Genomic DNA, 72,089 nt, shown 5'->3' with positions numbered 1-72,089 from the left:
CTTAATGGGCCATAATGATATATGATCCTGCCTTAGACATAGCAACATATTTTTTTCTCTTTTCATCTATACTTGACTCAATCTCTTTCCATGTGGTTATTCTGAAGTTAAGAATATACCATGCCAATAATTCATTTGGAATTTCTAAAGTAAACTACCTGGTTCTGAAAACTAGACAGCCAAAGAAAGCTAGACTTTTTCTCCTTCTCCCATTCCCTCTCTATCTGTCTCTTTGTCTTTCTCTATCTCCATTTCTCTCTATCTCTGTCTTGGTCTGTCTCTTTCCTTCTCCTGTTTCAGCTGTTCTTTGTCTCTCCCTCTCTCCTCTTCTCTTCCTCCTTTTCCCTCATTTCTCTTCCTCTCCCTTTCCCCTCCTCTCTCCTCTTCCTCCTTTCTCCTTTCTCCCCATTTCTCTTTCTTCCTTTCCTCTCTCCTCCCCATCCCCCTCTTCCTCTTCTTCCTCCCCCTCACTCTGCTCCTCCTTTCCCTCTTCTTCCCTTCCTTTCCTGTCACTCTTTGTCTCTTCATTTCTTCCCTCTCCTGGAGGAGTTTGTAAACTAAATAATACATATAAAGGAATATTTATACTGATGCAAATGACAAACATACTCATCTGTGCATAACCAATTACAGCTGCCTAGAGAGAGGTATGGGATGAGTAAGAGGTTGTAAGAATGATTATGTTGAATGCAGTCAGGTGGAATTAGTCAAGGATTGTAAGTAACCCAAATAACACTACTGCTAGGGAGTCTCTAGGGAGGCAGTATAATTCCAGGCTTAAACAGTTCCTAGTTCTGTGAATTTGGACAAGTCATTTACTTCCTCTAAGCCTCAGTTCCCTTCTTTACAAAGTCTCACATTAGGTACTTTACAAGATTATTGTGAGCAAAGTGGTGAACTGCAAAACACTGTATAAATGAGAATTGTAGTCATGCTGCTTCTGCTGATGATGATGATGGTGATGATAATGATGCTGTAGCTAGAAACTCATCAACACTTACGAGAAATGTTGGAAAAACTTCTCAATAGTTAAATAACCAATCTAGGTTCCTAGAAATGAGCCCATTTATTAATAACTAGATCTGATATCAACAGTATGTTCTTGGTGTGGGTCCCTTGTACTGGCTTTAGAGACTAAAGCCTGGGTTCATATTCCAACTCTGATGAATCCCTCCCTCTCCGGGCTTCAGTTTCCTCATTTAGAAAATTCCTTCTAGCTTTAAAGTTATGATCTCAACATAACAAAAAAATAATAATACATAAGTATATGACTCTTTAAAGATATACAGAGCACTTAATCTCATTTGTTCCTCACAATGATATTATGAGAAAGAAGTTATTATTATATTCCTCATTTACAGATGAGGAAACTGAGATTCATAGGGATTAAGTGACTTGCCTTCTATCTATATAGCTTATATGTACATCACTGTTTTCATGTCTTCTCTCTCATTAGAATATGAGCTTTTGTGAGTGAGAGATTCTCCTTTACCTTTGTATCATCAGGGCTTAGTAATATGCCTGGTACACAGTATGTGCTTAATAAATGTTTATTGACTCATTTTATTCATTAGCCAGAGTCACACAGTAAATATCTGAGAGAGGTTTCCGACCCAGGTCTTCCTGATACATGCCCCAACATTCCATCTGCCATACCACACAGCCTGTCCTTTGCACATGTTCAAATCCAACAAAGAAATCATAACTGCAGCTGATTAAATCGTGCTATTTTCACATTTTTTTTCTTGTTGATGTTCTCTTTTGTCCTGATTTTTTTTCTCCCAATGTGATTCATGTGGAAATGTGTAAAAATACATATGTATAACCTAAAAAAAATTAAAAAGGAAAAATAATTGCTGCAAAATTACAGTCATAGTCTCTTGGAAAATCTTTTACTCCACTCTTAAAATGAGTCATCTTCCTCTTTGCAACAGATAAAAGACTTCTCTGTGCTCCAATCTTTAATCACCTAGATTATAAGCATCCTTGATTTTCAAGGACTATTATCTCCCCTCTAAGGCCCTTCAAAGTATGTTTCAGTGAGCTAATCTTTCTCTTCCATGCTTATAGGATTATAAAATCATAAGATACATATTTTGAACTGTTAAGGATGTTAGAAGGCGTCACAAACTTAATAGATAAAGAAACTGGGGCACAAAGAGTAACAATCAATTGCCCAGGGACACACAATTAGTAAACATCTGAGGCCAGATTTGAACTCAGATATTCCTGACCTTGGCCCAGCATTTTGTCCCCTAATCAAGTCATTTAACCTTATTTGCCTCAGTTTCTTCATTTGTAGAAAATGGGAAATGGAAATGGAAAACCACTATATTATCTTTGCTAAGCAAATACTGAAGGGGGGCATGAAGAGTCAGAAATAACTGAATACCAACAGCTCTCTCTCTCAGCTGACATCCTTTTTCATTCTTGTTTTTAGTTTGCCTTTTTTTCCAGTTATAGAAATTATTCTGGAGCACATCAGTCAAGTCATGGCCATTTAATACTTTTCTTTCTCCTTTAAATTTATATTGCCTTGGTCTTTGATCAAGCTAAGGTTTTTTAATAGGACTCAGTTTAACTGAAGCAATACTCAAGCAATATTTAAGACTAGGTAAGAAATAAGGCAGAAAATAATCTGGGAAGCAAAGATCTATATTATAGGTTTTGGCCAAAACAGGAACAATTTCTATTTACATTCACTCTGAACCAATCAGGGCCCAAATAGTGATCAAGTGAAGTTTAGCCTGGGACTATTGTTGGTCAGTCAATGACAACTAGAGTGAATTGGGTTAAGACAGTTAAGACAAACTGAGACCTGTTAAAAATCTTAGTTTAAAAAGGTCTCCCACTTCATCCAAGGTCACCTTCAGTCATTCAGATCTATATTTGTCCACCAGCAGCAGATGGGTCCGAAGGAAAAAGTAAGGCAGGTGCCCTTGCACAGGCCTCCCTCACTTAAGTCCAATCACTTGTGTGTCATGGCATCACCTCCCTGATGTCATGGATCTCTTTTAGAAGGAAGAGCAAACAACAACCACTGTAAGTAGGAATAGAAGCTGTTCGTTTGGAACTATGCCCAAAGAGTAATCAAACTATGTATAGCCTTTGACCCAGTAGTGTTACTACTGGGCTTATATCTCAAAGAGATCTTAAAGGAGGGAAAGGGAAAAATATTTGGGGCAGCCCTTTTTGTAGTGGCAAGAAACCGGAAAGTGAGTGGATGCCCATCAGTTGGAGAATGGCTGAATAAATTGTGGTATATGAATATTATGGAATATTATTGTTCTGTAAGAAATGACCAGCAGGATGACTTCAAAGAAGCCTGGAAAGATTTGCATGAATTGATACTAAGTAAAATGAGCAGAACCAGGAGATAATTGTACACAGCAACAAGATTATACAATGATCAGTTCTGATGGACATGGCTCTCTTCAACAATGAGATGATTCAGACCAGTTCTTATGGTCTTGTGATCAAAAGAACCATCTACACCCAGAGAGGGGTCTGTGGGAACTGAGTGTGGTTCACAACATAGCATTCTTACTCTTTTTGTTGTTGTTTGCTTGCATTTTATTTTCTTCATCATTTTTTTTCTGGTTTGATTTGATTTTTCTTGTTCAGCAAGATAACTGTATAAATATGTGTTACATATTGCATTTAACATTTCTACCATCTTTAACATATATTGGACTACTTGCCATCTAGGGGAGAGGATAGGAGAAGGGGGGAAAACTGGAACATTTTGCAAATGCTAATGTTGCAGAATTATCCATGCATATGTTTTGAAAAATAAGAAGCTTTAATAAAAATAAAATAAAATAAAAGTAATAGAAGTTCCTCTAATGGAGACCCAATTGGAACTGACCAGCTGGGCAATAGCTCCTTTTCTTTCTTGTCTTTTTTTTAAATCTTCTTTCCCTTCTTTTTTCTCAATCCACACAGATTATCTATCTTTACCTTCAGGTGTTCTTCCTAAAGAATATAAATTTTTATCTCCAAAACCACACCAGATATCTTGGGATTTATGTGGTAGGATCTGCCTTAAACCCAAATCAGTCTGGATCTCAATGATTAATCAACAATAGGTCCCAGGTTTAGCTCATTTGGTTTGGGCCCTGGTTAGTTCAGAGTAAATGTAAATAGCAGTTATTTCTCTTTTGGCCAGAAATCAGAGGGTCTTCTCCTCCCAGATTGGTTTGGGGTGTTTTGTTTTGTTTTTTTTTAACTAGATAAAAGAGGCTATTTTCTGCCTCATTTCTTACCTTGCCTTAATCACTGGTTGGGGGTTGCCTCAGTTGAACTCTTTAACTCCTTAACAGATTTCAGTTTAATTTAAAAAGGCCAAGGTCTCCCACGATTTCTAGGGCCATCTCCAGTCATCCTGATCAACATGGCTCTGGAGGAGAAAGTGAGACTCGTGATTTTACAGAGCCTTCCTTCACTTACATCTAATTCACTTGCATGTCATGGCATCACCTTCCTGAAGTCATGGTCCTCTTTGAGAATGAAGGACAAACAATCCTTTAAAAATCCACTTCAGACTTCTTGAACCTTTCCCTTGTGTGCCTATCAATACAAGCTCTGATTTCTCCTATTCTGTCCAGACCTGTTTACCAGCCCCTCCCTTTATTCCCTTCTCTCACTCCCAAGCATAGACTTTCTTCCTAATACACCCATGCCTGAAGCTACCATCTCCATACTTGTATGCCAAGCTATTACCCTCTCCTCTTTCATACTCCTCCTTAATAATCACTGGTTCATAAAATCCTCTTTTTAACCTCCTTTAATCAGTTCTCTATATGTCCCCAAAAGAAGGGAAAAAAAAAACATGCTTAAAATATATTTTATGTTTATATTACATCTTTTGTCTGGAAATCTCACAGACATCTAAACATCAGTCCATGAATAACAGCCCAAAATGGAATGGGCTGCCTTTGAAGAAATGGACTATCCTTCACCAGAAATTCCCAAAGAATGAATCATTACTTCTTGGGGGTGGTGCAAAGGAGTTTATCGATCATATACAGGTTGAGTTAGAAGAGGTTTGTGTTCTCTTAACACTCAGAAAATACAATAAGATAGTTATCAAATATACATATATGTATATATAATGTGTATATATACATTATGTATGTAAGTGTATAGATGTGTGCATTGTGTACATATACACATACAATGACACATACATGACACATGCCTAGATCATAATAAGCACTTAACACAGTATTATTCCCTTCCTTCCCTGTTTAAATGACTTACCCAGGTAATTCAACTTTTAAGTGAAGGATCCAATCTGAATCAAACCAAATGTATATGTACACATATAGAGCCCTCCCTCACTTAAATACAATTCACTTGTATATATATATTTCAATGCAAATTTACAGCTAACCTGGGGAAGAGACCTTGAGACCAACAAACTGAAGCTTTTTGTATACATTGTCATCCAATAAATTTATTAAATTCCATTTATTCACTGTCATTCAATCAATTCAAGCATTTATTAAGCTTTTACTATATGTCAAGCACTGTGCTAACTGCTTTGTATACAAAGACAGGCAAAACTATGGTTCCTGACCTCAAGGAACTCTCATTTTAACATGCAAATAATTACGTACATTTGAGCTCCAGAAATTAGACTATAAACTCCTTGAGGCTAGGGACTGTCTTTTTTGCCCCCTGAGTTTAGCACAGTATTTTGAATATAATAGATACAAAATAACTTCTTTTTAATTGATAGATATACACAATGGAAATCGAAGGCAATTTCAGAGGGAAAACATTTTTGCCATTTGGCATACTAAGAGGCATTTTTCTTAGGGGTTAATTTGTTAACTCTATCACTCATTAGCAATTTACTCTATTAAATTAACTTCAATCACTTACCAGGGAGAACAAGAGAATGAAACAGGAGCTGGGAAAACACTGAAGAGAGATTTTTCCTATATCATGGCTTTGTCTAGGGCTAGCCCTGCCTAACCCCTTTCCTTGAAAATATTAAAAACAAAAAAAAAGTGACTTATATAGTTCAAAAATCATAGCAACTCACTTTTTATAACTCCATAAGGCTTGTAAAACAATGGTGAGTTGGTGTCAGTCTATCAATGATGATCAATGTGTTCAACAAAGTTTGTTGGTGAAGGATAAATAGTTGTATACCTACCCACCGAAACTTCATTTCATCTTTAAGCATATTTAAGGACCCTTTTATTATTCAGTCTTTTCAATCACTGTAAAGGGCTAAAACTCTGAATAGGTGCATTGGAATCCCACAACGAGCACTTAAGGCTAATTACCTATTGGACAATACTCTATTAGCATATGCTTGGAAAATGGCCCTTCTCACAATTCTGTGCTGGCTCGTCTTTTGGTGTATACAGATAATTGTAGGAGGGATTGGGGGTGGGGTGAGACAATTCAGGGTCACTTTGGCAGTGGACAAAGAGAAGGGAGGTTGTGGGGAGCTTGTGTCCATCCCCTTCACTTCTCCCACTAAAGACCAAGAATAAAGACCAAGGACTTTTGCTTATCCTGACTCCGGCTGATTCTAAAGCATCTAGGGTGCTAAATCAGTCTTCACAAATCACATCCTATTCTTCATGATCATTTGGAAGTTTCTTGGTAAAGATACTGGGATAGTTTGCTATTTCCATCTCCAGTTCATTTTATAAATGACAAAACTGAAGCAAATAGGGTTAAGTTACTTGCCCAGGATCACACAATTAATACGTGTCTGAAGCCTTTTGAATTTAGGTCTTCCTAACTCCAGACTCAGAGCTCTATGCAGCATTGAGCTGCTCCCACAAAGGTATATACTGTTAACCTAATCTCCAACTTCTAGATGAGGACACAGAATTTCAGAAAGTTTTGAGTCCTTTCCTGATTTCTAAACAGCAAAACCTGTCACTATTTTCCTTCTGGAACTTTCCTCAGCCTTGGTATCTCCCCAGTCAGGAACACAGCTTTTTCCACCCAGAATATCCCGTGAGATGCACCCTCTTCTCCCCTTGGTTTAGTCTTCTAAGGCTTCCGTTTTTTGGAATGCTTTCAAGTTCTGTTGCTAATTCTAATACCTTCATTCCCCACTCCAGCCTTACAGCTCCACCCCTTTTCAGCTCTCTTTCATGTATTGTCTTCCTCCATTAGAAAAATATCTCTTGTGGGCAGAGACTATCCTTTTTGCTTATAGTTGAATCCCTAATGCCTGCATCATAATAAGCACTTAACAAATTATTATTCCCTTCCTTCCCTGCCTAAATGACTTACCCAGGTAATTCAACTTTTAAGTGAAGGATTCAATATGAATCAAACCAAAATCTTCTTAATTTAGTTTTGCTACTTCCCTCCTACATGATCTTAGGAAAATCAACTGAACCTTTATTTCTCTGTCTGTAAAATGAAATAGTCATATCAGATAATTTTTAATTTCCTTTCTAGCTCTAAATCTTACAATCCTATTACTAAATCTGGATTGATCTCTGTAATAAGCAAGGTTCCAAAACCTATACAATGATGATACAATAATATGATAATGTGCCACCTACATGCTATTTATTGTCTCCTAACATTTTACATATCAGCACAGCACATTCTTCCTTTATTGTACCTGTCTGTTACCAATTTTCTTTCCATATTTCTTCTTGATTGCCTTGAAGTTTCTAACCTGTATATCATGGTAGCATACCATGGCATGCAGCCAGCCTTGGAACATACTGAGAGGCTGCTTTGTTTTTTGTTTTTGTTTTTGTTGTTTTCCCTATGATCATATTTATTTTTCAAGAAACCCTCCTTCAACTCTGATTTCACCCATTTATTTCCTTTGGACCACTGCTTTCCAGAGGGAAAAAACTGTTCTTAGATATCCCATAGATGGGCTTGATGCAAGCCAATTAACACAGCTCAGTCTTGTTTTGCATAGTCACTATTGCAGAGAGAGACAGAGATCAATGATAAAGAATTCAATGGTGGATCAGTCTTAGAAGAAGAGAGGTAGGAGTGAAAAATCCTATAGTCAGTAAAGCACCATGCAGTCTTGAACCTCAAATGTCCTTTCCAACTCAAAGTCATTGACCATTGCAAGCAAGAGTTTGCTGAAGCCACCTCAAACCAAATGAAAAATTTGATTGTTAAATATTTAGTATGAACATTTACACCTCGTAAATCACCAAGGACTATAAATCAGGGTTTGATTTATAATTTTGCTAATTGTTCAAACTTAAGAAAATAATGGAGAGAATATTATCAATACAGATTAAACTTGAAAGTATTTCTTATGTGTATGTATATATATATTTTTCCCTAGAGATAGCTATTAAACATTGACTAAAATACTCCTGCTAGCAAGTCAAAATAGAGAACAAGAGCAATGTTTAGAAGACGTTGTGGAAAAGTGAAGAGAGTACTGTATTTGAAATTAAAGAACCTGAGACTGAATTCTGCTCATGCCACTTAATATGTATCCTGGACAAGTCACTTATCTTGGTATTCATTCCCTTACCTATAAAATGAGATAGTTGTACTACTTTATCTCTATATCCCTGGTCTAAATATTTAAATCTATGATTCTATGTTGATAGGAATGAAAATGATGCCATACCTGGTTTGGTTTAGGGGAAAAGGGTTTTTTAATTTGAAGAAGCAAATTAAACAATATGTACCTTGCCTGGCCTGAAGTCAGGAAGACTATCTTCCTGAGTTCAGATCTGAGCTCAGACGACCTTCTAGCTGTGTGACCTAAGCAAGTCACTTAGTAACTCTCTTTGCCTCAATTTCCCCATCTGTAAAATGAGCTGAAGAAGGAATAGCAAACCACTCCAGTATGGAAAAATCTCAAATGGGGTCATGAAGAGTCGAATACAACTGAAAATAACTAAACAACAATAATAAACTTAAAGAAGAGAAGATTTGGCAGGAATATGATAGCTGTCATTAAGCATTTGGAGAGCTGTTCTGTAGAAGATATAATGGACTACTTTGCCCCAGAGGGTATAAGGAGGAGAAAGAATAAGAAGTGTCAGAGAAATAAACTTGGGGAAACTAAGGGGAAACATCCTGCCAGTTATAGTTATCTGAAATGGAATGGGCTGACTCAATTGGGTCTCTTATGCCTCTTTGAAGAACTTCAGGTAGAAACCAAATTAACACTTTGGTATATTATTAAAGGGATTGGTATTCAGTTTGGATTAGGTTGTAATGGCTGCGCTAGCACCCAGGACACCCCAGAATCAGCCGGAGTCAGGATAAGCAAAAGTCCACTTTTATTCTTGGTCTTTAGGGGTAAAAGTGAAGGGAATAAAAGAGAATCTCCGCAACTGCCTTCCCTCTCATCTACCCCCTAGAATGTCTCTCGCTAGTCTTACTCCACCCCCAGTCACTCCTACAATCCTCTATACACCAATCATTGAGCCAGTATGGATAGTGAAAAGGACCATTTTCCAAGCATATGCCCATAGAGTATTGTCCAATCAGAAGTTAGCCTCAAGCACTCAGCAGTCCCAACCTCAGTGCATTGAATTAAATAGTTTCACCCCTCTACATCTCCCACTTTCTTTTGTTTTAGAACACAGGTGGCCACGCCATCCCTGACTTCTCAGGAAGGAAGATGAAAAGCACCAAAGGGAAGTGGGGATTGCTAGCGGGTTTCTGGGCTGAAGGGTCTTATTAGAAACAGGTATGCACAAATCCATCAGAATGGGAGGTATTATCCGAGCATATAACAGTAACGCAGAGGCTATTAGTGATGACTCTCCCCACAGTCAGTGCAGGCTCAATGTGGTACAACAGACATGAATTGTATATGCGAGTAGTGATATAACAAACAATATAAATTAATATGGTACTATAAGAGATTTCCAGAAGTCCTAGAAGGAGGGTATATAAACAACAGTCACACATATGCCTTCTATAGCAGCCAAGAAAATAATCCAAAACCAATCTATTGTCCATTTCTTCACATGTCAGGGAATCCAATGATCCCCACAAGTTTTTGAAGTCCTGCAACAGTCTTTTCATGTATTAGAGAATCCAATGATCTCAGTAGATTTTGAAGTTCTGCAATAGTCTTATCATTTCTCAGAAAAGCCAATGATTCCTGAGGGTTTTCAAGTCCTACAACAATTTTTGATGTCCATGAGTCAAACACCATAACTGCCACGCTCTTTCAGTGATGGGCACAGTCAGCAATGGAACCATCCGATGTTTCTTGGGTCTTCTCCTTTGTTTCAAGGGTCTCCTCCATCTCTCTCCAATGGACAAGGCAAATATGGCTCATTGGCACCCATCTAATTCCTTCTCCACCTGTGGAAATACAAGCAAACCCTCTCTCCCAAGCAGTTAACCTATTTGGTCCCTTTCATTCACCACTTTCTGGGTCTCTCCACATCACCTGATGATTATCTGAAGATAGTGGAGCTGTTCGCACTGGACACTGCCCTTCAAGTAGGTTATAAAATTTGTCTGCCGGAGCCAGTGCATCTTTGTCAAAAATCAAGAAATTAATAGTATAAAGAGCTAGATTTAGACGTTCTCTAGGGTTACTTGTGGCTCCCCCTTTCTTTTGTTTTTGGAGGAGCATCTTAATGTCTCTGTTTCTCCTCTCTACTATTGCCTGTCCTTGAGGATTAAAGGGTATGCCAGTGGTGTGTAAAATCTTATACTGTGCACAAAAGTGTGCAAAATGTTTAGAACTATATGCAGGTCCATTGTCTGTTTTCATGGCTTGTGGCACACCCATAATTGCAAATGCTTGAATAAGGAACTCAATGACCACTCGGGCTGTCTCTTTTGTTGCTGATATTGCAAAAGTGAATCCTGAAAAGGTGTCTACCACAACATGGATAAAAGACAGACGACCAAAAGATTTATAATAGGTCACATCCATTTGCCAAATTTCATTGGATCTCAAATCACGAGGGTTTTTCCCTGGAGGCAGTGTAGGAGCATGGAAAGGAAGGCAAGCTGTACAGGCTTTTACTATGCTCTTTACTTCCTCTCTTGTTATTCCAAACTGCAAACGTAAAGCTTGAGCAGCCTGATGATATTTAAAATGAGATTCTTAGGCTTCTTGAAATAAAGGAGTATTGGCGAGCATAGTTAGAAGGCTATCTGCCTTTGAATTACCATCAAAAATTGGACTTGGAAGTCCACTATGAGAGTGGACATGCAAAATATAAATCTTATCTGGATGCTTTCTCACTTGCTCTTGAAGTTTCTTAAAGAGCTAATATATATTAGAGGCTACAAATTTTATTTGGGCTGTGGCAATTCTTTGTACCACACCTACTGAATAGGCTGAATCAGATATTATATTTATATCTCTTGGATAATAAGTAAGAGCTAGAATGTTGCATATGATTCATTCTGCTGAGTGGACTGAAAAGGAGTTCTAACTACTCTCTTTATAGTTAAGTCATGAGAGTATACAGCACAAATATTGTGTTTGCATGCATCTGTAAAGATAGTTGGTCCTTTAAGAGGAACTTCAGAAACCTTTTCTTCAAGAATCCATCGCCAATTATGTAATAGTCTGGTTAAATTTAATGGAGACCCATGTGCAAAATTTGGAGCCATGGCCAATAAAATTTGCCACTCTGGGATGGTTTCACAGCATACATTAATTTGTATATTAGTATAAAAGCTGTATATCTTGTCAGGTCTTATCCCAGATAATTGTACTGCTTGCTTAATGGCCTTTAATAAAATTCTAGGCACAAGTACTGGGTAAGGAGTAAGGCTTTGTTCTGGTTGTGCTGGGAGTTTCACCCACTCTATCACACTGTCTCCTTGATGAAGGACTGCTGTGGGTGCCTCTTGTGTAGCAAAAACTGGCATGTCCAAAGGTTTTTGAGTGACCCTTTCAACCACATTGGATAAAGCCAGTTCAACTTCTCTCAAAGCCTCTTGAGCTTCTTTTGTAAGCTGGCGTGGTGAATTTAAAGCACTGTCTCCTCTTAAAATGTCATATAATGGTTGTAATTGATAGGTAGTCAAGCTTAACACTGGACGCATTCATTGGATATCTCCTATCAGTTTCTGAAAATCATTGAAAATGTTTAGCTTCTCTGTCCTTGAGGAAAGTTTTTGTACTGTGAGCACCTTAGGGTATACTTCATATCCTAAATATTGAAAAGGAGCATGTCTTTGAATTTTTTCCTGGAGCTATTACAATTTGTAGTATCTTAGTGTTTCCATAGTCTTTTGTAGACATGCTTCTAACATTTGTTCCTCAGGTACACATCCTAATATATCATCCATGTAATGTAATAACATTGCTTTTGGAAATGCTTTTCTTACTGTAGTAAGAGCAGCAGCAACACACATTTGATACATAGTAGGACTGTTTTTCATTCCCTGTGACAAAACTGTCCATTGATATTAGCTAAGTTAATGCTGGGCACTGAAAAGGCAAATCTTTTCATATCCTCCTTATGCAGAGGAATAGAATAGAAACAATCCTTAATGCCTATAACCTAAAAAGGCCATTCGTTAGCCAATTGAGTAAGAGATGGAAGCCCAGGCTGAAGAGTTCCCATAGTTTCCATCTGTTCATTTACCTTTCTTAAATCAGTGAGCATCCTCCATTTTCCAGATTTTTTTCTTACAACAAATACTGGGGAATTCCAAGATTTAGAGAAGGTTGTAAGTGTCCTTGGTCAAGTTGCTCATGTACTAAATCTAATAAGGCCTGAATTTCATTGCTACCTAAGGGCCACTGTTCTATCCACACTAGTGTATCAGTTTTCCATTGGATAGGAACAGGTGAAAGTGTTGGCAGGCCTTCAACAGCAACCCTACCTAAAAAACCAAGGTACTCATTTTTAATCCTAATTGTTATTAAATTCTCTTCCCCACAGATTTATGGGGATTTTTTCAACTATAAAAGGAGTAAAAACTCCTGTTTCACCTTCAAATATCCATCTCAAAGGGGTAGTACTAACTTCAGCTGCTATTGATCCCCCTACATCAGACATATAGGTGTCTGCCTTAATCTCTGGCCAGTGACTGGGCCAATTGGCACCTCTAATGATTGTACAATCTGCACCAGTGTTTGCCAATCCTTGTAATGGCATGCCATTTATATAGATAGTGAGCATAGCTCAGTCAGCTGTCATAGCTGCTGTCTAGTATATTCCTGGATTTTGTTGCTTGGAGTCAGAATCTGGACGACTATCACCAGATTGCTTATTAGGAGTCTGTATCAGTAAACCTGATGCTACTACTTCTCCTGGTTGATAAGTCACACATTGTCTACCTGTATGAGTGACTGGGATATTATCTACACATTCCCCAGTTTCCCACATAAGTGTGTGGATGGACACTGTTTTGTACGTACTCTCAGGAGGTGAAATGGTCAAGCCTACTGTGCCTGGAGGTATGGGATCCATAGGCTGGAGAGGAACAGATTCCACCTCTCCAGGGGGTATCTCAGTTGTCCCAGCTGCATACAACTCTATTCTCCCCAATTGTAATCCCTTTCTCCATCATTGTTGATTGTGTAATCCCCTGCTCCCATCATATGGCTTCCTGCCTGATTGGTCATGTCTGGGTACTGGACTTCTAGGCACTCTCTGGGTGTAACATCGGCTGCCATCATGCCCCAAGTATTTTTTGTCTTGGACTCTGGAGCTGGGCCCTTCATCCTGTTTCTCTGAATCAATCTACATTCTGAGGCCCAATGGAAGCCTCTGTTGCATTTTGGACATGGGGTATTGAGTCTTGTTCTCCCACCCTGATTTCTCACTCTGTCTCTACGCCAATATTGAGCTTTCAGATGCCCTACTTTACCACATTGAAAGCATTGACGAGTCTCTCTGGAAGTCCCTTGCCAAAAGGGACCCTGTCTTCCTATGTTTGGATCTTGGGAAGTCTGCATTATAGCCTGGCTGTAAAAGGCATTTGTGCCCACTCTGGCACAGGGTTTTATGATCTCCTCTAAAGGAGCATCCTTGTGTAGACCTAGTATAATTCTTCTACAAATCTCATTAGCATTTTCTTTAGCAAGTTGCCTTATCATAATGTCTGTTACTGCATTTTCACCATTAGTTCTTATAACAGCTGTCTGCAGATGTCTCACAAAATCAGCAAAGGGTTCATTTGGCCGGTATGTTATTTTTGTAAAGGCTTCACCCTTGTCGTTTTTATTGGGAAGTGAAGTCCATGCTTTGATAGCAGCAGCAGCAATTTGCTCATAGGCTGCTAAGGGGTCATTAATCTGTACTGAAATTTCTGCATAAGAACCTACACCTATTAGTTGGTCACAGGTGATTGGAGGATTAAGTCCACTATGACTATTTCATTGGGCTTGTATCCTACAGAGCTCATTATATTCAGAAAGCCACAACAAGTTTTGTCCAGGTTCTAAGCATGTCCTTGCCATAGATTTCCAGTCCCCAGGCGTTAAGATTTCATAAGCCAAATTCTGTAATAACATCTTAATATAAGCTGATGTAGCCCCATAAACAGTGCAAGCCTTTTTCAGGTCTTTGAGGATTTCTATATCAAAAGGAGCATATCTTCCACTTTCTTGACCTGAAGAGTCAAACTCTTAAATCACTGGATATATTTCCAGTTGCAAGTCACTTAAATTCTGGCCTTCTTCCCTGGCTTTAACTACTGCCTTTTGCAATCTAGTCATAGGAGGAGGTGATTTTTTGGGGAGAGGTGCTGGTGGTGTCACAGCCTCCCCACTACTCCTCTCCCCTCCATCCTGGAAAGAGTAGTTGATGGGGGCGTGTCAAGAACCAGTTCTGGTTTAGGCGGGGTTGAAGCTGCTCTGTGAGAGTGAGAATCACCATGCCCTTCACCACACCCTTCACCCCACCCTTCACCATGCCCTTCATCCTCACTTAACTCCCCATGCCCTCTGGTGATATGGCTTTTAATCCCTCCTTTGTCCTCCTCATTTTCCTCACACTTCCTCATCTGGCCATTTTTAGAATTTTCCTTTTTTTCTATAACTTGCTGGATTTTTTAAGGACAATTGTATTATGTCGTATATATATATAGTGTTTCTTTGGTAAGTGACTCGGAACCATTGTCATTATAATATTCGCAGAGTTGATCTCCTACAAGTTTCCAATTATTTAAGCTTATCTCTTCTTCCTCAAAGAACCAAAGGGACATACTTTCTAATGTATCCAGGAATCCATCAATCTGCTCCCAAGTCATAAATAAGCGCTGTCTCTTTATCAATCTGAGTATGCTTCCAGCAGATCTCCTTTGGGATGGGGTTGGGGTTGGGGTTGGGATTGGGGCTGGGGCTAGGGCTGGGGCTGGATCTTTTCCCAATATCTGCCCCATTGCAATTAGAAAAGATTACTAGTTTAGCCCTTAACAAAGTTAAGTTCCCTGTTTGTCTATTTAAATACTCACCCTATTTCCTGATCACCAGAGACTTCTTCAGTGAAATTAGGATCCTTGGTTCCCATGCTTGGGTGCCAAATATAATGGCCGTATTAGCACCCAGGACACCCCAGAATCAGCTGGACTCAGGATAAGCAAAAGTCCATTTTTATTCTTGGTCTTTAAGGTTAGAAGTGAAGGGAATGGAAGAGAATCTCCATGACCGCCTTCCCTCTCATTTTACCCCACCCCCACCCCAGTGTCTCTCACTAGTCTTATTCTACCCCCTAGTCCTTCCTACAATCCTCTGTATACACCAATCATTGAGCCAGTATGGATAGTGGAAAGGACCATTTTCCAAGCATATGCCCATAGAGTATCATCCAATCAGAAGTTAGCCTCAAGCACTCCCGATCTCAGTGCATTGAATTCAATAGTTTCAGCTCTCTACATTAGGTGTCTTCTGAGATGACTTCCTCATAGCTTCTGTGCATCTGCCATTCCACAAATGAGCCTAATCAATTGTAGAAGGATAGACACAGATCTGTATCACTGATGGGAATACTCACACTAATGAAATTCAAGAAGCTTTTACTAAACACCTATTACATATAAGGCACTATACAAAGTGCTGGGTATTAAAAAAAAATTATAAAACAATCCCTGCCCTCAGAAAGTTTACATTACACAGTACCTTTCAAGTACTAAAGGATTGTTGTTGTATCTGACCCTTCACCCCATTTGGGTTTTTTTTGACAGAGATACTAACATAGTTTGCATTTCCTTTTCCAGCTCATTTTACAGATGGGGAAACTGAAGCAAACAGAGTTAAGTGATTTGTCCAGGCTCACACACCTAGTAAGCATCTGAGGCCAGATTTGAACTCAGGAAAATGAGTCAACTTGATTCCAGGTCTGACATTCTGTGCACTATGGCACCACTTACCAGAAGAATAGATTATTTACTACATATATCTTCAACTATGCTGGGTTTCCTTTCTTGTGTCTATTTTGCTCTCTAATTTTCTCTTATCTCCCACATCCATTCTGTTGCCAAGTTCTCTCATTTTTATCTTTTTAACATCCCTCTTATTTATTATTATTATATTATATATAATATACTATATAATACTATATTGACATCCCTCTTTTCTTTCCTATGATACTGCCACCACTCTGGAACAGGTGCTTCATATCTGGACTATTGTCACAGTCTTCTAGTGGGTCAGCTTAATTGGAGTTTCTCCCCACTATAATACACCCTCCATTCAGCTGTCAAAACAATCTTCCTAAAACACAACTCACTTGCTCTTGTTTCTCCCTCTCCCTCTCCCTCTCTCTTACACACACACACACACACACACACACACACACACACACACACACACGCCTCAATATACTCCAATGGTTCCATATTACCTCCATGATCAAATATAAAAACCTTTTGTTGGGTATTCAAAGCCCAACATAAAAAAATTCTTCCTCTAACACTACATTTCTAATTTTCCATATGTTCACAATCCCGTGCCACTTGACCTCTTCACTAGTCCTTGTACAAACTCCAGGGATTTTCAATGGCAATATTTCTTGCATAGAATTTTGTCTTCTCTTGCCTTGGATTTCCTTCAAGTTCCAGCTTGTACAAAAACCTGTCCCCATTACTTCTTAATACCATCCTCTTCCCTCTTCCCATACAAAGGTATTTCATTATTATTCCCCTCTTTACATTCCTGAGAGCTTCTTGACAGTAGAAACTGGTATTTTGCCTTTCTCCATATCCCTAGCACTTAGCATGGTGACTGGTACATAGTAGGCATTTAATAAATGTTTATTGTTTGATTTTACGATCTTTGCTTTTCTCCTATCCATTTGACATAACTAGAAAAGTTTTTGTTGTTGTTATTGTTTTTTTCTTTTTTCTTTTTTTTGCTGAGGCAATTAGAGTTAAACGACTTGCCCAGGTCACATGGCTAGAAAGTGTTAAGTGTCTGAGACCAGATTTGAACTCAGGTCCTCCTGACTTCAGGGCTAGTGTTCTATCCACTCTGCCACCTAATTGTCCTGAAAAGTTCATTCTTAACCATATGTTTGTATAGATAATATATTTATATATTATACTCACATTTATAAATGGTGTCTCTAAAATCTTAATGCAGTTTTAACTTTGATGAACTTAAAAGTAAGTTTCATAAATTAGCTTTAGTTTTGGAATACTGCATATGTATGTATGTGTGCATACATATGCATGCATGTGTATTCTCTAACTTCAAAGAACTGGCATTTTACTGGCTATGTGGCATTTACACAAGTAAATAAATAGGGGATAAGGAAGAAACCTCCAATTTCTCTAGGAGTGGGAATTCCAAAATGAGGAAACTCCCTTTACCAGTGAAAGTTAGTTAACACTTTCTCTATACCTTATAGTCTCATAAGAATAGTTTATATTACTGAGAGGTCTAATAACTTTCAGGATCACAAAATCAGCTATATTTGAATACAGATCTTTCTTCCAGCTGTCAACACATTATGCCATGCTACCTTTCTAAAATATGCACAAAATAATTTGAAATCATCTCAAGAGGAATTACTGATAATTGCTACTGTCATAAAAGACATCAAGTAGAAAGTGGCACTTAAGTTGTGACTTTAAAAATGGTAGGGATATAAAGAGATGTATACCCTTTGACCCAGCAATACCATTGCTAGGTTTGTATTCCAAAGACATCCAAAAAAGAAATGAAAGGAGCTATTTGTACAAACATGTTTATAGCAGCTCTTTTTTGTGGAGGCAAAGAATTGAAAACTGAGGGTATGCCTATCAATTGGGGAATGGCTAAACAAACTATGGTATATAATTGTAATGGAATATTATTATGCTATAAGAAATGACAAATAGGATAATTTCAGAAAAAACCTGGCAAAGCTTACATGAGCTGATGTAAAATGAAAAAAGCAGAACCAGGAGAATGTTGTCCACAGTAATAGTAATTGTTGTTCATTGAAGAAGTGTGAATGACTTAACTTTTCTCAGCAATACAATGATCCAAGATAATTCCAAAGGACTCATGATGAAATATGCTATCTGGCTCCAAAGAAAGAACTAATATGTCCAAATACAGACTGAAACATGTTCTTTTTTACTTATTTTATTTTTTATTAAAATGAATAAAAATAAGAAATTGCTTATATAAAATAAATAATATGGACATTTTATATGATTATACATGTATAAATTATATCAGATCACTTACCATCTCAAAGAAAGGGAGAGAGAGAAGGATAGGATTTGAAACTCAAAACTATTTCTTAAAAAGTTTAAGTTTTTGTTTTAACATGTAATTAGGGGAAAATAAAATATCATGGAACAAATAAATGTCACTTAAGGAAAAAAAAAAAGGATGGTAGGATGCATCAAGATAATAATGAGGAAGTAGTACATCCCAGATCTGAAGGACCAACTACTTTGCAAAGGCAGAAAAGATGGAAGGCCATGTACAAAGAAGAGGCAGAAGACTAGTCTGTTTATTAACAGTGTGGAATGAGAAGTAATGTTAAATAAGACTGATAAGCAGATTTTAGTGACACTAGGTAAGTGAAAAAATTCAAAAAATTATCTATTTAAAGATGAAATGTATAGTTCTGGGATGTGGTGGAATTTGCCTTCCTGGAAGTTTTTGAGCAAAAGCCAGACAACAATGTTTTGTGTATGTCATAGAATAAATTCTATTGAAAATAAAAGTTGAATTATATGAGATACCTTCTACCTCTGACAGTTTGTGACTCTAGTCTTGATTCTAGTTTCCAGTTCTTTAGTTTCTTGGCTGTGCATCATTGTAGAACTTCTTTGTTCTTCATTTGATCCAGATGCTCAGTGATCTGACAATGAACTTTCTTAATTATGATGCCCAAAACTGACCATTATCTGTCAACTGAGTCAGAGATTATGGAGATTATGAAGACTCCCACCTCCTTAATCCTAGAATTGTTCCTTTTTCACGGAAGCTCAAGCTTCTAATTGCTTTCTTGAATACCATATAACTCTGTTGACACACTGAGGTTACAATCCAATAAAATCCCTCTCTGTTTTTGGTGAACTTAACTGTCAGGCCAAGGATTTTGTATATTATTGTAAGCAACAGAGAGCCATTATGTAGATGGTAAATGAGGGGGGATGTGCTGGGATCAGATCTCTGTTTCAGGAATATCAATGTGACAGCCATGTAAAAAATGGATTTAAAGACAAAAGAAAGTTGATTCAGAGTGACCTGTTTAGAGAGTACTAATAATATATAAATTTATTAGGGCAGAATCTATGTGAATAGAGAGGAACGTGTGAAAAACATTGTGAAAATGAAAACAAGATTTAATAATTGATAGATTATAGAGAATAAGGAATAGAGAAAACTTTAGGGCAAGGATTCTTAATCTAAGATCTATGAACTTGTTTATAAATAGTGCTGGTAAATGTTTAATATCTTGTAATGTTCTGGCTTGCTTTCTGGAGGTCCTTCAGATGGGTCTTAGTTTCAGCAGGATAGATACCACAAGAATGGTCAAGAATAGAGTCTAGATTCTTTATTCTGACCCAGTCTTGATCTTCGTGCAGAAGGCATGAGAGCCACCACTGAGGCTGGTCAAAGATAGAATGTCTATCTTCTAGTCCTTCTTAACCCTTATATACCTTAATGAAAATTACATCATTACAGCATACTGAATATGTGTGAACTAGAGAACCATTACATCACCATACTAAGTACTAAATATATATGTGAACTACAGAACCATTATCTCATAAATTGCTCTGAGTTAACACCTTATTTCAAGTATACTTCTCCAGAGTTCCAGCTCTCTACAACTTTTGAGTCTCAAAAAATGTATGCATGATACAGTTTTAAGTTCACCTGAATTATTAACATTCCTTTCATCATTTAAGTTTTGCCAATAAGCAAATTTATTGTTTTATTATTTTAATAAATTAAGCCCCGGTTTATAGCATTTGTTGATTTCTGAGGTATAAGTGATATTGATAATTTAACAATGGATTCTACCAAGCCAATTCATAATGTCTCCAGCTGAAGAGATAACTAGTTATACAGATAGAAAGAGTTATACAGAGAAGATGGATAGATGTATTTTAATCCATTTCATTTTCTTAGTAATTTTGTAAATTTTATTTTATTCATGTAAAAACATTATCTTAAGTAGTTCATAGGCTTCCCCCAAAATACTAACTGGAATCATGACACAATAAAGATTAAGAACCCCTGGTCTTAGATGACTTCAAGGTTGGGGATCTGGAGCCTTAATCACTGAATGGGTATGGCTTCAGTCAAAGGAAGACTGTTAAAGACCTTAGCTCAAAAAAGTTAATGTTTCCCTTATATCCAGGGTTACCTCCAGTCATCCTGATATATATCTGGCCCCTGGACCCAGATGACTCTAGAGGGGAAAGTAAGGTAGGTAACTTGCACAGCCCTCTTTCATTTAAATCCAACTCATTTGAATGTCATGGCATCACCTCCCTCTGTCCTGATCCTCTTCAAGAACAAAGGACAAACAACAAAAACAATCTCTGGATCTGAATGAGTAGAAGGTTTGTCCTATCAATAGAGTTGGGGATGTTTTTTTTAAAAAAGGATAGTTTAATAAGCGAGTGCAAGGGATAATGTTGTAAAAAATTACCCTGACATGGATTCTGTCAATACAAAGTTATTATTAAATAAAATAAAATTTAAAAAAAAAAGGATAGTTTAAGAAGAAATATAAATTCTGCTTTGGACATATTGAGTTTGAGATGCCTTTGAAACATCCAGACGAAGATGTCCAACAGGTAATTTATAGTACAGGATTGAGTTTTGGGAGATAGACTAGCATTGGATCTATGAACTAAAGGAGTTTGTGTATAGCTATGATCTTAAAGATAGATGAAACTTAAGATAGAGCTTTGGAAGATATTCACCTTTAGTGGGCAAGAGGAAAAGGATGAATCCTCAAAGGAAACTAAGGAAAAGAAAGAACTAAGAGAAAATAGTGCCAGAGAATCCAGAGAAAGAAGGAGTCTCCAGAGAAGAGGGTGGTCATTGTCGAAAGCTACAGAGAGGTCAAGAAAATCATGCATTGAGAAAAGACTATCGTACTTAAGAGTTAAGAGAATATCATGTCAATATTCTTTACTCCTTTCTCTCCATTTCCACAAAAACTTTTCTGACCAGGATTTTTACTCATCCTCAGTTTTGGATGTACCAGCTTCTGGAATGGCTTTTCTTGTTTCCAGGGTCTTTCTAATTCATCCTAGTCCCAGTATAGCAAAAATAAGCTTCATATCAGTCACTCTTGGAGAACTTCCTTAATTGTTTATCACATTAAATTCCTAATTCCTCCATTTCCTTAATCTGGCTTCTAGACACATTTCACTAATTCCCATCCCCAGCGCGCATGCGTGGACACACACACACACACACACACAACACATGCAAACACACACACACATACATTTGTTATTTTTTTTCCTTCTGGCCAAGTTTGTCTTCTAACCAGTCATTTGCCTTACTAGCTACTGTTTCCTTCCTCTCTCTAATTATGTCACTCCTTTCCTTTGAAATGCTTTTCCAATTTGACCAATCTGTCTTTCATGAACTATAAAATTTAGTTAATGTTTTGCATAACTTCACCTGCGCCTTCTCAATGGGGGAATAGGGAATGGGGAGGAAGAGAAAGAATCTGGAACTCAACATTTTAAAAACAAATTTTAAAAAGTTTTACATGTAACTAGGGAAAATAAAAATATTAAATCAGAAACAAACAAAAATTTACTTAAAACTTGACTTCAGCCTCTCTAGCTGATCTTGATTATATTTCAATTACCAATATTAATACTAATACCACTAATTTGCATGTATTGATAAGTTGCTTATATTAATCAACCTTTCTATGTGTGTAATTCTCCCTCTCCAAATAGATTGTAAATTTCTTGAGAGCTGAGACTGCATCTTCCACTGTATTTGTCTTCCACAGAATCTAATAGTGATTCACAAAAAATGGGGTTCAACAGACATGGAAAAAAAAGGATTAGCAATTAAGCAAGACTATGTGTGCACTAGGAAATTGCACAGTAATAAAGTATGAATGTAAGCAAATGTGAGGGGAAGCATAATCTCTTCCTCTAACAGTGGAAAGATCACTGGTTTTGAAGTCAAAGGACTTGGAATCAAACTCTATCTCTGACTTTGACTAGTTATGGGAAATTGACCAATTCACTAACCCTCTCTCAGCCTCACTCCTTCATCTTTAAAATAAGAGAGCTGGACTCTGAAGTCCAGACTCTAGCTCTATGATTCTATTAGTAGAAATTAATCCTAAATTTAGCATATATGAGGTTTGTTTTTTAAGAACCTTTATAGATGTAGGAGATTGAGGAATATTGCACATACATCACACATATTTGTTGTTTTAGTTATTTTTGCTTAAATGTTTTTTTTCTTCTTTTTTAACCATTATTATGCAGAATGTATTATGAAGGATCAGAGAAGAGGGAGCACAATATTTTCAAATTAAAATAATATGGACAAAAGAGAATCAATCTTTTAAAATGTATAATTGTTTAAAAAGCTACAAAAAGAAAAAAATCCAAAAAAGCAAACTTATTATAGTCTACTATAGAAAACCAAGGAGACTGGGTCAGATTCTTCTCTACACTATATCCCTACCATCATATATTTTCAACAATAGTACTGATATTTATCCTACTTTCATTTTCACTTGTTGAAGATCTTCTACAGTATAATATAGGTACAGATGATTATGTGAAAAGATAAGTTTAGAACATTGTTAATACCCCATACATAAAAGTCATCAATCTGTTCCTTAAAGTGGACAAGAGCTTCATCAAATAAACTAAAAAGAATTCTCTAAATTGTCACACATCCTTCCTCCTGACAGACAATGACTGTGAATTCACCTTCACACTAAAGGCAGCACCTAAATTTTTCTGACCAATGAAAAATTAGCATTTAATGTAGCAATCACCATGTAAGTGATTGTCACTGAAGAGAATTTTTTTCATGGATGAATGTTTCAGAGTATAGAATTTTACACATGAAGAAAGCTTTCTAAAACTATACTACTATGATCCTTGATAATCACAAAATCATAGATACTGATGAAGTCCAAACTGCTCATTTTATAGATGAAACCCCACGTGGCGAAGTGATTTACTTTAAGCTCCTACAGCTAAAGGCACTGATTGATTTAACATTTGTAAAAAGAAAAAGTCTAAAATATGCTATAAAAGCAGTCCTTTATATGTTGGATATGTTGCAGTATATCCTAGATACAATATATGTTTGCAGAACCGAACAGTTCTCTTGTTGCATAGGAAGAATTGGATTCAGAAGGTATAAATAACCCGGGAAGAAATACAAAAATGCAGATAGTTCACATTCGTTTCCCAGTGTTCTTTCTTTGGGTGTAGCTGCTTTTGTCCATCGTTTATCAATTGAAACTCAGGTTTCTTTGTCAAAGAAATCCACTTCCATCAAAATATGTCCTCATGCAATATCGTTGTCGAAGTGTATAATGATCTCCTGGTTCTGCTCAAAATGGAGATATTTTGAAATAAAATAGAGGAATAATGCAATAATGTAAAAAATAATTTAAAAAGTCACAAATAATTAGCATGTTAATATAAACACAAATGTAGTGATTGCCTTTCTGCCATGTATGACATACCACTTGGTTAAGTTTGCTAATTGGATGTGAACCAGAACTCCTTGGATGTATTAAAGGGATAATTTATCCCTCAGCTTGTCCTCTTTCTTCTGGTTTCAAAAAAAGGGATGACACTCTGAATTGTCCCAAGAAGCATCACATCCAGAAGCAAGTCATGTACACAAATTCTAACTAGGCAAGCCAGTTCCTGGGATGGAGTTACCTCTCTTTTTTATTCCTTTCCATATTCCTTTGATAACTTATAAAGTCTTGCTATCAAAAAAATCAGACAAGATGGCAACAGTGGAGTCCCCTGAAGTATGCAGCTTATGACAAGGGAAAGTACCTGCCTCCCACAGTCCAACCGCTTCCCAAGGGGAGCATCTAATCAATGACAGAAGTAGACTGACCTCTAGACAAAAGTAAGCTTTGGAGAGAAAATATTCATATTTGATCAAGCTATGCACAACTTGTGGGACAATCAAGTTATACACAAACTGGTAGCTTTGCAAAAGCCTTTTCCCATCCCAAATGATTCTGCTAGTTATTGAATATTGTTCTAATCATTCTGTAATTCAAGCTATTATTCTTTTGTACTTAAAGTGCCTTTTTGGCATTGAATTAAAGGGCCTGTTCCATACTCAATTAATGTTTGTACATTTTTTGTCCTTTTTAAAAATTCTGATCTTTTTAAGAAAACCTAGCAGACAGGCAAAGAAAACATTACTGCAATTAGTAACTCTCCTCAGAAAGCCAAGGTGGGAATGATGATCCAATGACTATGAAAATTGGAATATTTACTCCCCTTACTGAGAAGTTTTGTCTTCCCAAAGATTTACAAATCCTTCACAGACCATGATGAAAGAAAAGAACAAAGATTGATACAATTTGCCAGCCTCTGAAGTCTGAGCTGAATGGTACCTGTAAAGCTACTATATTAAATAGGTATATAGATGCAAATAGATAATTTCATTAGTGTAGTTCCAAGTCCATTTAAGTGACTTTCCCATGATCACAAAACTAGACTATGCCATAGAGGAGAATATTACTGGCATGGGTGGTATATCAAAACATCCCTGTTTTCATCATAGAGAATATTGGGATTCTATAAAATATAGTTTGTCGGGCAAGAAGCATCAGGTAGTGAACAGCCTGATGCCCTTCATCTCTCAAACCTCTGGCTCTGACATTTCCTAACTATATCTTCCAGTATCAGTTCTCTTGTCTGTAAAGTAGAACTAATAACATTACAATAATTACATAACAACCTTTTCATGTCTGAGACCACAAATTTGCCTTAGGACATTTTATTGAGCCCATATCATCCCTTCTGGCTACCAAGTTTTGACTGTTATGAGAACAAATTCAAGTATAATGCACCTCTACCTTAAAGCAATATTAGCAGATCCATAGAGGAAAACTGTGTGCATGTACCAACTTCCCCATATCCTTTCCACTTCTCTCACCCCAAGATCTAGGTCTGTTCCTAGTACTGTTGCTCTCTGGTTTATGCTCAGTTATTTTAGGATTTCTACCAAAAGGACCAACTCTTCAATTTTTGTGAGAGAACGAGCATAGCACACAACATCCGAGAAAATCAATTCATTCAGTGAAAATCAGTTCAGTTACAGCTGCTGAGACTAAATGACTCAGTGTGAATCTGAATTCTAAAAGACTTCAGTTCAAATCTGACCTCAGATACAAGCAGTATGACCTTGAGCAACTCACTGAATCTCTGATTGCCTTAATTTCTTTATCTGAAAATGGGGTGATAAAGTTACAAAGTTAACTTTGTGCAACTCCTATACTTGTGAACTCCAATGTATGAGCTCTAATGTGTGATCTCTAATATGTAAACTTTTAAAGGTGCAAATCCAAACACACAAGCATTGCTTCCATCAATTCCACTTAGTACCTTGTTTCAAGTTCTGGCCCATAACATCTCCTTGTAGGATCAGATCAATCATACTGAACCAGGCTAAATTAGATAATTATTGTCTCTAACAATTCTAATGACTTACCACTCTGTAAGGATTCCAACAACCAATATCTTATACTCCCCAGACTCTCAACACATAATTGTACAAAGCTCCTCTAGGCTCAAAATATTTTTTCTTCTTCCTAATGCTGTTTAAAACTACTTTGGGGGAGCTACACTTTTAAAATGTTTATTAATATACGTTGTTATTTCCACCTTTATTTCCAAATATATGCCTTCCCTTCCTCCAACAAGAGAGCCATTTCATGTACCACAGAAAAGGTAATAGATACTAAGCCTGTGGTTGCACTAGAATATGAAACTTCTCTGTGAGAAAACTCCATCTACAATAAAGATTCATACTTTTTCTAGAGTAAGCTTCTCAAAATGTGGATCATGACCCCAAATGGAATCTTGTAACTAAATATGGATGGTCACAAAATTATGTTTTCTTATCAGTAAATGTTTGATTTGAATACCTATTTTATGTACTTAATATACCCGGAGTCACATAAAAATTTCTTAGGTGAAAAAGGGGTCATGAGTGAAAAATATTTAAGAATCTTTGCTCTAGAGAGGTGCTTAAAGCATTAAATTATTCAGTGACTTGCTTAGTCATAAAGCTAGTATGTGTGCCAGAGGCAGGACTAAAATCCAGGACTTCCTGAAGCTGAGAACGGCTCTATTCACTACATCAAAGATGTCCAGCTTGGACCAGTAGTTATATGCAGCCCCTAACACTCTCTACATATGGCCTAAAGTAAGCCATATTTAATTGTGTTATACAAAATAAATGAAAATACAATAAAACATAGATAAATGTCAATTTGTGATTTTCAATAAAACATAGATAATATTGATAATGTTCTCTAAGTCAGTCCTTGGAGCCAGCAAGGATCCATTTTTATTTGAGTTTGACATCACTAAGCTATAAACCACTGCCTCTCTACTGAATAAAAAGGGGGGGAGCAAAAAATTAACTGGCACATCAACCAATGTGACAGTATAAAACCCACACTTATAATCTTAGGATCATGGATAGAGAAATGGAAGAAACCTTTAAGGTCATCTAATCCAATCCCTTCATTTTATATTTGAGGAAAGTGAAGTCCAAGAGGTTAAAATAATTTGCCTGAAGTTACAGAGTAAATGGTAGAACTAGATCTTCTGATTCCGAATTCTACATTCTTTCCACTATACCTAATGGTCCTTTCTTCTGCAAAGAAGGGAGGGCATCTAGACTCTTTTTGCGTGAGTATTCCATCTGTAGACATGAAAAATCATTTAGTTCATTTGGAAATAAGCCCTTCCAAATAAATTATGCTGCTCCTCCTCTAAACACAACTCTATTATCAACCCTTTCCCATAAAGGCTGTCTTGCCTGAATTGTTTGAACTAGCTGTGTTTGATATTCAAATATTTACCATTCTCACAGAAAGAAACATGATTTCTCATTTCAATACTGAACAAAAGAGTTCATTTGAAAAGCACATAATAGTTCTCATGTTGGAAGTGGATCAACATTTTAAAGGGCCACATTGTATTTGCTTACAGTTGAAAGAAAAGAATTCAGACAAGAAGCATCTCTCCAAAACTGGCCAATTTGTGCTGTTAAAATTGGAGAGTAAAGATAACATGTTGTAGAAATAATACAAGCCAAGGAACACTCTACGTACATTGATATGATAGTCAAAATACAATGTCCACAATACTTACCACCATCCCTCGTATCATAAGATAATGTTGGTGCAGGTGGATTGTTCCTGTTAACACAACTTTATTTTGAGTTGAACTAATAAGTTGGCACTGTCTGAGAAATGACTGTAAGACAAGTAAGAATGAATTATTCTGTGACATGATGAGATAGTGTATATCTAAAAGCCAAATATCCATATGTTTGTACTCTAGGGGATACAAGGATAAAGTCAAAGTCCCTACCCCTAAGCAACTTGTAATCTAGTTAAAGAGATAAAATGTATATGAAATGTTTTATATATGGACATTTATATAATGTACGAATATCCAACATTTTATGTGTTATATTAAATATATTCTATATGTTCTATTACATAAATTTTCTTAATATGTTCTTTTAAAATTATATACAAATTAAAACCGTTATTTTAATAGAACTAGTTAAAAGAAATATTATATCTGTGCTACATATTTATCAATAATATGAATTTCTAAGATTGTTTTCCTAGCAGCTGATTTCTAAAACTTAACCTGCTGGAAACAAAATAGTTAAATACAAGATAATTTCTACTGGAAAAAATGTTATCTAGTTTCCCCACCATCAACAGAAATTGGCACATAATTGGTATCCCTGGAAAAAACTCTAGCAGATTTCCAGATTTGTTTCTAATTTTTAAAGGGGTTATACTCTTTATGCAAAATATATCTTGTTAAATGCATCTAAATAGAATGGATACAATAATATTTTCTCACAATTCACCAATAGGAAGTCCCAGCAGTATAAAAACTGAATAGTCCTATTTTCATTAATATGACAATAATTGATAGCTGATTAAGATGTGCTCCTATGGAAATCTTATAACTGTCTTTTATCAGGGGCTTACTGGAAACAATGTTACTAAAAGGAATGGCTTCAATGGAAGTCTCATAAGAGAGATATCTTGGTGTGAATGGGTCTTTCAAACTGAGTGCTCCTCAACTCACAAGGTAATAGCCTTGGGTTCCAGATACAGAACTTCTCATAATATAGGGGGGGATCTTCTTAACCAGAAATCTTGGGTTGCAGTGAGGCCCCATCTTTGCTTCTTCACTGTGGCCTTGGACAATTGAATTTCTTTTAGTCTCTTTTCTCATGTGTAAAATTGAAATAATTATGACTTCTTTGCCTGCATCACAAGGTTGCTGTGAAAATCATAACAAGACAAAGTATTGGAAATTTTCTTTTAAATTATAAAATGTCATGAAAATTCTAGGTGGTTTTATTATCTGTGTGAGCATTAAAAGCTAGAATCCATCTTTCTTAAAGATGTCTCAAAAACTATCTTTCCCTATGAAAATTTTTCTGATTCCCCCAGCCCAGCTCTTCATGGCCCCATTTAAGGTTTTCTTGGCAAAAATGATGGGGTCATTTGCTATTTTCTTCTCCACCTCATTTTACAAATTGAGGAAACTGAGGTAATCAAGGTTGAGTGACTTCTCTAGGATCACACAGTTAGTAAGTGTCTGAGCCTGGATTTGAACTCAAGTTCTCCTGACTTCAGAGCCACCACTCTATCTACTGTGCCACCTACCTACTCTTTCAAATTACCTTGTATTTAACTATTTTGTATATATTTCTATATATTTGCTTTATATTTATGCTGCATATATTTACACGTGTCCTTGTGCTTCCCCCATTAGAATGCAAAGTTCTTGCAAGTGAATGTTGTCTCATTCTTTGAATTTGCATCTACTGCCAAGCATAATACCTGGCACATAGTAAATGTATATTACACAGTAAATGTAAATTAAATGATTGTTAGAAGTAGCCACATTTGAATAGATGTTATAGCCTCATAATACATAAAATAATTTGGGACATGCAATAGAATTTCAGTTTTTGGAAGGCAGATACTATTTTTCATTTGCTTTTGTATTCTCAGCACTTAACATACCTTAGACATAATGAGTTCTTAATAAATGCTTGTTGAATTGGATTGAAATAAAGTGGGGTGGAGATAAAGAGGTGTCCTTGACATATTCATTGTCAAATAAGGCACTCAGAGATGACTTCCTTTCATCTGTCTTGTTGGAGTTTTTTATCCTGTTTATTAGGAAAATTTGTCTCAATGCTCTGTTGATTTGTTTATCTAGGGACAAAAATACCTGAATCAGAAAAGTACCAAGAAAGATTAGACGAATACAGATTAAGCAAACCCAGTTCAAATCCTAACTCTAATACTTACCACTTGTGTGTGACCTTGGCCAAGTCCCTTAACCCCCTTGAAATTCAATGTCTGCAAAATGAGAAGGCTGAACCAGTTGGCTTTGATATCCCTTCCATCCTCAGATGTAAGATATTATGAAATTACTGCCAGTTACAGAAAAAATAGCTTTGCATGGTGCCATACAGTTTCAGAGTCTCCCTCTCTATTCAAGCATTCCTCCAATAAAGACTTGTTGTGCACTTGTTCCCATATATTTATGTGCTTATATCTGAATGGTAACTCTTCAGAACTCTTTTGTGTAAAAGAGAACAATTCCATTGGAGGTCCAAAAAATAAATAAATAAAAAGGAATAAGGTTAAAGAAACATTTCTTTCCCTCTCCACTAAAGGAATATAGATTTCCTGATTCTAAAGGGAGAAATGAGCAATTTATGTTTTTATGTTTCCTTTCACCTATGGAGGGCCATTTCAAATGAACTCATTCATCTCTACAACGATCCTAAGGGAAATCTCAATACCCCTATTCATGTGCAAAGTATTCATTATAGATATTAGTCATGTTAAACACTATAAATTCTTTATTCTTTCAGATGAAGTGATTTTCTGAAGCAGTAGATTCCAGTAGTAAATCTAATGGCTTTATTCAATGTCATCCTAACTAAATTACTAAAAATAAAATTACTAAATTAGAAAAATAATAACAAAGTTCATTTGGAAGAACAAAAGGTTAGAAACTTCAAAGAAAGCAGGAGGAAAAAAGATATAAAGAAAGTAGGTTCAGCAGTATCAGACCTTTAACTATATTATAAAGTGAGAGCATTGTTGAGGTATAAAAAAGATAATTTTGATGATTTTAAATTAAAATTTTATTATATTAAATAAAGCCTATGTAGCCAAAAATAGAAGGAATGTAGAAAATTTGATGGATATTTTCATAAACAATCTCTCAGATAGGATGTGATTGGATCTACAGGAAATGATGAACTGGTTGATTTAGAAAAACATGGAAAGACTGGGACTTATGAAGTAAGTATGCTATCTACTTTCAGAGAAATAAATGACAAGTAGAAATAAACATAGTTGCAGTCTTACATATTTATGTATTGGTGTATATGTGTATATATGTATTTGTTTATAGATATCTATGTATATATGTGTGAGAGAGAGAGTACACACACCTATGTATCTCCACTCTTCATTTGTAGACTTTTTTAGATTTGTGGGTGAAGGGAGAGGGAAAAAACAAAGTAAAAAGTTCACAGCAAAGGAAAAAAGAGAAAACCAACAAGGAAGGGAAGAAAAACTGGATAGTTTTGAAAGCAATTTATTATATAAGTTTTCTTGAAATGAAAATTTATTTGTTTTATATTGAATCCTCTCTTAAGGTCTGCTATGTCCATGGCAATTTTTTTTTCCTTTTCTCATTTTGTATTTAAGTTTAAAATTTTAACAAATTTACGAAAAAAATAAATGCAATATTTTGATTCTAACCCAGAGGGATCATAAAAGATCCAGATTATCATTTTTCTAAGGTTTTTCTAATCATCAACAATCATTATGCTGGCTTGTGAAAAATCCCTGAGTACTAGATATAAGACTTTGGGAAGGAAGACCCTTCCCTGGAATTCTGGTAAAAACTCCAGATGAAGAACAGATTATTCAGTTAAAGATGAAAGTACAGTTGTTTCTCTATAAAGCTGAACTTTCTACTATTTCTCTTGTTATGACATGAAAATGTGGGGGCCATTGGGTATTTGTTTCTTTTTTAAAAATTGTTCATGACACTTTGTGGTTTTTGTTTTTCTGCGTTGAAAAGTATTGCCTCACAAAAATGGACTGATAAACTAAGAGCCAAAGTGACATAAGAGTCAAGCAGGAGATCATGGGCCTTGAGAGTCTCACATCTGAATGTACTTAGTGAGAAGGAAACTTAAAAAAAAAAAAAAAAAACTTTCATTTCTTCCTTCTTTTATCCTTAAGCTTAGCAATAAACTAGCACTCTATGGTTAAAAAGTCAAGGGAACAGATGTACCGTTCTGTTGCTTTAGAATCTATGTTTCAAACAAAGCATGTAAATTATAAGAAACCTTCTACTCATCAGTAAGGAGAGCATCTAGGCATCATTTGTGCAATGGCCCTGTAAAATATCATTTTATTCTACCCAATGACTTTAGAGTCAAGTAAAATATTTGTTAATCTAGTCTGACTAGTTCAATTGGTAAGAGCAAAGCACTGGGCCTCTTCATCTGGATGTCCCAAGATCTTTAGCTCAATTGGGAGGAATACTATCCCATAGTAATAATTTAAATCAACCCACGTGGACCACACTCCAAATTCTAGGAATGGGTTCAGAACTGGAAGGGACCCACCTCTGAGACTTTATAGTCCAACCTCTGCCTAAAACTGAAACACAGAACTCTTGATGCCAAAAGTTTCACAAGTGTTAAGAGACAGAAAAAAGACTTTGAACCCATACTCTCCAATTCAATTCAGTAAGCCATGCTCCCTCAGTGGTACCAGCCCAGTGCAAATGTATCATAAAGAAAGAAAATACCAATCATGAATTCATAAACCCAGAATTTTAGATTTGAGAGGGAGCTGAAAGATTGTCCAGACCCTCAAGAGAAATCAGTAACATTATTTTTACATGGTAAAAATGAAGCATAATTTCTGAAACCTGTCCATGATTTAGAATCAGAATTTTAGAGCTGAAAGAAATCTTGTCCAAACTTCTCACCTTAAAATTGAGGAAACTGGGGCCCAGGAAGGTGGATTTGCTCAAGATCACATAGTGAATTAACTGGAAAAAACTAGAACCAAACTCCCTGAGAGTTTTTCATTCTACTACACTGCCTTTCTAAATGCAGAGACACAAGTGATATCAATAGTATTATTCATTTTTCACCACATTCTTCAAGCTTTTTAGTCTCAATGAAGAATTAGTCACTAGACATACCAATTAAAAATGAATTATCTGTAACACTACTGTGTACAGTAGAATGGAAAAGAAAACTGGATTTCAAATCAGAGCATCTGAGGTTAAGTCCAACTCGGCTTTATACTTTCCTGAGTGACCTTAGCCAAGCTACATAATCCTTCTAGGATTCATTTTGCTCATCTATTTTTCAAATGGAGTGTGAAAATTACAAGAAACCTCATAGCCATAATTCAAGAAAGCAGTTGGTCTCTCAGCTCACATCCTCAAAGGATGAAGTTGAAACAGATGACCTTGAAGGCTCCTTCAGATTCAAATCAACAGTCCTATATGACTAATATTGTTGAATTCCTTAGTAATCTATAAGAGCAGAAAATTAAGATGGTTTTCAGGGAAAGTGTTCAATTATTATTGTTATTGTTCAGTCATCTCCAACTCTATATTACTCCATTTTGGGGTTTTCTTGGCAAAGATAATGAAATGGTTTGCCATTTCCTTCTCCTGTTCATTTTGCAGATGAGGAATTGAGACCAAGAAGATTGATTGATTTACAGCTAATAAGTATCTGAGGTCAGATTTGAACTCAAGTTTTTCCTGACTTGACAGTGTCTCTGTCCTCTACTATCCCCCATTTTTTTAATTTGTGGAAAGTATTGTTTTCCAATTTTTATTCATTACATGACAGCAGATATAAAGTTAATCTAGAGTCAGGAAGATTTGGATTTACATTCTGCTTCTGACACATACTGGTCATGTGACCCTGAGCAAATCACTGAATTTAGTGTCTGAGGCAACTATATAAGAGTATAAGTTGTCCAAGAAGAGCCAATGATGGACTTGGCTCTTCTCAACAATGCGGTAATTCAAGGCAATTCCAATAAACCCTGGATGGAAAGTGCCATCAGTATCCAGAGAGAAAACTATGGAGATTGAATGTTTATCAAAGCATAATATTTTCACCTTTTTGTTGTTTGCTTGTTTTTTTTTTCTTTCTCATGTTTTTTTCCCTTTTGATCTAAAGGGAAATGTTGTTTTGTCACAGCATGACAAACATGAAAATATGTTTAAAAGAATTGCATGTGTTTCATCTATATCATATTGCTTCCTGTCTTGGGAAGTAGGGAAGGAAGAAAAAATTTGGAACACAAAAGTTTTACAAAAATGAATATTGAAAACTAACTTTACATAAATTTAGAAAAATCAAATACCATTGAGAATTCTTAAACATCACCCCCCCAAAAAAAAAGAGTATAAGTTATAAAGGAAATATTCAAATCTATTGGTAGAATCAAAAGTTCTCCACACAAACTAAATCATGATTAGAAGAAACTAATGCATGACAATAGAGTGAGTCACCTAAAGGTATTATTCCTTAAAAAAAAAAAAAAAAAAAAAACTTTGTTTCTCAGTACTTAATATAATTCAACAACAAACATTTAAGATCCCATTTAATATTTTAAATGAAATTAGGGACATACAAAGTTTATATTATAACATATACCTGTGCTTCAAATATGTCCTAAATACAGTTAATAATAATATAAAATAACACATGATAAATGTATCAGATAGGCAAAAATAAAACATTGGAGAACTACAAAGGATTCATTACTATCTAACCAAAGGTATCTTTGTGTATAACCAAGTATTCAATTTTTTTAAGGATGAGAATAGAGAAAAAAAACAAAATCTTTAATCTAATGGCATCTATGCATCCAAGCGCAGATAATTTTCTCCATCCTTTGGTTTCTGGGGTTCAGCAAGAGATAAAGGCTTGTAGAATCAGAACCAAATAGAGAAGGAGGAACCAAAAGCTTAGTTAACTTTCCACACAAGCATAGTAGTACTTTGATCCAATTAAAAATAGAAAAGGCAGGAACCATGTTTTCATATATTGATCACTTTATCATGAAATTCCTCCTTCCTACTTTGCCCTCCAACATCTCACAAAATAAAAGACATCAGTACTGGATTCATGCTGAAATCAAAGCCCAGTTCACAGTGAGTATGCGAGATGAGGGCCCAGAATTCTGAACTGGAATTGCCTCCTCCCCAGTCCTCTTGAAATATAACAGAATAAAACTAGATTCATGAAAATGAGAAATTATTGAGGACCACAAAAAGCTAATAAAATATAAAGAAAGAAGTGAATTTTAGTCTGCCTAAATCTTTGATCTTATTAAGGATTCACTAAAAATCCAAGAAACTTAGCATCAACTGATATTTATTTGTTTTTGCTTCCACTAAAATAAAATTATTATACCTGCTTTGGAGGCAGAAGAGCTGGATTCAATTTCTACATATGTAGTTGCTTACCTGTGTGACTCTGGGTGATTCATTTAATTTCCCCCCTCAGTTCTCAGCTTCCTCATCAGAAAAATAAGAGGGTTAGACTAGGTTTCTAACTTTAGACACCATAACTCCATAGTTATGATCCTATGATTATATGATCTCTAAGAACTCTTAGGCTACCTAGAAAGTGCAATGGATAGAGTGCCTGGATGGAGTCAGGAAGACCTGAATTCAAATCCAACTTCAGGACACTTACCAGCTGTGTGACCCTGGGCAAGTTTACCTCAGTTTTCTCATCTGTCAAATGAGTTGAAGAAGAAAATGGTAAAACATTCCAGTATTTTTGCCAAGAAAACCCTAAATGGGGTCATGAAGAGCTAGACATGACTGAAAATTACTGAACAACAACAAGGTCCCCTTCACTGTTAATCAATTATACTACAAGCTTTCCATCTGTGAGGCTTTTTTTCATGTTCTCTTTCAAAATATTTTTGTATATATTATTTTCTTACCAAATGGTTTTGATAATTTCTTACATAAAGACCAATGGATATAAATTATAGCACCTTAGCACTATTCATCTCTTGCTGACCTTGGAATAAAAGAAATACAATATCTACTTCTTTCCATATGCTTAGGAAATCACTGCTTTCAGTATTCCATTAGCAACCTCTCTCTGCCATTGAAGACAATAACAGTTTGTCAGCGAGCTGCTTTGGGGGTCACAAAGAGGCCTACCCCTGACAAATGGCATAAGAAAATGGAAGATATACAAGAGAAAATTAGAATAACCCCCAAATCATTGAGTTAAGCAATATTTATTATCACTATCCTCGTGGCTTTTGGATTATGACACACTTTCTTTATAGAATGAAAGGGTCAAAGCAATTCAAACGCAGTTTGTCAATTAGACAAACTCCCTGGCTTGTCCTCCTCTCTCAAGGTACCTGATTTTTGGATATTTCACAGACTGTTAGTTGCTCCCCCAGCTGCTACTTTTGATAAATTAAAAGAAGTGGCAGCTCAAATCAGTCAGCCTGCCTATTTGGGTTGAGCTGAAGGTAATGATCTAGTTGGGGGAATGGTTGAAATAGTTGGTTGAAATTATTTTTTTTAATTATGTATGGGTTTCAAGAGTTGTCTAACTATTGGCCCTAGGAACTAATCGTTGTTCTTCAGAACTCTTTGTTGGCTGTCCTAGAATTTAATGTAATTTTTGAAATGCCAGATTTAGAGACTGTTACATTTATTTTGTATTGTATCAAGCTCTGGTAATACAAAAAAAGTTAAAATACTATATCTGTCTTCAAAAAGCTCACATTCTAATGTGAGAAACAACATGCAAACAATTAATATACAATTACATACATACAAGATATATGCAAGATATAAGAAATAATCTCAAAAGGAGGGCACTTGGAGAGATTGAGATCTAGAAGAGGCCTCCTAAAGAAAGTGACATCTAAACTGAGTCTTGAAGGAAAGTAGAAAACCCAAAAGGCAGAGATGAGGAGGGCAGCATTTGGATCTTGAGGTAGGGGGACACAGCCATTGAAACTGGAGGGAGAAGAGAAATGGAGTGCCTTGTGTGAGAATCCAAGCATGAGATAATGATGGTCTTTACCAAATGTAGTGGTAGAGCCACAGAAAGAAAAGGACATATAGGAAGGATCTTTCAAAAGAAGAATTGACAGGAGTTGGCAACAAATTATATATAAGGTTTGGTTGGGAGATAGTGAGAAGTTGTCATCATAGGCTGTGACTAGAAGAATGCTCTCAACAATAACAGAGAAATTAGCATGAGGGGAAGGGTTGGATGAAAATATAGTGAGTTCTATTTGGGACATGTTAATTTTAACTATAGAAGATTTAGTTTAAAATGTCCAATATGCAATTGGAGATGTGAGATGTGAGATGTGAGATGTGAGAAGAAAAATTGAGAATAAACAGTGGATGGTTAGGTGTATAAGACCTACTACCCACACTTGCCTAGGAATATTGATAGACAAATCCACCAATGACATATTGTCCTCTGAAATTAGTCTACAATATAATTATCCCTGGTGACATAGACCAAAAAAATTGTTTATGAGAAGCAGACTAGATAATCTCTAAGGTCTAGCTTCTGTTGTATAGGAGGAGTTGAGGGGAGTATCACATTTTACTTATAGATGTGGGCCTTTTTGTGTGTGTTTCCTAGATTTAAACACAGAAATGATGAAGAAACGCATTGGGGTTCTTCACTCTCTCCCCAAGATGCCAGAAAGACTAAACATTCCTCTCTTATAACCACAAGTGTCTCAGAAACAAAAGTTCCCTGTTTATAATCATTATACTTTTGTTGATTATGAAAGGTTCTCCATAATGTCTCCCACCAAAACCTAGTTCTTTTGAAGATCCACAAGCCACTCTGGATCACAGTAGTCAAGAAAATTGAAAAAAAAAATTTCCCTTCTCTGATATAACTGCCTAGAAAATGGTCCACAGTTATTATCATATATGAAATGACCAGTGGGATGATTTCACAAAGGCCTGGAGAGACTTACATGAATGATGCTGAGTGAAATGATCAGGACCAGGAGATCATTATATACTTCAACAACAATACTATATGATGATCAATTCTGATGGGCGTGGCCCTCTTCAACAACGAGATGAACCAAATCAGTTCCAATAGAGCAGTAATGAACTGAGTCAGCTACACCCCAGCAAAAAAACTCTAGGAGATGACTATGAACCACTACATAGAATTCCCAATCCCTCTATTTTTGTCCACCTGCATTTTTGATTTCCTTCACAGGCTAATTGTACACTATTTCAAAGTCCGATTCTTTTTGTACAGCAAAATAATTGTATGGACATGTATACATATATTGTATTTAACTTATACTTTAACATATTTAACATGTGTTGGTTAACCTGCCATCTGGGGGAGGAGGTAAGGAGAAGGAGGGGAAAAATTGCAACAAAAGGTTTTGCAACTGTCAATGCTGAAAAATTACCCATGCATATATCCTGTAAATAAAAAGCTATAATAAAAAAAATGACTGGGATATAAAAACAATAACCAAAAGAAATCCCAAAAAAGTTATCGATAAACCTTTTTTTTTTAGAAGCACCAATTGGTAAATATATATACATATATATGTATATATATACATATATATATGTTTTTGTACTCGTATGTGTCTATGTGTGATTACATGCATGTCTGTTTATTCATTCCTGTATATTTGTGGGTCTGTGGTTATAAACTTGTTTGTGTATATGTTAAAAGACAATATATTGGATATGCATGTGCAGAGTGTATATAATAATAATACATCAAATATGTTTAGGAAAAAATATTATATATTTTTATTGTATTATTATTTGCTTTGTTAAATATTTTCCAGTTACATTTTAATCTGGTTCAGCTCTTAGAAATAGTGCTGCTGCAAACCTGATATCTGCTGCTTCTGATCTAGTCTAAAGCCTTCATCGTGCAGATGAAGGGACTGACAGATGATAACTAGAGGGATCACACAAATAGCAATAAATGGTAGTGTCATCATTTTAACCCAGTCTCTTCTGAGGCTATAACCAATGTTCTCTGATTACACTGATATTGTCAAATCTAAATATCCCATTATACAGACAAAGGGAAAGGACTTACCTTAAGGTCACTCAGAATTTTGTGGCTGAGCTAGAATCTAGAGAATCCTTGATTTAGAAGAAAAGGTCTTCAGAGGCCAGCTAGCTTAACACATCCATTTTATAGATGGGGAAACTGCAGTTAGAGAAGTTAGGAAATTGATTTAGAGTCACACAGTTAGAGTCAGACAGTCGTTTATGAAACTAAATCTGCCAAGACCGGCATCTCCTGATTTTTCTCTAATGCTCTTTCTGCTACATTTTATTACAGTGTTGTTATATGAGAGACCATTTCCCATTTGGAGTTGAAATGACAGTGATTATTGCAAATGAATTTCTTTAACAGTCTAAGTACTTCATTAAAGAAAAACAGATTCAGGAAGATACAAGGATAATTTCTTGTATCCACCAGCTTGCAGACTGTTCTTAATCTTGAGTTGCAGTCTCATAGTGCAGGGTTTGGGGGTTGAGAGTTAGGTTGTATTCTTTTTTTAAACAAGTTCTTTCCAAAGTCGTCATCAGTAGCAGGTGTCTGGGTGCCTTCTGGCATGTGAGGCAAAAAGAATCTCCTTGCTGCTTTGAAGGGGGAAACAAGGGGGAGAAGGATGGTTCTTTGTTCTTTTCCAGGACCTTTTATTTAATAACAACTCAGCAAATTGGGATTATTGGTGCTAAGTCCTCAGCTTTCCAACAGAGATCCCCAGCACTCACATATTTCAACAATGACTAAAACAGCTTGTATCAGAGAAGAACTTTCTCTCTCTCTCTATTTCTCTCTCTCTCTCTCTCTCTCTCTCTCTCTCTCTCTCTCTCTCAGGCATGCACACACGCGCACACACACACACACACACACACACACACACACACACACCACAAAGGCAATTATGACTAAATGATATACTTTTAAAATGACCATGGATCACAGAATTTAATATTGGAAGAAAACTGTTCTCATTGAACCCCTTTATCTTACATAAGAAACTTAACCCCTTTATCTTACATAAGAAACTTAGACCTAGAAAAGGTATTGACTAGCTGATAATTGACTATTGACTAGATTATACAGGCAACAGGGATTGGAATGGAGATTCTAGGTAGTTATAGTAGATAAAGAGTTGGACCTGGAATCAAAAAGAACTCAGTTCAAATCTTATCTCAGACACTATCTGGGTGATTTAATCTCTTTCAGCCTCCCCCTTCAGTTTCCTTATCTGTAAAATGAGTATCATAATACTAGCATCTACTTCACAGGGTTGTTGTATCATTTAAGATAGGATATGTTAAATATTTTCTAATCCTTAAATGGACAGTGTATAGAGCACAAGAAGATTTATCTTCTTGAGTTCAAATTTCATATACTTATTAATTATGTGAACCTGGGCAAGTCACCCTATTTGTTTCAGTTTCCTCATCTATAAAATGAACCAGAGGGGGAAATGGCAAACCACTCCAGTGTCTCTGCCAAGAAAACTCCAAATGGAGTCATAAAGGATTGGACAGGACTGAAACTAAACAACTATAATAGGAATAGTTGAACTCTTTAAGCTTAGAAGGTGGTGAAACTGATAAAACAACTGAACAACAATCCTTAAGTACATAAATATAAGGTATTATTATTATTTAAATGAGTTTAACCTGATATCTTCCAAGTTCCTTCCAATTTCTCTAAATCTATGGTCCTCTGATTTTCTGACCCCCAAATTCAATACTCTCTATCAAAAGTGTCAAACATAGGACTTGATAACAACAATACTCCAGAGTGAGATCAGCATCAAATTAAAATGTAACTGGGAAATATTTAACAAAATAAGTAAAAATACAACATAACATAGATTATGTCAATATATAGTTTTCCAAATCAGTATGCTACCTTTTGGGATATTTATGTGTAATTTAGCGATACCTAGTTCTATTTTCATTTGACATCACTTCTTGTATGCCAGATTGCCTACTAATTATTAATAGAGATTGGCTGGAGGTGTCCAGGTAAGAAGAGAATTATATACTTTATTTAGCTAGGAAATATGAAATAGAGAGTTAAATATGAATTCACTGAATGTGCATTCCAACAACTGGAAAGCTGATTAAATCAAATTAAAATAATCTTGAGTTATCTGGATAATTTCCTTAACTATCTAATTTTGCCTACATTGATTTTCATTTATGTGTGATTTCTAAATCAACCATTTTTTTCAACCAATTCTATTTTGCATTTTCTCCCTCTACCTTAAGAAATAGTCAATGGAATCAGTTACGCTTTGATCCAATACAGTATTCAGACAGCCCAAGCACAGGGCCAGTCCTTCTTCAATTAGACAATTCCTTGTCACCTGGACTCAACCAATATCTGAGAGAATCTCTTCATATAATTCACTTTCATCACTTCTTCAATCATACTCTTGTTTCAAACTTTCTAAGCAAAATTTGAGAAATCAATATCTGTTTAGACATTTAGTCAATTAAACCACATTGGAAATTACAATTACCCAATTCACTTTAGTTCAATTTAACAAGCATTCATTGAGCATATACTATTTACAAAGCATTTTAATCAACTCTGGGGACCAAAAAATCACTGCTAAAGAAGGTAATAGAGGATATTGACTATGTTCTTCCATTCTCTTTTTCCTTTTCTAGTGTCATAGTCATAAGAAAATAATGTCTGATGCTGGTTTGGAATCACTAATATTTATATACCATACATGTATTCTTTATGTATACTCATACCAGAAATATAGTTCCCAAAATTTCTTTTTACCTTTTTATGTTTCTCTTGAGTCCCATATTTGGAGATCAAACTTTTTGTTTCCTGGTTCTGTTTTTTTTTTTTTTTTGTTTGTTTGTTTGTTTGTTTTGATTTGTTTTGTTTTGTTTTGTTTTTTGTCAGAAGTAGATGGAATTCAACTATTTCATTGAATGTCCATCTTCTTCCCTGGGAAAAAAAATGCTCATTTTGGATGGGTAAGTTATTCTTGACTGCATACCACGTTCCTTAACCTTTCAGAACATCAAATTCTAGGCCCTGCAATCCTTTAATGTGGATGCTGCTAGATCCTGAGTAATTCTTATTGTGGCTCCTCTTTATTTGAATTGTTTTTTCTAGCTGCTTATAGTATTTTTTTCCCTTGGTCTGATGGTTCTGGAATTTAGCCACAATATTTCTTAGAGTTTTGATTTTGGAATCTCTTTCAGTAAGTGATTGATGAATTCTTTCAATGTCTATTTTACCCTCTGATTCTATAACATCTGAGCAGTTCTCTTTGATGGTTTCATGAAAAAGTGTCTAGGTTCTTTTTCTCATCATAATTTTTAGGAAGTTCAATAATCCTCAGAGTATCTCTTCTAGATCTATTTTCCAGGTCTGTTGTTTTCCCAAGTAGGTATGTAACATTTTTTTCCATTGGTTCTTTTTTTGGTTTTGCTTGGCTGATTCTTGATGTCTCCTTGAGTCATTCATTTCCATTTGTTCAATTCTGATTTTTAATGAATAATTTCTTCATTTACTTTTTTTTTATTTTTTGTAATTGTCCAATTGAATTTTTAAATGAATAGTTTTGTTCTATGGAATTTTTTTCCATTTTGCCAATTTTATTTTTTAGGGAGCTATTTTCATTTTCCAATTCACTAATTCTGTTTTTCAGAGAGTTGATTTCTTTATCTACTATATCTTTTAATGAGTAGGATGACTTATCCAGATCCTCTTGCCAAGATTCCCTTTCCTTTCCCCATTTTTCTTCTAGCTTGCTTGTAAGAGCCTTTTTAATTTCTTCTATGAGAGCTTTGTGTGGTGGAGACCAGATCATATCTCCCTTTGGGGTTTCATCTAGAGACAGTCTGTTTTTAGTCTCCTCAGGGTTTGAAGTCTGCTCTCTATCTATAGATAGCAAGTTAGAGCTTGCTTTAACGTTTTACTCATTTTGACAAAAAAGAAACAAAGGGAAAAAAAAAAAAAAAAAAACAACTGCAGTCTGCTTTTGGGGCAGTATGGTATTACCAAGCTTCCTCTACAGACAACAGGAAATAGCAATGAAGCAGCAGTGTGACAGCAATGGCTGTGCTGCATCTGCACAGTGGTTGCACTCTGAGAGTGTGCTGAGGCACTCCAGGTGCTGGGTGGGTGTGGCCAGGTCCCAAGAGATTATAGTCTTTACCTGTGTTTATAGCTTCTCTGCTGATCTACTAGCTTGCTGCCAGAGCAAAGTAGCTCATACTGTGGTTAAGTTCTCCCTGCAAATTTTCCACCTGCTGAGAACACACTCCGCCCCTCCTCCCCCCCACTCTGGTCTGTTCAGCATTAGTTGCCTTCTGTGCTCTCACTGCCTGCCTGAGATCTGCTCCTGGTCTAATCATCCCTCCCATGAGCAAAAACAGATCTTTTCTAGTGAATTTTCGAGGATATCTTCTGTGGGTAATATGTTGTACTCCCAATATTTGTGGGTTTTTTCAGTCAAGCACTAATTCCAAGGCCTTTCATAAAAGAAGTTGTCTGAGGGCAAGGAAGAGCTTAGATAGATGTGTGTGTCCTCTCTGCCATCTTGGTTCTGCCCCTCAACTAAATCTTTCGATGGGAAGTGTATTGTACCTAAGTTCAAATCCCATCTCAAACACTAACTAGACAGTTTCTTCATCTGTAAAATGAAGATGATAAAATGAAATAAGACATAACAATCTTGAAAATAAACACCAAGTATTCTTATTATGTTAGCTTTCTCTTACATCTTTTGTCTATTTCTGCCTTTATAGTTTTTCAATATTAAATTTTTTTTCAAATATTTTAAGACAGCCATCCTGTCCTTCCTGAATCTTCTCATCTGTTGACCTTTTGTCATACCTAAAGGATTTTCAAAAGTCCCCCTTCCCCCACTATGATGATCATTTTTCTTTAGACTTCCTAGTTTGTCAATTTCTCTCTTAAAGTGTGAAGACCACAGATAAACCCAACATAATCTGATTAGTGTAACCATAACAGTGGAAGAATTCTGAAAGTATGATTCTGTTGATACATCTTAGGAATGAAATTACTTTTACGAGTATCATACTGTCTGTTTCAGTAGTTAATAAAAATTCTTGATTTATGTGCAAGTAAAATGTTCACTGCCAAGCCATGTCTCCCTCATCTGTTTTTTTAAGTCTAAATTATAGACCTCAACATTTAGCCATAGTAAACTTTTCTAGTTTGCAGCCAGTCTCTGGCCTCAATTCTGTTTTCATAGATCTTTTTAAAAAGTTTTTAAAATGTATTTTGTTTTTACATTACAAACATTTTAGAGATGTTTCCCACTTCATGAGAGGTCTTTATAACAAAACTAGCCAGTAAAATAAAGTTAATAATACAGTGACTTTATCTGAAAATACATGCAACATATAATATCTGTAAATACTTCCTATCTCTTTGTATTTTAAATTATCAGGAAACATTTTTTTTTCTTTCTGACCTTCAACTCATTGGGAAAAAATAAAATAAACTCTAATTTCCAGTAACAAAAATGCATAATCAAGCAAAACAAACTTCCTTGATATATGTCTTATCCCTAAATCAATCATCTTTCTGTAATGGATGGCTTTATCAGTCCTCTATAATTATTGATTGTTACTCTATTGAACCTAGCTCTTTCACTTTTCAAAGTCATTTGCTTTTTCAGTTTGTAATACAAATTATTCTCTTGGTTCTGCTCTTTCATTCTTCATCATTTTGAATGCATTCATTCATATACCTAACAGATAAAGGAAAACATCCTGGGAAGTTTAGTGATTCCTCCACAATTGCAGCTTTGTGCCATTTAAAGATGCCTTCTTTGTCTGCATCCAGTAAATTTCTTTTCATTGATGAGAACACTAAAGAGATGTTCTTGGGAACCTTTCTTCAAGTTGACATTGATTCATTAATATGAATATGATTATTCAACTACCTACAAATGTAACTGATTGTAATGTTATCTAGTATATGTTTCTCCATCTTATTTTAGACTTGGAGGACTGACTTAAACTTAAGCTTGTGAACTTAGAGCTGGGAGTCACCTTAAAAGCCATTACATCTCAGTAACCTCATCATGAGGAGAAAAAGGAGCTTTTCCAAGATAACATAATTAGTTAGTGGCAGAACCAGAATTCCAAAGCAAATTGTCTGACTAAAACCAGTCAACTGAAGCCTATTGTTGTTTTCATAATTATATTCATCCAATGCCTTTTTCAATCAAGATAGCTTACATCAATATAATTCACCTGCTACACCAGTCTAACAACCTTATGAAAAAAAAAAAAGGAAGTGAGATAAATTTGTCAAAGTTTTGTTCTTAATAATCCTATTTACTGATAACTGTCTCTTTCTTTTCTAAGTACTTATGTACTATCAGTTTAACCATGCATTCTAACATACCACTGGGGAACAATATACATTTTATCTAAACTGTGATGTCTGGTCCAATGATTATCATCAGCTAACTAGAGATAGAGATGGCAATAGATAGGGGAAACTTGAAGATGGAACTGATTGATATCTTATTTTATCAAACATATACAACTTTTCCCACCAAAACCATAACCTGAGGTATAAAATATTAAGATAAACATTTATGTAGAGCTTTACAATATACCTGGCATTGTGCTAAGCACTTTACACTTATTATTTCATTTGATCTTCCCAATAACCTGTGAAGTAGGTGTTATCATTATTTCCATTTTACAGATGAAGAAATTGAGGCAGACAGCACTTAAGTGATTTGATCAGAGACACACATCTAATAAGTGTCTGAGGCTGGATTTGAACTCATATTTTCCTGTCTCTAGGCCCAATATGCTACCCTGGAACACCTAGAGGCCCCATAGAGTCCAATGGTCAGATTTTAATTTCATCTTTTTAATTTCCCTTTTTTGTATTCTTGGTGGAAATATACCAGACAAGAAGTATACAACTGAAAATACAGAGAAAATATTTAATCTATTATAGACAGCTAGATGATCCTGTAGTCAGGAACCTGAGTTAAAATTGCGCCTCAGATACTTACTAGCTGTGTGACTTTGAGCAGATCACTTAACTCCTATTTGTATCAGTTTCCTCACCTGTAAAATTAAGATAATAATAATAACAACCTTTCAGGATTAATATGAGGTGATAATTGTAAATGAGATGATTATTGTAAAGCACTTAGCCCAGTGCTTGGCACATAGTGAGTGCTATTTAAATGTTATTTGCTATCATTATTCTTATTATTATCCTAGAAAAGACTTCTTTCTGTCTGCTTGTTAATTTATTCCTATCTCATTCTAACTGAACTGGAAATGTCAATAATGTACTCTTTCACCAACTTCTCTTAGTCAAGGAATCATTTATTGGAACACAAAACATTAAAAGTTGAGAAAAGCTGGAATCCAGATAGAGCTGTGAGAATCATGTGGCTTCTGGTGGATTTTGTGGTTTGGAATTCTTGGAAGATGCCATTCTTGCAGCAGAACTAACACATGATGCAATAAAAATTTGGCAGGGAAAGTATTAGTGAAAAAACTGGCCCTCATGTCTCAGGAACAATAGCATTCTGGTCACTAGTAACGTGAGAAAAACCACTAATACCTCCTACCAACTGGATACATTTTGTGGGATTTAAAATTACAGAGAGAGAAGACAAAAACAAAACCAATTCTAATGAAATCAACTGACCACAGAAGGGAAAATGCCTGGAAGATATAAATATATAATATGTCAAATTAAAAAACACATGTAAAGTGTCTTGCAAACCATAAAGTATAATATAAATGCTCACCATTGTTATATAGAGTACTAAAACGCTGAGAAAAAAAGAAAATTCTCATAATATTGAGAACTTCTTTAGTCAAGATTTATAAATTAATTCCCCCTGATGTGTTTCGTTTATAATTGTATTTAGCTTTCTAAATAAATGAATGCATACACCTTCTTACCATATGAATCCTTTAGAAAAATAAACATTCACAAGTATCATGCAGATGGAAGCTATATGACTAAGAAAACTGACAAAATATAAAGAAAATAAAGAGAATGGGGAAGAGCAAAATGATGCCGTGCAGAAAAAGAAAATAGAATCAGTAATAGGCTGAAGGCCATATAAATATCAATAATTATAGCAACAAAACCAAAAAAGCATGGAAAAAAATGAGATTGGGAGGAATAAGGGAAGAATGCAGCATACTTTTGGTTTTCTTCTGCTAAAATTAATATCATAATCTTAACCCAACTACTGAATAGGACCCTTAAGAAAGTCAAAAGAAGAAAGAAATGTCCCTTTATGGGGCCAAATGAATTTTTTGGGGGGAGTGGTTAAAGAAATTGTGATGTAATAATGTAATAGAATATCGTTGAGCTATTGATAAATGATGACTATGAGGAATACAAAAAATATAGAAATATCACATGAACTGATGAAGAGAGAACTATGCAGATCGAGTAGAACAAAAATTATTTTAAAATGTTTAAATATAGAGCTATTTTTAAAAATTCTGACTGGAGGAGGTATTTTCTGCCTTTGACATCAAGACATACTTGTTTCAATTATATTCACTGAAGTAAAAAACTATTAAGTAAGTGCCTGCTACATGCAAGGAGGGATGTTTCTTTGTTCCTATTTGGCCAAATATTCCAATCCAATGATCATTTTCAAGTGGCTAATATGTGTCAAACACTGAGCTAGGCACTGGAAACCGAAAGACAAAACAAACAAAAAAGAACATCCTTTTCCTCAAGATGAGTTTGTGCTCATCTTCCCCAGATTGGCCATAGGGTGATGATTTTTACCAGGGACCATTGAAGGCCATCAACTAAATTGTAAAGAGATTAATAATGTAGATAATAGTCATATCAATGACATTATAGGTCCCTGGAGATGTAATTGGTTTATAAGATCTTTCAGGGCAGCAGGAGCCTTTCCCTGCCTAAGCAAATAGGTAGTGTAATGGATGGACACGATCAGAAGGCATGAAAGCCAGAGGTCACATCTAGCCTCAGCTATTTCCTAGCTGTGTGAACCACTTTACCTCTGTCTGCCTCAGTTTCCTCAACTACAAAATGGGAATGATAGCAATAATACTTACCTCATGGAATTGTTGGGAGAATCAAATGAGGTCATGTTTGTAAAATGTCTGGCACATAGTAGGCCCATAGTAAAATTTTATCAATTCACAGAAATAATCATTTAAATCCAGCTGCTAGAATTTCTCTCTCTCTCCTTTGTTTTCTCTTGCTGTCATTTCTTTCTTTTTCCTTTCTTATGACAAATTTTTCACAGTGGTAAAAAGAAGAAAGGTTGGTTATATGAAAATATTGTCATATATTGTTTATATTTTTTAAAAGAACATAAAATATAGCATAGAGGATAGAGAACTGACTTCAAAACCAGGAGGCCCTGGGTTTAAGCCTTAACTCTGATATTTATCAGCTGGGGAACTCTGGGTAAGTTACTCCTCAATAGTCTAGATAACTCCCTAAAACAATAAATTGCACAAAAGTTGCTTATCACTGATAGAAGGAATTTCTCACCAGGAATTCTTTATAAAAATGATATCACAAGTTCAGTCTAGCTTAAAAACATATAAAGACCTGCAGTGGTTATTTTCAAACTTGATACAATTTTTTAAATTGATTCAAAGGATCTCTAAGGTTTTGCATAAGTGCATCAAGAATTAAATAATTCTAAAACCAACAGAAAACAGGTATTTATTTTAAAAAACAAAAAATCAACTAAATACAAAATATTTGTTTTGCACATTGCCCTCTTTATACACCAACACATTGTTCTTGTTTTCCAGATGAAAAAAACAGAATCATAGGAAGTATATGTGTCTCACTCAGAGGCAAAATCATAAAAGCACAAAATTCTTAGTTTGTTTATTTTGATGACTAAATAATATGCTAAAAAAGTGGGAAGAGTCTTAGCTTTTTTTTAAATTCTATATTCTTACTGATTCATAACAAATAGAGTTTTCCAAACATAGTTACTTTCCAACAATAGTTACCTTTAGAGATAGTAAATTCCAGGCATTAGAAGTATTTTAACAGTAACTGGATGACAAGTATTTGGCAATATATAGATACAACTGGACTATAGAATGTATCTACTACCCCATTTCCAAGGATCTCCTCTATTCCATTTCAACTATACCATGATGGGATCACAGCTAAAAGCTCATTTTTCTTAGCAGAATTAAAGCAGATTTAGCAGAGATAGGAAAGATATGTCTATCTGTCTGTGTGTTATATATGTATATATATACATATATATATGCATTCTTAACTGGTAATTTGTTGTTATATATTTTGAATCTTCCCTTATGTTCCACTGGGCATATGACAATGTTCTCTTTTGTTTTGTTTTATTTTTTTTATTCCTTTTCTGTTTTTCTTTTTTCTTATTCTTTTTTTAATAAAATAATTTTTTTTAAAAAATCAAATAACAAGCAAGTTTTCTTCTTTGTTATTTCTAATAAAACATTTAATCATGGAGAAGGATAGTCCTTAAACCTCTCAATAGCATTATCCTCTCTCTTCTCCTTCATCCAGGAGTAGAAGAGATATTCCTATTAATTCACTAAAACCAGTCCCTCCATTTATGCCCTTGATCCCATCCAAATGTATTTTTTCTACTCCCAACCCCTCTTCTGACTTGGAGACTCACGTCTATAACTACTTTCTAGAAATATCTGCCTGCAAATCCATGAATACACTTGCATGTTAAATTCAATAAAAGAAATTCATTTTTTTCCTCTTTATTTTTGATTTCAATATTTCTGCTTACAGTACCATAATTTGCCCCATCACTGAAGTTCATAATTTGGAAGTTGGATGAAAAGGTGGATGAGCAGGATTTTTCAAAGACTCAGGAAGACAGAACCAGGCTGACAGATTTGTACAACTCTGCTTCACTTAAATCCAATTCACCAGCAAGTCAAGATATCATTCATGATATCATTTGTCCTCTTTGAAAAGAAATGACAAACAACATATTTGGAAGTTGATTTTGGCTCTTCCTCTCCCTCACTTCTCATATCAAATAAATTGCAAAGTCAAATCTATTTCCACAACATTTCTCAAATTCACTCTCTCCTCTCCATTCAAAATAGGCTTTATCACCATCTCCTTATATTATTGAAATCATCTCATCTTCTCATTATTCATCCTTCATGCCACTGGCAGAATGAACTTTATTATATATAGATGAGCACTCCATTACTCTGCTCAAAAATTTTCAGTGATTCTTTGTTGATTATTAACTAAACTTCCCCTTCAAGAAAAAAATCTATGCTCAGAATATTACAACATAAACAAATGTTTGAGTGTGTATGTGTGCATAAATATGTATGTACATTCATTTGTGTATTTATATGGAGGCAATTCTTTTTTAAGTATGTATTATACTGGATGACATTTGAAGTCCTTTCTAAAGCTCTAATCTGTAATTATTTAAGAACTTTCTATGTCTCATTGGATCTATAATAAGAGACTTTATTATGTTCATTCACTCGATCAATATGGATTGCAGGTCATTCATGCCTTTTCATTCCACATAATTCTTGTCTATAACTCAAATACCCCAAGGGTCTTTTAATATTTTATGAATATCAGAGCAACATTCAGGGTATCCATCTGTTATTTCCCACTTTTACTCTATGACTTTCCTTCCTTTCCAAACTTACATATGCTTGATGTTAATTTTTCTTTCACTTCATATTCACCAATCATCACTGTAAAAGGTTGCAGTTTATCCACAACTACCAGGCATTTTTCTGTTGCATTATTTGGTGGAACTGAAATTTTGATTATTCTGAGACAGTGATGTTCCATGACTCATAGCCAGATAGCATCCCTTACATTAGCAAAATAAAGAACAAGTAGACCAATGAATTGGATATAAAATTTAAAAAAAAACTTTTTTAAAAAGAACTAAAAAATCCCCAATTAAATACTAAATTGGAAATCCTAAAAATTAAAGTTGAGATTAATAAAATTGAATGTAAAATCATTGAATTAATAAATAAAACTGGATTGGTACTGTGAAAAAACCAACAAAATAAATAAATCATTGGTTAATTTTATTTTTAAAAAGAAAGAAGAAAAGCTGGATGAACATTTCCGTTAAAAAGATAACCCTTATAACGTGGATAACTTAGCAATTGAAAGCACAATGAGGTTTCCCAAATATGATCCAGCATGCGTTTCTCTTCTTATTCAAATCTAGGACCATTTCATGATCTATCAATGTACCTGTTCAAGATCTAAGAACTAACAGACTTAACTCAAATGTTTGATATTCATCTGTACATCATAGCCTGCACAGAAAGTGTTTATTCTTTGTTACCAGTAGGTTAGCTATTAGTTAGGTGAATTAAGAATAGGGCTGCATTGTGCAATAAAAATAGAAAAGTACATAAAGGAACCACAGGGCTGCTTTCAATACAGCTTTTAATAGCAGCAAATAATTGGGGCGGGGGACAGAGACTAATGGATTTGGAGTTAGAAAGCTTTGGTTGGAATCTTGACTGCCACACAATCTATATGATTTTGATGACTTTTTAACCATTTTAAGTCTCCTCATTTTTTAAATCATTTTAGCCATTATAAGTTTCCTCATCTATAAAATGAGGACTAGATGATCTCTGAGATTACTTCTAGTTCTAAACTTATAATCACTTTAACTTTGAGTTTTAGATGGCGTAGAATTCCATTGAGGGTCTAGAAGTGTTTCAATAATTCTTTCAATAATCAATAATGCTCTTCTCCTGGACATTTTGGTATTTTTCCCACAGTCATCAAAGCTAAATTTACCCAAGCCTCTCAAAATACAGAATTAAGAGTAAGATCATTTTGACTTACCCCGTAACGTGTCAAGCATCTAGATTACTTTAAACATTTCTATCATATGAAGAGATGAAAGCTTCCTATTTATCTAGGCAGACAGGATGAGTTATTTCAGCAACTGAGTCTGTTCATTTGCAATTTTATTTTTATTGTTGTTTTTGAAATGCTGTATAAAACATAGCACTTTATAGTTTGCATCTAGGTGGGTTGTCAGTTTTTAGATTTAAATATATTTATTTGAATGAGAAAAGGTACATGAATACATATGAACACATTTTTAAATCATCATTTACATCATTAATTCCTCTGTACAGTTTTTTTCATTAAAAATAGTTAGTAGCTGGCAAAAGTTCTGTAAGATGTCAAAAGTTTAATGTCTTCATTTTAAGCAATAGTTCATTGAGAGACATGAGTGACAGCTGATGAAGGCCTCTTAAGAATAGATTCAACAGAAAATGACAGAGGTTCATTTGTGGAAAGTTTCGCTCCAACTTGTTTGGCTACAAAAAAGTCTTTTGCATATCTGTCTATTGTAAATTTGTATTTCTGGTTCTCTTTGACTGAACACTCTCTATGTTTCTTAGCCACCTCTTCAAAGGATTCTTTGACAAATGGTGTTTTTAACTCAGGTCCTGATTTGTCATTAAGTGTTTGCTGAAATAATGAATGGAATGGATTATACTTGAGTGGCAGAGGGTGCCTCCTGCTTTCTTTGTTGATCTTGTTTAAGACATGCTCTTGAGGAGACACAGAGTCCTTATCAGAGATCTGTGAAAATTTTCTTTTGGGAGGGGAGAAAGCTGATCTTTCACGAACTTCCTGAAGAGCACACTGAATTTCATTTCTGGAGGTTTGGATCTCATGAGCAAAAGATAACAATGGAGAGTTTTCCATTTTGGATGACATCACGTTGCGTTCAATATTTTGTCCATCTTGAATTTGGGACACCTTAGACTCCCAGTTAGCCCCAGGTTTTAGAGTTTGTACTGAAGTGGTTGCATTTAGTAGGCACTGCTGGTAAAGAAGAGCATCACTAATGGGCCCACATTTGGGCCAGACTAAGAGCCGGGAAGACAAAGGATACTGCCGGTAGGTAGTAGCCACACTAACATTAGAAGAAATCAGTTCCATGTTTCCAGATCCAGAATACTGCATAGTTAGATCAAGACAGGTAGGCAAAAAATTGCAAAAGTCCTTGCTTGAAGTTTCCATCGCAGTTGGGTTATAAGCAGTTTTATAGATGTTGTATTCGGGTCCGTGAACCATGTGGTTAGGCAGAAATAAGGCAGCAGCTTGAGTGGCTTCCATCATCTCTCTCTCTTTAAATTCTCTTTCTAGCATAATGTTTTCTAATTCTTTATCAGCAAATGCTCGTCTTTTTCTCATCCTGTCACTCACTGGGGGAGGCAAAGTAGAAGTTCCTCCTAAGTAAGTTTCTGCTGGAATGGGGCGATAGCCTAAAGAGGACAAGGGATGAAGACAAATGATATTAATAAGTGAAAAGGACAGAGGACTGAATGAAAACATGGCAAGAAGAAACTCAAGGAGGACACTCATTCCCTGCTTAACAACATTTAAGAAGTACCTATTCACAATTTTACATTACTAGAATTTTCTATCCCCAATGAATAGAACAAAAGGGTAACTCCAGATACAACTTCAAAGAATCTCAGAGTTGGAAGACATTTGATATGCTACCTAATCCAACCCATATGTACAATTTCCATTGTACATTTTCCCCAACTTTACCTTTTGGGGTTAATGTTTCTTACAAGCTATAGCATTTTAGGAGGAGGACACTGCTTAGTATATGAAATATCAGAGCTAGAGAAGACCTTAGAAACTATCTAGTATAATTTCCTCATTTTACTGATAAGGAAACTGAGACCTAGAGAGGTGATGTGACTTGGCCATTGTCCAATAACTAGTTGACAACAGAGCCCAAGGCCAAGGTCTCATGACTCCCAGTCCAGTATTCTCATCATCCTTCCTACAATAAGTTGCATTATCATCACATCACCCTTTTTCTATGATCAAAAAAGAAATCTATACCTAGAGCAGTTGTCATAATTATTTTCTAAAGATGGACCATTATGTACACATTGTTACAGATGTGGAATAATCCAAGGATAACTAGAAGAAAAGAGAAATAAAGAAATTTAATGCAGATTAGTAAGAAGAACAGAAGGTAAGAATCAGAATTAATTTCAGGGACAGCAAGGGAAGCAGAGAACACTTTATTGCTTAGCAAACACTGCATTGAACATTCTAGTTAATTTTCTTAGAAGGGGGAAATAAGGGAAAGAAATTCACTAAAAAATACTTAAAGTAACTAGTATATACATACATATGTATATACATATATATACATATATACTTTTATATGTGTATATATCTATATCTAGATATACATATAGATATATCTTCCCCAAGCACTAATCATATTGGCAAGAAACCAAAATGGTTAGATGGGCAATCATTAGAACACAGATTAAGTCATCCCATATTTTGTGAATAGAGGCAGGGTCAAAAACAAAAATTAGTGTAATATCGTATTTCTGAAAACATAAAATACTCTGGGCTTGTCATATTTACCAATCACCAAAGTTCATTTTGACACTTGTGATTTACATAATGACAAATCCATTACAGTCATTTGCAAATAAAATAAAAAATTTAAATTAATGTTTCCATTTCTATAGCACAAATCTTTGCTTGGAAGTTATTTATCTAAATTTAGGCTAATTATTTTTGCACAAGAAGCTCAGCTTCACTTCTAAACTATGATCTTTATCATCATAATTTTGTTTACCCAGTTTACAACAAATTAACTTCTAATATGCAAAAATTAGTTTGACGTTTGATGCATAGAGAACAAAACATGGAAAATAGCTTGTGAATCCAGGATGCTCAGCTAATAATTCTGAACTTGAAAATATGTTTTTAAATATGAATTTTCTGGGATGGAAATAAATAAAATTCAGTATGGTGATAGACTTTTTCCAAAAAGTTACCTTTTTTAATAAGATAATGACATGCTATTTAGCAAATCAACATATAAAGACATCCTTCAATTGAAGGACATAAAATATCTTTTTAAAGGAAAAATAAGAGAGAGAAACTATGCATGGCTAGTTCTTTGGGCACCAGAACAGGTGAACAAGTATAGTCACTGGGGCTACAGAGCCCAAATTTGCCCTTTAATTCATTTAGTTTGATATAAAAATGACCCAAAAAGTCATTGGAAAGAAATGTTTTTATGAAAAAAACATATTTAAAACATAGCTTTAGGTCAGAAATTCAAACTATAAAGAGAAGTATAAATCAGAAGCAATTATCTGGAGGGAAAGGCAAAAATAAATTTCTGTAAGTGAATTGTTCAAAGTAGATGACCATACCAATCAAATTTTGTAGATTCAACTCCTTACTTCACTTTACCCACTTAGACACGATTCCTGGAGTGTCCAGCAAAGATAAATGTGAAGCTTCCTTTCTTTGGTTCTTTCTTTCCAATTAACAGTTGTTCTTTCTAATCACACTCACAGTTACCATTAGAATAACCCTACATAGGAAATTTTCATGTTCCCTAAATTATAATCTATTGGCCAATGCTAACTGCAACTAAATCTGTTAGAACCATCAGTTCAGTAATAAACAAACTATTCAAATGGGGCCATGCTTAACACAAACTTTTTTATGTTACTAAGAATTAGTTTAAAAAATAAAAAATTAATGCCCTCTGCTTTGGCTATTTGGTGCAAGAAAGGAAGCCTTCAGATCTTTAAAGTATTTTCTGTTCAGACTTCTGCACTGGTCAATGAATGCACAAGTCCTAAGAAGCAGAGATTAGGCAGCCTAGCATAGTTCACTTCAAGTGCAAAAAACCTTGGGCTCCCCGAGATCAAGAAGATATGTTTTGTTTTGTTTTACCTTCCAAAATGCTTTTGGCCAGCAAACTAGGTGCCCGTACTTGTCTCTGAAAGATTGCTTTGCGTTCAAAATTATTCTGTTTCCCAGACAGCCCTTTCTTGTCCTGCATATAAGAAAAAAGCAAAATTAACCAGGTTCTCCAAAGAAAAGAAACAGGTGAGGGAGATGATGAGGCATAGTTCTCAACCTCTTTTTCATTTCCTTGATGTGAAAACAATTCTAGATAAGACAAGAGAATGAATATGTGTAAGCTATGCAAAAACCTCAATGGCAGGCCCTTTAGAGGAGAATGAGGTAGATAACCTGACTATCAGAGAAGGGTAAGGTCCAGAAAAGAGAAATATCTACCTAAAAAGTCATAAAGTATAGTAGTATAAAGTATATAAAGTAGGCAAGAGGGGTGATTCTATTTTCTTTTAGGTTGGAAGTCAAGTACACCTTCTCAGCCACCAACTTCTTTTCATGTCTTCTCACCCCACTCTCTATTCCCTCCTGTGTTCTTTCAGGCCCTGTGACCCCTTACTAGCTGTTTTCCCAGGCAGGATCCCTGCTGTTTATTACCACTCCAAATCTGGCTTAATATTCCAAACTCCCACTTAATTTGTAAGTCTCTCTCTCTCTCTCTCTCTCTCTCTCTCTCTCTCTCTCTCTCTCTCTCTCTCTCTCTCTCTCTCTCTCTCTCTCTCTCAAAACCAAAAGTCCAATTCATAGGAGAACAAAGTCAAATAGAAATTTATCCTAACCAGAGAATTCTGAATAGACAGAAAAAAATTGATAGTGGTTGTAATAATTCATTAATTACTCAAAAAAGTAGATAACTATCCTTGGTCAGTGATTTTGGAAGCTTTTTCTCTCCCTCTAAATTCTGGACAGCTAGAATCTCTACCTTTAAAAATCCCCTTTCTTGTCCCCAGACACCTTGGAAATGAAAGATTAGTCCTTTGTGCATAAGAAAACCAGCACAAAACTAAACCATCCAGAACAATCAAGTGGAGGAGGGAGAAGACAATTTCTCAACCATAACTCCATAAATAACAATGTGGGTCGTGGAATACAACCCAACTCCAACAGATTTAGCTGAGCTGAAAACTTAGGCCTGGAAAAGGGCTGGGTTTCTGCCAGTGGGGAAAAACTCAGCAATTCTCTTCTGCCACCCCTATACTTCTAGCTCTACCTAGGCTACAGAGAAAAAATACCTCATTTAACCCTTGAGAAACAAAAGAATCTAGGACAAAGGTAATGGGCTTGTTTGGAAAAAGAGGGTGTTCTTATTTTGTTTTCTTCTTGAGTATTCCTTAAAACCTTATCTGAGATGGAAATAAGGAAAGCCAACTTATTTCTAGTGATCACTTACAAGAATCAGGGAAATTATCTTACTAAAAAATAAATTCAGCTCTCCCTTCTTAGTATTCTTTCTATCTTGATTCCTGGTAAGGGCTATCAACCTAGGAGTGTCATTTGGACAATAAAAAGGAAGTGGAATAAATTACATTTTTCTAGTATTAGCAGTGGTAGACAATAACTACCACATTTATATTAAGAAAGAATTAGGTTGGAAGCCAGGGATTTTAAGTCTTGCTTCTGACACATACATACTATATGACCATAGACAATTCATTCACTTAACATCTCAGAACCCACAGACAATTCTCTAAGAGAAAATTAGAGATAAATTACTGATCCCAATCAGGGAGTCTTCACACAGTGAATACTCTTCCCTATTGAAATAAACATTTCATAACTCTTTCTCATCTTGACTGAAGGGTAATCATAGCCCTGAATTTTTTCCATCCTCCCAGAAATCCTTATATTCATAAGACTTCTCAATTTCTCAGTCTTAAAGCTCTAGCTGGTAGGGATAATAGTCTTAGGCTTTCTCCCTGATTTTAGCAGCCTGACCATTAAAAAAAATCTGAATACTGGGAACAATCATTTATTTGTCATTTTCAATCTAGATAAATACATATTAGTTGAAATGATTGGGGAGGGGGAAGAGTTCACATAGCCAGGTACAATGGAAAGCCCCACTCCTACTGTCTCCCCAGAACCCTAGCACTGTCAAATGAGATTCTTTCATACCCTTTTGAGAGAGTGAAAAGAGGAGGGAGCTGGGTTTAACCATCAAATAGGACAAGAAGAGTAAAAGGTGGTTGTTTGGTCAGAAATTTTGAAGGTTAGATTTCTCTGTGAGCCTCTAGAATCTGTCTTTAAAGAGCAAATGAAATACCTGAAATGTTAGTTGAGCTATCTTTTTGAATCATAAGATTTAGAGCTGGAAAAGGACCTTAAACATCTTCAATCCAACCCCCTCATTTTATATATGAGAAAATTGAACCCCATAAACCAAAAAGAATTAATAACTTTTTACACAGAAGTGGTAAAAAGCATGTATAAGCATGTGTAACTGGACTCCTATCTTTTTTCTCCAACTCTAGTGCTCATTACAGTAGAGAAGGGAAGATCTTAAGCTGAGGATCATGAATTTTTTTTGTTTAATATTTGATATACTTAATCTCTGTTCAGTATCTGGTCACTGTATTTCAATATAATTGTCTTCTTTTGTAATGCTATGCATTTTATTTTATACACTTGAAAACATTCTGAGGAGTTCTGCTTCACCAGACTGCAAAAAAGGTTCAGGACATAGAAAAGGTTAAGAATCTTTGAGTAAATCATGTTAACTTCAGGATGACCTCTTAAGATTTATCTCACACACACACACACACACACACACACACACACACACACACACTCCCCAAACTCCTCTCGGAGGAGAGCTCAACATAACAACACACACACGATTTTAAAGCGTTTAGTCCTAGGACATACATATCCTTATCATGTTAGGACAAATGTAGCATAATTATAATCTACTTGTCAGGTCTCTGTCAAATATGGTCATGCTAACTATCACCTACATTTAAGCCAACAAGGAACTCCTGTTACTTGTACTGTACGATTCACACACACCCCTCAGTGTGCTCTACTTTCGGTGGAGACTGCCCAGTACCACCAGTCCCTTCCATTACCAGTTGTTATCCATGCCCGATAGCTAAAGACTCACCTCGGTGGCCTGTTGCCTCCGGAGTGCCACCTGAGCCGCCATGACCCGCTGTCTCTCTACTACCAGTAGGCAGTTGGCACATTGGCAGTCCCGCCATCGACAGAAGCGCTTGTGGCCCTTCAGGCAGGACACCACGCCGTGATTTCGGCAGCGGGCGCACTTGGGCGTGCGGCTCAATTTCCTCTGCTCTCCCCCGCCTCTGCCCCCTCGCTCGGGCTCTCCCGCAGTCTCCGGCTGTCCCTGCAGGGGCTGCTGGGGCGGCAGCCGCCGCGGGGCCGGGCTCTGCTCCAGTAGTTGCGCCGACTTCTGGGGTGAGTTTGACGCCGTCGGGGATGGCCCTTCGTCTTCCCCCTCTCCTTCGTCCTCTCCTTCATCTTCCTCATCTTCCTCATCTTCATCCTCTTCCTCGTCCTCCGCTTCCCGGCTGGCTGGCAGGAAGCTGGACTCACGCGGCTGGGTGAATGGCGGAGGCAGTGGCGGCGGCGGCGGCGGCGGCGGCATCTGCGCTCCGTGGCCCTCTTCCTCTAGCTCCAAGCTCTCCACGTCTATCTCCCAGTCGCCTGACGCCGCAAGAGCTCCCTGAAATTCGGCCATGTCTGTGCGCTTTGGGTCTCTCCTCTTTTCAACTAGTCCCTTGACCCGACCTGCTCACTGTGAAGACAAAATGATATCCAAGAGACCCACTCCAGCTTCCAATTACTTTCATGATTACCGAGCCCCAGTCTTAATTTCCCTCAAGGTTACTCATTCCTAATTGACACACACCCGTAAGTACACGCAACACAACATAACAACACACACACACACACACACACACACACACACACACGATTTTAAGGCATTTAGTTCTAGGACATACAGAGCGCTGATCCTTATCATCTTAGGACAAATGTAGCATAATTATAATCTACCTGTCAGGTCTCTGTCAAATATGGTCATGCTGACTATCACCTACATTTAAGCCAACCCGGATAATAAGCTGCACTTTGCTCCATTCATTAAACAAATCTCGGCAGGTAATTACTGCCTCTTTCCGGATTCCATACAGAGTTCCTATGTCATACTTGGGGCCTATTACTGCAAGATTAAAATCTCTTTTAAAACGTATATATATCTTTGCTCTTTGTCTAGGCCAGACCTGTCATTCTTCACTAAGGACAAATTGGTTTGGCGGCACCAATACAGAATCTGTTTTTCCCTTTCTTAAAAATAAATTTGTGACAAAGCCCTATGATTCTTAGTTATCTTTTCACCCAATCTAACATTTTGGGAACTGCAAACCAGCACAATTATGTCCTATTGATGATGTCACTTGGTTTTGGGGATGAATTATTCTCCAGAAAGAATTTGAGACTTTGAAAAGCAAATTCTGCTTCTGATCTTTAAATACCACCTGGACACTTGTTACAAAACAGCCACTGGCTCCCCAAGTCTTTCACACCCGCAACAAATTATTATGTAAAGCCGAACCCGGGTAAATTATACACAATATGTGGCTCGAATTAAAAATTAAGTCAAAGGACCTGGCTTAAAACTAAAAGCGGTTTTTTAAAAGTGTTTGTTGGTTTGCAGGCACCCCCAATCCAGGACTGAGTTCACCTCCCACACCCAATTTACCCGTAAGCAATCGGACTCACCAAAGAGATGTGGTCCAGGGCTGCAGGAAACGCAAATGACATCCAGTCTTGTGATCACGCTCTCAGATTGCTTGGGTGCGCTTGCGAACTGAACCAACCAATTCTCTGTGGAATTGACAGTTGAACAGAGGAGAAGTTCGAAGACTGGAGAGAAAGGAAGCAAATGGAAAGGGATGGGATGGAAAAGATACGGGCAGGTTCTCAGTAGCGTATAGTAGGCTTTTGAACTCAAGCCCTGTTAGGAGGGTTTGGAGCAATGGGGGCTAGGAGCCAGGGTAGAGCTTTTTGCAGCCTAGATGCTGGAAGAGGTTTTGGAAAACCTGGAAAGTTGTGGAGACGCCTCTGAGATCGCGCTAGCAGGGAAAATGTAGGGGAGATCGTAATTCTCCCGCTATGGCCAAGAATGCTTACCCTTTTTCACTGCTCTGAGGCCTCACATACAGGTCGGTCTACAGTAACAATCCCGTGGCCGCCTCACCCCTTCCTTGTATTATCCGCTCGGACTGCCGCGCTGGGGTACAACTGATTGGTAGGTTGTCAGATTATCTGCGTTCTGATTGGCTATGGTGTTCCCTCTGTCCCCTCCGCCTTCTCGGTTACCGCTTGTCTCCTCCCCTGTAGTGCCTTGCCAAGTCGGATAGTCTGTGCTTTCGGTAAAGCCGGGTCACCTTTATCAAAGCAAGTACCAATTGGATAATTAACTGGGGTCCAAGGAAAAATCACAGTTTCTCTCTCATTCCGGTCAAAAAAATATAGCCACTCACACATACGGAAGCACAACGATAATGAATTTCCAAAGCCTATATTGTAAACTCACTAGAGAGAGTAATAAATATTACCGCAGGAGGTCAGAGGGCTTAGCTGAGGAGGATACGTCACAATCATTCTAGTGATACTTAAAATTAAACGAAAGTTAGGGGGAGAAATGATGGCTTTCTTTTTCTTCTAGAAGCAATCATTATTCAAAACTACTCGTAATTCAACATTTCTGTACACATTTAACATTTATATGTACGTAGTATTTCATTTAGAAGTCCAAAATTCTGTCATATTACTCACTCCTTCTCTAATTGTAGTCTTTTGTTTTCGAAAACATTAGAAATGTTTATACAAAATCTATTTTTTCTTTTCCGATAACTGATGCATCAACAAATATGAACTTTTATTCTTTCATAAAAGTAACTAACAGATCAGCATGTTGTTTTAACTTAAGTAGAGCTTTAAAAGCATCATTACATTAACGTTTTAATTTATAAAGAAAAATTTCCTACTGCTCTTCCCTTCAACACTCAAATCCCAGCAAACTTCCTGGAAATAAAAAGATTCACTGGCATAACTTCACACTATATTAAATTGAAAGGTTGTTCTTTCAATTCATATCTATGTTATGGGTTGATTTTTAGAATTCGAATGAGTAGTTTGTTTGTTACACAATGATATGAATAGATCAGGTGAGAAATTAAGAAGAAATCACCCAAGCTTTTTCACCACTGAATTGGGATGGGGTTGGCTTAGCTCTATAGATCATCTTCCCCCAGCATACCATGTTCAGAGGATACTCAAACTCCATGATGTTTAAACATAATCAATTTACTAATTACGGTAAAACTACAATTTCTCCACTGAGACCCCTAACTCCACCCCCTACAATGATAGAGGTTACTCCTGTGTGTTATACTTTTTGAAATGTTGCTCTTTCCGGAGAAAATTCATTAATTTAGGTGAATGTTTCTGTGCGTGTTTTTAGAAAGTGTCTTCCTAACCTCCAGTTGATGGGAATCTCTGAGGTACAGAAGGCAGTTTGCATCCCAAAATAGGAAAGGTGAGAAGAGGGTGGTTTTCAATATTTATGCTTCTCCCATGATAATTTCAGAAAAGCTCTTGTTTTCTGTAAAGAATAAATAGAAGCAACACTAGACAGGTTGTCAAACTAGGAAAGAACAGATAGATAAAGATTAAATGTACATAAATTGTTTCTCTGCCATCTACTTAAAACATCGCTACCTTTTGTTTGTACTACGTGGCTTTTATTTTTCCAAATACTTTAAAATACATTAGCTCATCTAATCCCAGGAGGCAAGCAATTTTGATGAAACAGATGATAAAATTGAGATCCAGAGAGGTTATGTGAATCGTTTAATATTATACAGGAAGATATTAGAAAGCTCACTGAATTGGATATAAGGAGACATAATTTAGAGACCTAGGTCTGCTGTCTCCCTCAAGAAAACGTGATGAGTGCACCCATAAATCTTGTACCAGTTACCCTCAGAAGTACACCACTTACCCAAAAGAAAACACATGTTGTTTTCTTTCTAGACTCCTCCCACCATCCCTAATTGTTAAATATATTTCATTTGAGGCAATTTTCTTGTGTAATTACAGTATATTATTAAATGGATTTTTTTCCTAATCCCTGTTGAATTTATCAATTAATATTTGACAGCTACAATGTTACCTTTGCAAATATACATTAGCACCTTTCTCCCTAGGAATAAGCATAGTGCAAACCACAATTATATAATATATATTGTATGTTTTACAGACTATGAAATCCCTTATCTTTTTTTATAGATGGAGAGAAAAGAGGATACAATATCTTTCTTGCAAAAGTCAGTTTATGATGCTAAGTAAAATGAGCAGAACCAGATCATTACACACAGCAACAAGACTATATGATGATCAATTCTGATGGACATGACTCTCTTCAACAATGAGATGATTCAAACTAGTTCCAATTGTTCAGTGATCAAGAAAGCCATATACACCCAGAGAGGGGACTGTGGGAAATGAGTGTGAATCACAACATAGCATTTTCACTCTTTCTGTTGATGATTGCTTGCATTTTGTTTTCCTTCTCGGTTTTTTTTTTCCTTTCTAGATCCGATTTGTCTTGTGCAGCAAGATAACTGTATAAATATGTATACATATATTGAATTTAATATATATTTTAACATATTTAACATGTATTGGACTATCTGCCATCTGGGGAGAGGGTGAGGGAAGGAGGGAAAAAATTGGAACAGAAAGTTTTGCAAGGGTCAATGCTGAAAAATTACCTATGCATATGTGTTGTAAATAAAAAGCTTTAATTTAAAAAAAAAAAAAAAGTCAGTTTAAACCTTGGCGGGAGTAGGGAGGGGAAGAGGCAAAGAAATTAACAAAAAAAAAAAAAAAAAAAAAAATGGACTTGCCCATATTTGACTAACCAAAGAATAAACTATTGAGAATAATTCAGCTCACTGATTAAAGTTAAAAGAGGGGGAGGGGAGAAATTGAGAACGAAAGAGTAAAAAATAGAGTAAGGAGAGGGAAGAAGAGGAAGTTAAAGAAAATGAAAGAATGGGGAAAAGAAAAAACGGGGGCAGGAGAAAGAACAGAGGATAGAGCAATGACACAAGAAAAAGTGACAAAGGGAGAAATAAAATTGAGAGAGTAAATGGGGGGAAAGAGTAGAGGCTACTCCTCCAAGTGAAAATAAACAAATGCATGCGTTCCTCCAGTTTAAATAAATGGTAGAAATTATTGAACCATGTATACTACAAATTGCCCACAAAAAGAAAAATACTCATCAGGATACCGCTTAAACCCGGGCCAAGAGCGCAGCCTCTATCGAGAAAGATTAGTGTTGTAGAGATTCAAGGAGGAGGGAATATTGGTAACTATTTCAATTTCTATTTCATTGAAATAAAACTGAACTGAAAGGAAATTAGCAGAGATGAAAAGCTGAGGAATCAACGAAGTGGTTTTGTTAGTCTGTTGAATGGAATTAATTCATACAAGTTACTTACATAACTAGAGCTAAAAGGGACTTTTGAAATAACCTAAACGAACCTTCATATGTGAGGCCCAGAACGGTGAAGTGACTTGTGACTTAACTGAAGTCGCGAAGCAGGAGTGTCAGAGCTGAAATCTGAACTCAACTCTTCGTCTAATACGTCTTTTTCAACGTGGCTGCTCTTGAGCTGACCTGAAATGAATTTAATTGAATTGAATCGAACTGAACTGAGTTGAACTGAATTGAACTGAAATGAAATTAAATGATTCCGGGGACCAGGAGAAAGGAAAGAAGAATGGACTAAAAAGATGACTTCCATTCTCTCCTTCCCTCAAACTCATCCACACCATCCCCCTCTCTCTAAACCCACTTTTCACTGGTCCCAATTAAGGCTTCTAGGCAAGCTGATTGAATCCTCCATCCTTAAGTGCTCCTTTTGAGCCTGTTGTTTGTTTGGGGAGTTGTTGTTGTTGTTGTTTTGTTTTGTTTTGAGGGGTAAGGGGTCTGTGGATTCAGGAAAGAGTTTACAAATTTATTTGTCCCTTTTCTCGTGTTAACATAGTCCAGTACCTTTTTCCCTAAGAAGAAAATAAACCCATTGCGCCCCTGCTGGCCTTCATCCGATCACCTCGCGCAACTCCAGTTCCCCCAGCATCCATTCTGTCAGCGCCAGCCCGTAGCTACTCTGCTCGCTTTGTTTGAAGGTCAGCGCGACAGTTTGTTTCCATGCTGAAGGACTTTTTGGCTGGGAGCGCCTAAGCAGACCAAGGGCTCGGGCCCCTATCCCGCTGTTTGCCTCCAGTCCCTTTTTGGCAGATAGCTGGCTCAGAAGTCTCTTGGGGGCTGTACCTCGAAAGTGTGGGAGATGGGGTAGAACAGTTGAAGTCTGTGGTGTTCGACATTATTCATCCTCAAAGGAGACCCAGGCTACCGTTTGACTTATAAGCATGACTAAAAGACAAAGACTCTCGGAATCCAGCCTTGGGGTCCCTCTCTTAAAAAGGGGTCAAAGCATGACAGAAGACCTGATAGGTGAGGAAACAGAAGTCCCTTTGGCTTGTAAACCGATACCGAATTACAAAGAGAAATTCTGTGAGTCATTCTAGTAAATTACAAAACAGTTTGCCTTATGTTTACCTTACCTGCGGGGAACAGGAGAGTCGAACCACGGCTTTTCCAAGGAGTGTTTGTCTAACTTTCTTCTTCTCCTCTTAAAGTTTGTTTGTCTTAGTGAGCTCCCCCCTTAGTAGCTCCCCCATTACCACCTCTTAGGTTCTCCCACCCGGTAGCCAAGGGAGGGCTGTGGCCGTCAGCCACTGCTTTTAAACTTTGATGTGATCAAGCAAGGAAAGAAAAAGAGAAATCGGAAGAATAGAATCTCTTTTGGCCAGTGGGTGGCTTTCCTCCTCTTTTTTGATATTCTTCCTCAAAAAAAAAAAAAAAAAATCCGTTGCCCCTTCTTCATCCCTATGTTAATCATTTTTCTTTAAGTATTTGTGTTTGTGTGTGAATTTTTTAGGTGATCTGTTTCTATCTCTGCAGAATAAGCATTTTCAGTCCTCTCCTTTCTCCTCCACCCCACCTGGATTTCTTTTCCTTTAATGTGTAATGAGGCTTGGTTTGTTTTATTTTGGCGACTCCTGTATTTTGATTTCTTGTCCTCTACCAGCTCACATTCCTTAGCCCTGGATCACTTCTAGGGAAGATGCCTTGCAAGCTTACTCTTCTCCAAGTAGCTTCAGCAGCCTCGGGTAGTTAATGCTGCTTGTCTCCAAATGAGTCCTCTTCACTCTGCGCAAGAAGTCTCCTCTCTCTGCACCTGTCCTGTGAGAGAAAAGCTGATTTCTCCTTGTCCTGCCACTTCACTGTTCTGAGGTGGCACTTAAAGAAGATTTAGCCAAGATGTGTCTTTTCCTCTTCCCCCATAATCCTAACACCTACATAACTAATGATAAAGATGTTTTGTTTGAGAGGGGGAGTAATAGAAAAGGCGATTTCTCCCCTCACCCTTCCGTGAGACATCTCAGTGTTCATTGCTGGTAAGAGCTATGATTGATGCACATGGATACAAAAATAGCTGAATCAAATGCCTCTTGGAAACTTTCCCCCTGCAACCCACAGCAGATAGCAAAGGGCAATTAAAAAGCAAAACAAAAGTAAAGTTTGAACAATTCTGATCATTCAAAGGAAAGATAATAACAAATAATCCCTGATGGGATTTCTTGGATATGATTTCCCAATTTGTTTTGTGTAATCAAAGATAAAACCCATTACATGCAATTGTAGAAATAATCTGGAGGAAGGAAAGCAAACGGCTAGAATAGTTGCTATAAATCTTGCTCTTAAAACAGTTCTTTCCCCCAGGAGATTCTTCTACAAAGGTAATCAAAGTAAAAACTAGATCTGATATCCCATTATTCCTAAAATGAAAGCCACATATTAATGTCACTTCAAAGTTATGTCTTCTCATGATAAAATGAGCAACTTTAAAAAGACTTTGGAAATCTCACAGAACAATCCTCTCTATTTACAGATAGGAATTGGATGATATCCTGAGAGGCAAAGTAACTTAAACTGAAATTTCAGGGAGAGTGGGAATTAGGAAAACAAATACACTGTTGGTGGAGTTGTGAACTTGCCCAAACTTTCTGAAAAGCAACTTAGTATGAAGTGAGAAAATGTACTAACTCTTCATTTCCTTCAACCCAGTGTTCCCTCTACAGACATATGTCCTAAGCACAACAAAGACAAAAAGAAAGGCCCTATAAATGCCAAAATATTCAGAGCAATATTTTTCAATAGTGAAAAAAATCCTGGAACAAAGTGAGAACCCATTCATTGGAGAATGGTTTGACAAATTTATATATCAATGTAATGAAATATTCTTATTCCATAAAATGAATATATGGAATAATTGTAAATATGGGAAAACCTGTATGAACTCTTGTGGAGTAGCAAAAACAAGAAAAACAATACATAGAATGACTATAATATAAAATACCAAAAATACCAAGAGGTAGTCAATATCTGATTAATTATGAAGACCAAGGGAACAGACTATGAGACATTCCTCTTTTTTTAAGAGAAGAAAACTAGGACACTACTGTCTAAGAATCTTTTAAGAGGGTATCAATTGGCTTTGTTTAATCATTTTTACTTGTAAAAACTTGGGAGGGGAGAGAATTAACAAGAAATAATTATGTTATAAAAAAAGACAGCAATAAAACTTAAATTTAAAAATGACCACTTTTGTCATTCATGTATAAGTCACCTCCAGTACCTTTTAACTTCCAACACCTTGTCATTCAAACCCAAGCATTATTTTACTAATCTATTAGGCTTATGTTTACAATTGTGGTATTCTGGTACTGGTGTTAAATTTATAGTACCAGGATGCTTTGGAGTTGATGCCATTAGTGCTCATTTTCATCTAAAAGCCCATCAACGTGATTTTGAAGTACTAATATTTGATGCAATCAATAGCTCTCAAATCCTGGAGGGGGAAAAAGATGAGAAAAAATACACTAAAAAAAATCAGAGCCATAACCCCAAAGAAGGCTCATCTTAAGTGTGCCATAGGACATTCCTGAGCTAAACCCATGTTTCCCAGATCAAACGTCTCTTTTGAAGAGAAATTTTAAACTAAAAATTTCTAAGCCAACTTGTCAGAGCCAGAGCATTTTTCTCTTCATTTCTCCCAAACCTCTTACTCCTCTCTTTGATTGCCTCAATTCTAAACCAATCTTGTTGCATTTATTACAAATGTCAAAATCTAACAAAAATTGGGATTTAGGACCACCTTGTGCATTAATTTGCCCATTGACCTCTCAAGACATTAGATTTGGCCTTTAAGAAACCATTGATCAATATGGAGAGAGCAGTTTCATTTGAATGATGAGGTCAGAAACCAGATTGTAAACTGCTGAGAATTATAAGTGTGAGAGAAAAGAGAAAATGGTGAAAATAAATACAGGCAACTTTTCCTGGGAATTTAAATGTGAAAGAGAGGAAATGTGGAGCAATAGCTTGAGGGAAGAGCTTGGGAAAGACAGTTTTTCTGCAATTTGGAATTCTTTTAATTTTTTTTGCATAAAAATCATTTCCCAATATGCCTTTCTCCTCTTCTCCCCCATCCCATAAAAAAGAGTAGTCAAGCAAAACTAATCAATATAGCAACTATATCTCTTTCTGTCTGATACATTCACCATCTATTTAATTTGCATTTTTCTATTATTTTAGTCGTATGTCTTACTCTTCTTGGCTTAATTTCTTTCACTTTGCATCACTTCATGCAATTCTTGTCATTTTCTCTGATTTTTTTCATAGTCATCATTTATTTTACATAGTACACACACATATTTGTTCAACCATTTCTCAATGGAACCCCAAAGCATCCATTTTGTTCTAAGTTTTTTGCTACTATAAAAAGAGCTACTATGGATGTTTTGGTATTTAAGGGACCTTTCATTTTTGTTTTTGGTACACTTGAGATACAAGACCAGTAGAGAAAATTCTGGATAAAAAGATATAAACAGTATAAACTTTTCTCTAAAAGAAAAAAGTAATTGTTTTCCAGAATGGTTGATGTGGAGATTTCATAGTTGCATCAATAATGCATTAATGTGCTTGACTTCTAGGGTCTCTCTACCTAAAAGAGAGGCAGACCCTCCAAAGTGCTGTGAGGTCAGTTCATTTTTCTTCCAACACTTCCTCTATATTTCTATTTTCAACAATTCCAGGGCTATTATACAGTATAATATATTGCAGTATAATGCAGTACCTTACAGAAGGTATTAGACATCAAATGTTTGTTTCTGGTAATAATTATTCTGGAGAAAGAAAAAGAAAATGAAAGGTGATGCCCTGGCACTGAATAGGGAAAGAAAACCAAAGAGAGACTGGAAACTTACAGAAAAATAGATAAGAGTACTAGTCCTCTGGAGGATGGTTGTGGGGGGGGGGAGGCTATACAGGGTATAGGAGGGGATCATACACTGACAGAGAAAGAGACTGATACATAGACAAAGATGTAGAGACATTTTTAAAAGGCAGGAAAAACATTCAGAGACAGAAAGAAGCACAACACAGATGAAAAGAGCTATATAAACTTTAAGACTTCGAGGAGCAATTTTCTCTTTGAAAGCTTTGACCCCAAAAGGCCAGGGCTCTGAATAAGAAGAACGGTCTAAGGGAAGGGGGGGGAGGAAACTGACCTTTTTTTCATTGATATAACATGTGGTGGGCTGCAGGTGCAGCCCTGTTGCCTGCTCCCTGACATCCTGGCCCCTCCTTTCCATCTCTTCTCTTACCTCCCCTCTTCTTTTCCGCAGAGAATTTATTAGCGGGGTTAGGGCAGGCTAACTAAACTGTAGCCGTAGTGCAATGGTCCGCGGAAGAATGCTTTGATCCTGCCCCGGCGTTCGAGGATCCTTAGTAGATTACATTGCCAAACGCCAGGGATTCCCACAGCGTGTAAGGTCACAGGCGTTGCCGGTCCATCTGAAACAAATTGCCCTTTTTCTTTCCTCTTCCTCACAGGAAAAGATGTGCTGTGGAACGGGAGGTGTTGGGGAGAGAGAGAAAGTGGCCTGCAGGATTGTGGAGGGATGAACTGAAGAAAAATAGATGGGCGGGGGAGAAGAAGGGGAAGGGGGAAGGGGAGGCATTCAGCATCAAGAAAAAGAGTGACATCATTTGTGTACGGAGAGAAAGAGTGTCCGTGGCACAGTCCAAGTTAAGATGCCATCACTTTGGGTTCGTTTCTATGCAGCCACCAAGTTGCACCAGGAAACTGGGTTCCTTTCTACATCTGACATCTGTTCCATGCAGGAATATCTGGGAATGTAGGAGTTAGAGATACTGAGAATGTGATAATTTGTGACTATGGCCTTTGAGAAGAGGACACATCTCGGTGAATGGAATATGGGATAATTCTAGCCCCCAAAGATCTCTCCCACACACGCAACTTTAAGAGTGCCCTGCGCAAAACAGAGGGTTTTCAATTTCTGTAGAAAACTGTACTGAGTTTGGGGATGAAGACAGTATTTAGATTGGGACAGTTATTCAGGCCAAGCAAAGACGCCGAATTCAATCTAATCCATCTTTCTATAATGGAAATCTGGTCAGTCTTCTAGTTGCCTGGGTTTCTCACACAAAAGTATTCAAACTATATCTCCTTCCCTTTCAAATGGAAAGAAAAGAGAAAATGGGCTTTCTTAGAACTTCCCCCTCACAAACTACTGGCATACTAGGTATATATTAAATTAAATATAGCACTTAAATTATAGCAAAGTAAACATAGCAAATGTTTAAGTACCTAGTATTTGCAGAATAGTACATACAGAACTAATTTGAGAGGAAGACATAGATCCAAATCCTATTAACTATTATCTGTTCTGTCTACTACACTACCTACCTGCTTCAATATAACAAACTTATATTAAGTAACTATTTCTTCTAGACTCTTAGGAGATACAAATTTTAACTAATACCCAAACTCTTACTTCTTCAAGCTTAATACATATATAATGTGCACTATGTATGTATAATCTCCTTTGCTCTCCATAAGAATCTTTTGAGGTAGATATTGGATTCTCCACTTTTTACAAATGGAGCAACTGAGATTGAGTGTTTATCAAAGGTCTTCCAGACCTCAGAATTCAGCTTTATTCACACCAAGGTACATCAAATAAAATTACTTATGTGAACATGTGAATAAAATTCTTTATGTGAATCCCAATATAAATAATATGATAACTTTGGCTGCTGGAATCACAAATCCCTTTACTATACAGATAAAGAAACTTATTTTAGAAAACTTACAATGGTTAGCTTTAGAATAGATATCTCCTGAGGCCTGGCCCTATCAATTTCCATATTTTCACCCACAACTACCACTCTGAATTTGTAGCCAGAGTGTCTTCAAAATGCCTTTTCTTTTTATTTTTACTCAAACTGGCAAAATTCATGAAGTTTAAAAGGGCAGAAATTTAAAAGGGAAAAAGTTGTTGGATTTTATTTTGCTAACCACATTTGTTTTTATAAAAAACAAATCTACATTTAGTATACGATCCAATATATGAAAGTAAACAATAAAACCAGCTATTATATAGTTCACTATAGTACTCCCAGATGTTTTAAGTATTTTAGCAAATCTATAATGTAATAAATATTGATTGTATCTTTGCATGTGGCAAGCCCTGTTCAGCAATAGATTTTTCTCTTTTGAGAGAATGTTCCTGGAGTTGTTGTCTTAAAACATGCTTGAAGTAGGGCAGTTTTATTCAAATATTATCCAGATGCAGAGTCTTTGGAGAGTAGAGGGTATTTTAAAAGAATTTTCTAAATGTTTTAAAATCTGTTCCATTATATTACCCTACACCATTCATTCCATCCCACCCCCATATCCACACCACCAATTCCCCCTTACCAAAAAAAAAAAAAAAAAGCAAAAACCTCTTCAAGTAAAAAAAAAGTTTTAAATTCATTTTTGGACTAAAAAATTCCAAATTTCAAACTTTTCTTTAGACAAGATATAAGTAAAACTGCTGCCTGGGTACAGCTTAAAGTTACTATCATGAAGAGCAACAATGCAAAAGAGTTCTGTCAGCTTTAGTAGTAGCAAATTCTAGACCTAAGAAAATAGTCACACTTTGATTCAAAGATCCTATTTTTACTCCTCAGAATTTTCTAAAGTAAATATCTTTATGGGCAAAATTTTCTGTGCATAACCTCAGCCCAATGGCTAGCTTTAAAAAAAAAGGAAAGGAAAGTTTGAGAAAACTGTTTAAATGTATTATAAGTCACTGCATCAAAATTATATGTGATTTTAAAATCACTTTAGATTGTGGGTTCCATGACATTTTATAGATAGTAAGTATCTATTTAATGTGAAATGTTGGAGGGGATGTGGGAAAACAGGGACACTGATACATTGTTGGGGGAATTGTGAACACATCCAGCCATTCTGGAGAGCAATTTGAAACTATGCTCAAAAAGTTATCAAACTGTGTTTTGATTTTGATCCACTTTGATCCCTTTGATCCACCAGTGTTTCTACTGGGCTTATACCCC

The 72,089-nt window shown here is 36.1% G+C and overlaps 1 protein-coding gene across 3 annotated transcripts; it reads right to left on the bottom strand.

The window, feature by feature from the left end:
* Positions 1 to 51,734: 51,734 nt before the first annotated feature.
* On the bottom strand, positions 51,735 to 60,757 carry DMRT2 (doublesex and mab-3 related transcription factor 2). Of its 3 annotated transcripts, XM_051962422.1 has the most exons (4): positions 60,239 to 60,757; positions 58,602 to 59,252; positions 55,538 to 55,640; positions 51,735 to 53,064 (listed from the first exon to the last, which is right to left on the bottom strand). In XM_051962422.1, exons 2-4 carry the CDS (start codon positions 59,193 to 59,195, stop codon positions 52,004 to 52,006), a joined length of 1,758 nt encoding a protein of 585 aa, XP_051818382.1. In that variant the 5' UTR covers positions 59,196 to 59,252; positions 60,239 to 60,757; the 3' UTR covers positions 51,735 to 52,003. The 3 variants fall into 3 exon arrangements, with proteins under 3 accessions (XP_051818382.1, XP_051818385.1, XP_051818390.1); XM_051962425.1 differs by lacking the exon at positions 60,239 to 60,757 and having other exon boundaries at positions 58,602 to 59,397; XM_051962430.1 differs by lacking the exons at positions 55,538 to 55,640; positions 58,602 to 59,252; positions 60,239 to 60,757 and adding an exon at positions 53,660 to 53,763.
* Positions 60,758 to 72,089: the final 11,332 nt, after the last annotated feature.

The sequence above is a fragment of the Antechinus flavipes genome, chromosome 1 (assembly GCF_016432865.1).
Source record: "Antechinus flavipes isolate AdamAnt ecotype Samford, QLD, Australia chromosome 1, AdamAnt_v2, whole genome shotgun sequence".
Classification (NCBI taxonomy): domain Eukaryota; kingdom Metazoa; phylum Chordata; class Mammalia; order Dasyuromorphia; family Dasyuridae; genus Antechinus; species Antechinus flavipes.
This window is presented reverse-complemented; position numbering and strand designations above follow the sequence as displayed.

Coding starts and splice junctions, on each gene's coding strand:
- DMRT2 (XM_051962422.1), bottom strand. CDS start 59,195: ATGGCCGAATTTCAGGGAGCTCTTGCGGCGTCAGGCGACTGGGAGATA. Junction 55,641..58,601: donor GGAGGCAACAGGCCACCGAG/GTGAGTCTTTAG, acceptor TCTTATATGCAG/GACAAGAAAGGGCTGTCTGG. Junction 53,065..55,537: donor GGCCAAAAGCATTTTGGAAG/GTAAAACAAAAC, acceptor TGTCCTCTTTAG/GCTATCGCCCCATTCCAGCA.